At 43.2% G+C, this 71920-nt stretch overlaps 3 protein-coding genes across 6 annotated transcripts in view; 2 read left to right on the top strand and 1 right to left on the bottom strand.

Annotated features, from left to right (window-relative positions):
• LOC307263811 (cyclic AMP-responsive element-binding protein 5-like) overlaps positions 1-16390 on the top strand; it is a 17627-nt gene extending 1237 nt beyond the window's left edge. For 3 of the 4 annotated variants that reach the window (XM_080045074.1, XM_080045072.1, XM_080045073.1), the window contains exons 2-11: positions 1572-1638; positions 2233-2326; positions 4875-4984; positions 5797-6089; positions 9834-9960; positions 10284-10355; positions 13481-13831; positions 14208-14486; positions 14584-14692; positions 15541-16390. In XM_080045074.1, coding sequence (XP_079901200.1) covers positions 1585-1638; positions 2233-2326; positions 4875-4984; positions 5797-6089; positions 9834-9960; positions 10284-10355; positions 13481-13831; positions 14208-14486; positions 14584-14692; positions 15541-15683 — 1632 coding nt within the window. In that variant the 5' untranslated portion in view covers positions 1572-1584 and the 3' untranslated portion in view covers positions 15684-16390. The remainder of the gene's footprint in view (positions 1-1571; positions 1639-2232; positions 2327-4874; positions 4985-5796; positions 6090-9833; positions 9961-10283; positions 10356-13480; positions 13832-14207; positions 14487-14583; positions 14693-15540) is intronic. The other variant, XM_080045075.1, reaches the window with a different exon arrangement.
• A 1003-nt stretch (positions 16391-17393) lies between these two features.
• Positions 17394-20977, bottom strand: tril (TLR4 interactor with leucine-rich repeats). Its single transcript, XM_080046000.1, has one exon. The coding sequence runs from the start codon at positions 20751-20753 to the stop codon at positions 18249-18251; it is 2505 nt and encodes an 834-aa protein (XP_079902126.1). The 5' UTR covers positions 20754-20977; the 3' UTR covers positions 17394-18248.
• Positions 20978-30078: 9101 nt separating this feature from the next.
• On the top strand, positions 30079-52274 carry LOC307264549 (oxysterol-binding protein-related protein 3-like). Its single transcript, XM_080045969.1, has 22 exons — positions 30079-30162; positions 38566-38767; positions 39732-39848; positions 41063-41116; positions 41212-41325; positions 41510-41656; positions 41794-41887; positions 41989-42092; positions 42299-42388; positions 42495-42654; positions 42822-42946; positions 43038-43163; positions 43361-43454; positions 44079-44314; positions 44730-44867; positions 47457-47520; positions 47958-48036; positions 48208-48352; positions 48892-49036; positions 49193-49319; positions 51235-51357; positions 51759-52274. The coding sequence occupies exons 2-22, from the start codon at positions 38705-38707 to the stop codon at positions 51853-51855; spliced, it is 2442 nt and encodes an 813-aa protein (XP_079902095.1). The 5' UTR covers positions 30079-30162; positions 38566-38704; the 3' UTR covers positions 51856-52274.
• Positions 52275-71920: the final 19646 nt, after the last annotated feature.

The following is a 71920-nucleotide window of genomic DNA, read 5'->3' as shown; positions in this document are numbered from 1 at the left end:
CACTTGCTGGCTTGTTCTGTTTTGTAACACACAAACAAAGATACACACATACGTACACACAACTATGAAGTCACCTCTACTTGCTGGGGGTTGGAAAATGGGGGTTGAGGCAGGTTGGAACCTGTCAGGAGTAGGGCCTAACAGTGCAGCCCTCCCTCCCTCCCTCCCTACGCCACCTCCCACCCCTTCATTCCTTCCCTCTCTCTTCCATTCATTGTGTCCTCCTATCTCTCTCTCTCTCTTTCTATCTCTCTCTCTCACTTGCCCTTTCCATTCCCCTCTCCATCACCCTAATGCCACTTTTCAACTCCCCCCACCTCACACACTTTCCATTTCTTATGGAAGCATGTACTTTTGCCCCTCTTTCTTTCTCTCTCGTTCTCGTTCTCTCTCTCTCTCTCTTTGTTCCTTTCTTTAGCCCTCACACTTTCCCCTAACACCAGGGCCCACTTTACTGTCTCGTCTACGCTTTCACGCAAACTCAAAGTTTCAGAGCATGTGTGTATATATATGTGTGTGTGTGTGTGTGTGTGTGTGTGTGTGTGTGTGCACCTGACAGTAGGTGTCCGAGGCACTTCTTTACTGTCTCTGTATCCAGCGGTCCTTTACCTTTTCCTCGATGGCTTTCTTTCTACTTCCTCTGTGCAGTTATCAGTGCTGTATAGGAGGATGGCCAGTCAAGGAGTGCTCAACCCCCTTTGTTGACCTCTGGGCCCTCTTTACAAGTGTGCCAAATAATTTTGAACTTAAATTACAATAAGTCATAATAACCCCACCAATAGCTTAATGTCTCCACTGAAGAGCTAAGTGGGTCAAGCCTGAGATATTCTATTTGGTGTTTGTGTTGTGTTGTTTTTCACACACCCCTGTGGTGACATTACTTTTATGTTATGCCTCGCATGCACGCATCCTTTCATCGCCCCCTTGTATTATAAACCAGTGTTCGGATGAAAGTCTAATTGTAGGCTGAAACAATTGCTCTATATCCTTAAAGCAGCAGTGCCGTATACTGTATGCCACATAATAGCCATGAAAAGTGGTGACCTCTGTGTGCCGTAAGACTTTGATGCTCATGTGTTATTAGGAACGCGTGGTGAGTAGTTAAGGAAAAACACAAACACATTGCTTTTATTATAGAGCTTGTCCCTAATAAAAATGACTACCTGCAGTATTCAGCAATGCTGTTAGAACCGAAGTCTCCCCTCCAGCACCAAAGGGATCATTTTCCTCCAGATAATGTTTGTGTCTACGGGTGACACATCCATCTTCTGTGGCATGTAGCTCATTATACACACGGCTTCCACAATAAAGACTTCGAAATACGAGGACGACTGTATCATGCGAGCTTAGCGTGTGATTTATCTGTGGGCTCTGTCTCGGTATGAATAAGAAAGAAATATATATACTGTACATATATATATAGAGAGAGAGAGAGCAGAGAACTGCAGGCCTCCCGCAGAAAGAAATCCTCGCACAGAGCGAGAGACACCTCAGTTCCCTCCCTATACTTATACAGTATGATGAGTTTGCAGCATGGTTAATGTATTGTTTTTGCTTATTCTGTTTTGTAGGCTTGTGTATGACATGAATGACAAACAGACCAGGCCATATGTGTGCGGCGCCCCGGGCTGCTCTCAGGTCAGTTGAAAAGTGTGTGTGTGTGTGTGTGTTTGAAAGAGCTGTAATGAAAATTGTTTTGAAGGAAAATATAAATTGATCAACATCAAAATAGATTATTCATCCTAATATAATTAGGTGATTTATTCTGACTGTAATAAAAATGATATAATATTGTTGAAAAATCATTATCACTTGAGTATTAATTGTGGAAAAATACGTAGTGCAATGGGCTAAACTGCATGGTCTTTGTTTTTTGTATACAGGTTAAAAAGAGTGGGTGCAACGTATATATCATCTATGTATTTATTAATATTTATTTCCAATCCGATAAGAATAGGATTTGCCAGATGGCATACTCTCAAGGCTGTGCCATAAAAACCTTGTATTTCACTCTTGTTCTAATTCCAAGGATACAAATCATAGATAACGCATTTTTAAATATATTCACTCAAAATATATTTATTTATTTATTTGTCATCTTGAGTTATGAATGGTTGACAGACAAAGGCCGCTTTGACTTAATCAGCTGTAAGCTATTTTATTTTATTTGTATTGTGTCACGCAGCTACACGCATGCCCTCATGTCTGTCTGACTCTGTTGTTGTGCTGCAGCGCTTCCAGGTGGAGGAGCATCTGATCATCCACAGACACAAGCATGAGATGACCCTCAAGTTCGCCTCCATCAAGGCAGATACGGCTTTTACAGGTGAGGCAGTGCAGAAGAGACTATCAGTACGTATAGGGAGATTTAAAAAAAACAAAAACATAATTTTACAATTAGCCCTTTGTTTCATATTCTTGTTTAAAGGTGCTACGAGGAACTTTTAAATATTTCGTAAACAGTCTATTATTTCCTCTGGTGATAATAAATTACATCTAACAGAAAACAAGACCATCAGTGCAAAGAATGCTATTTTTCTATAATTTTCTCTTAATGCCTTTGTCAAGGGTACGCTCACCCAGGTACAACAGCTGGTGTAGTAAAAACACTACTGCTTGTGTCCAAAGGGGGTGCAAGAATGAACACAAACCGAAAGTTCCTCGGAGCACCTTTAACATGACACCAGACATTATAATATATTATATATATTATCTCTGATCCGCCAGGGATCATTTTAATTAGCTTCTTTTTTTCCCCCAACACCTTATACCGTAAATATTCAGCTTTTTGTCACTATTTAGACATGTTACGTGACACTCGGCTCAGCTGTTGTTTTCCCTGCCTATGTTTGTGGTGACTGACCCCTTTTCGGGATCAGCGCCTGGATGAAAAAATTATGACGCTACGTTATACAGTATGAAATCAGATAAGCTGGATACAGGCTTCCTAACCCTGAGACAGACAGCGCAGTGAAAACAGAGCTGCTCACGTTGCGGCATGTATATAGTCAGTGTGTACTCCATCAGATTAGACCAAACATGCTGATAACACTATCAGACTGAAGAGAATCACTTTGATTTACAAGCACAGGGAGCAGGTGTGCACGGGTCAGCGCTAACCTTTAATATTTTACACACTGTTTGGATATTGGTGGAAGTAAAAGGGAGGCAGGAGTGAAGCTAGGTGCACAACAAAAAAGCCTGTGTGCACCAGGGTTTGACTGTAACATTATATTAGCTTGCCGATTAACTGAACAAATATTTACCAATTTCACATGTACAGTCATTGTCATTTGTTGTTACTACAAAAGTGGCTTACATCCTGTAAATATGCCAGAGAGCCACAGTTTATTTTCATTACATATTAATCTGCAATTTTTTTCTTATTATTAAAAGGTGCTCTATGCAGTTTCAGGGGATGGAGATCTTTCTACTTTTGCACAGCCTGCAGTTAATTTAGGAAACATGTTTTTACTCTACATGTAATTCTTAGTATTGAATAATTCTATCATCATAAATCAGAACAAAATTATTTTGAGGAACCTTGAACCAAACGTGAGACCAGAATATGTTTGTAAACCAAACTGTGGGCCCTGCTGCTGTAAACAACAACAGTGAAACAGTCACTTTTCAGGAAGCTTTTTAACTTCAAACAGTGTTCCAGGGATCCAATTTTCCTGTGAGGAAAGTTTGTTAATTCAGTTATGAGATTATGCCTTAGAAAATGTTCACTTCTCTGACACACCCACAGTTACATAGTACACCTTTAAAATGATCGTGTTTGATATAAAATGTCAGAAAAAACTCTGCAACACAGTTACACAAGAACTGTAAAGCTGCTGACTTTTTGAAACATTATTTTATTTTTTGTTATTTTTTCACCTAGTTTTCAAGGCTTACACAATAAACTAGAAAAGGGGTCATCCTGTTGAAAGAGCTGCTTACCCAAAGATAATTGAATTATCATGGGATCTCGGTGGGGAGACTTTGCATCCAATGATAGACTTAAAGCTGCCTTTTTGCTAGTTGCTTTTTTTTGTAATAGTCAAAAATAGGAATGAGGAAAAAAAACAATGGCTTTCAAAAAAAACATGATCAAACCCTAGTGTGTGCACTGCATGCAACAAATTATTAATGCTGTGGTTCTTAACTCCACTGAGACATTAAATAAATCATTTGCGACCGATTCAAAGGCAAGACAAATGATCTTGTCAACAGTTGGACGTGGAAAGCTTTGATATTGTAACTGCGAGAGCCCCTTGCGATGCTAACGAAGGATGCAGAGGTAGTTGCATGACGAGCAAGCGTCACCGGCCAAGCATTGTTTTCTATTGCACCACCAACATTACACAGACATCATGGTCAGAACACTGTAGCGTGACACGGTCTGTAGCCAATAGCCATAGAAACAGCGGACTAGTATCGGCACACAAACATCAGCGTGACATCCAACCTCTCGAGACTCTAGCTCCGCACTCCTCTCTCTCTCTCTCTCTCTCTCTCTCTCTCTCTCTCTCTCTCTCTCTCTCTCTCTCTCTCTCTCTCTCTCTCTCTCTCTCTGTGTAACTGTCCTGCAGCCCTTTGTCACGCCTCCCGCAGGAAATCTCACGTGGAAAAAACAAAAAAACAAAAGGAGCTCAGCTGACCTCTGACCCCTGCATGTTTGGAGAGACAGGCCGATGTTATCACAGAGAGCACGGCTGAGAGGAGACTCTGCATGAGAACTTGGGCGGCGGTTGATTTAGAAAGCGAATAAGCTGAAGCAGGAGAGATTATCGGACACGTGAATGTCAACCATTGTTTTGTTTTTTTCTAACCCGTCTCTACTTTTTTTTGTGTGTGTGTGTATGTGTATCTGAATGCGATGCTTCCAGACCAGACACCGACGCCAACAAGATTTTTGCAGAACTGTGACGAGGTGGGTCTCTTCAAGGAGATCGAGGAAGAGTTTCTTCAAGCACAAGAAGAGGAAAAGAGCCAACAGGTATGTTTTTACAGAAAACAATAAAATCTAAATGAAACAGAATTTCTAAAAAAAAAATTACTGCCTCTGCTGGCTGAAATTAGCCCAAAATGAATATGAAGTGTAGCCACTATGCCGACACTGTGCTGTATTATACAGAAAGTGTTTTTGCTTGTTAGGTCTCTTGTCAGATTGAGTGACACTTGAATGTTAGGGAGATAAAAGCAGTGGGACCCAATTAGACGACTGCAGATATCTGACCTGCGTCGAGGAAAGACACACCGGGTGATCGCATTCTCCCCCTGTACATTTTAAACAGCCAGACATCAAACAGACAAGCAGCACAAGCACCTAAAGGATTGTATCCATGCACACACACACACACACACACACACACACACACACACACACACACACACACACACTTTCTGGAAGCAGGTTACTACGACCGATGTGGATTTTTTGGGTCCAATTCCGATATTAAATAGTAACAATTCCACTAACCAATATATATTCCTTATTGTAATATGCATTGGCTAAAAAAAGGCAGATCTACTAGAATATAGATTACATTTACCAATGATGAAATTATTATTATCTTTACATTTAGGTAATAGGTAGGTGTATTAGGAAGAAATATATAAAGTAAAGTAAAACCAAGACATGTTCCCTGCAAATTTTAACGTCGGCATCCATTCAGATTAAATCAGATGGCAGATTAATTGGTCGGCCTCTACAAAATACCTCCCCAAGAGTTTCATATTGTCCCCAACCCCGACTGATTGTAACCCCCACTTGTGGAAATGAATATTAAATGAATGCACCCCTTACAGACGCTTTCTCACAATGGGCCGTCGTCCTGTATGAACCAGCCACAGCTCAAAGCCCAGCAGCTTCAGCTCCAGCACCCGGCCCAGCCTCAGCCTCAGCCTCAGCCTCAGCAGCAGCACCCACACCCCCAGGCCCCGCTGCATCACGCTCACACCCACCCACTGCAGCATCCCTCCCAGACCCATGGCTCCATGCTGGGCCCCAGCTGCAGCCTGGCCGCACAGCAGGCTCTCTCCACCTCCTCCCAGGCAGGGTCAGTCATCACCACGGCCCCTTCCACCCTCACACACTCAGGGTGAGTAAACTACGGTCAATGGCAGCGGAAAACACACGCACAGACACACACGCACACACACACACACACGCGCGCACACACACACACACACACACACACACACACACACACACACACACACACACACACAGCTAAGGGGAATCGCACGCATACCGCAATACCTATGTGTTTCCTTTTCTCACTCTTTCTTCCTCTCCTTTTTACGCCGTCCCAACCATGCTGTCTAGGATGTATTAGAAATCAATGTTTTCAGGCACAGACTGGCATTACAGAATGTTACCAGACTGTATCCAAAGGTTGTTTCAAGTAAGAGAATGGAAGTATGACCTGAGGGAACTGTACAAAAACATAGTCCACAACAACATTTTTAAAGGATAAAAAGATATGTTTCAGTTTATAGAGTACATTTCTGGAATGGTTTTGAAATGGAAATGAAAGTGTGAAATACACACAATAGATTTGTGGGTGGACTAAAGGCCTATATAATGTAAATACTTGGTTTCTGTTTTGTTTTTTTATTCAATTAGCTTTATTGCCATGAATGTAACGAAAACAATAATGCCAAAGCTTCACACAAAATTAATTTGTATAAATTCAACAACAATAGCAATAATGAAAAACCGAAGCAAAATGAATAATAATAATATATCATATCATTGCTCTGTCGAATTTAAAGTGAACTGACAAAATAACTCTTTTGTTTTCTAGTTTATCTTTTCTTTTCAATGCTAGAAAAGCATTTAACTTAATGTTTGTTTATGATTTATCCAAGTATTTATCCAAGTCAATCCTTAATTGACTATGACTTATTGTCTATAAGTTGGAAAAAATACCAAAATAAACTAAATTATGATTTATCCTTCCACTAATGAAGTGAGAGAAAGGAGGGGGGGGGGTCAAACATCAATATAGTGAGAGAACAACAGTAATAGCAAAAGAGATGGAGAGCCGCTGCTAAAACACCCACTCAAAGCGACCGACACTATCCAACCCTGGCCACCCAAACACTGCCTCTGTTATGTCTGTTAAGACTCACAACCGGAGTCTCTCAGCGCCTGTGCAGCTCCCATGGCTCCCTGGTTATCACCCAGTTCAACAGACAGATTAGAGGAGTTCCTGTCTTTCATCCGAGCGCCTCCCAGCAGCTGTTCTTTCTCTTCCTGACGTTTCAACTTTGGGTTTTGGATTCATGTCATCTGAATATCTTATTACGTACTCAGCTCATTTACTGCCGACTTAGTCAAAATAAGTCAAAATAAGTGACACATTAAATGTACTTAATTATACACTGATTCAAATTCCATGTGAAAAGTAGTAACACTAGTTGACAATGCAAGTGGATTTTTACACATTGTGATTAAGTTTCTTTAACATTTGAAGCAGTTATACACTGCGCAGGTTTAATTTTTTAAGTTTTTACCTGTAGGCTATATTTCTAAATGCGTGTATAAATTGTTATTTTTAAAAAATACCGCAAAAATCGATCTAATTTTTCACAAATGTATTCATTGCTTAGAATTAAACTCAGGCCATAACCCATTCCTTTAATTTCCATTTTCCCAACCCTTTTTCAGCTTCATCTGTAATTATAATTGGACTTCAGTACTACAAATCTTAAGCTGCAAGCACACTTCAATCTTATTTCAGGAATGTTTTTTATTTTTTTGTGTGTCATTGTTTTGGTCTTTTAGTCATTTTTATCACCTCATGAAAATAAGCAGCTGCATTAAATACATTTGTGACACTTTGTCAAATGTGTTTTCAACGTTTTAATCCTTTATTGGGTAGCAGACAGTTAGACTCGCACAGGAAATGAGGGGAGATAGACATAGAGAATGACATGCAACAAAGACTTCCAGCTGGACTCAGAGCAGGGGCGATTATGAATACATGGTCAGTGCCTTAAACCCTCGAAGGTCACCAGGATGCCTCACAATAGTAGCACTGTTCGTAATAGTTGGGGCCTAAGGAGGAATTTCAAACCCCTCTCTTAAATCGACACCCAGTCTTACAAAAATAAAAGCCTTCCTATCACGCATCAACAGGCCTGTAACTGACTTCTCCTTGCTATACACACAGCAAAGATATACATAGCCTCTGTCACATCGCTGCAATTCATTAGATGAATCAAGGTGCCCAAAGTAAGTCAGTGACATAATAAGCTCCATACATCTGTCCAGGAGGAGCAGACAGGAACGCGACAGCACAGTGTGGAGAGAGAACTGACAGTCGATTATGGCACAGTGAATCAGTGCCAGCTGAATCCAGACGGCATGTTAGTCAGTGAAACTAGCAAAGTGTTGCTAAATGAACCATGGATCGTGTGTCTGACTGTTTCCCTTCATGTTTACCACCGGTTTCCATAGAGACCAGCTCTCCGAGTTGGCTGGCTCTCTGCCCGGTGGAACTGTTGTGGTTACGTTAGGGGAAATGCTGTTTTTGGTTTGTCTGTACTTTGTTGTACGTTAAACGGGGCCGCATACCCCAGATTCAGTGGTGACATCATTGCCGATGAGCTCAGCGCAGCGGCGGAGGCCCACGCTGTACGATTGGCAGAGCGCCAGAGCGGTTAGGTCAGCACATGGAACCCCGGGTCTCTACACTGCTGCGCTTCCCTGAGCTTCTCTCCTCCTTCTCAAGCTGTCACTTCTTTCCATATCTCTGTATTCTTTCACTTTTGTCATGTCATCATAGTTTCCATTCAAATGGCTCCTCCTCAAAACCTCTCTTTACACCTTTTCGCTCACATAGAACACCATTTTGATTTTCTTTTTTGTTTTGTTTTCACTCAAGGGAAGCTTTTCAAGCCCAGATTTGAAGTGTTGGTTGACCCAAATGACAAAACAGCATACTTTCTCACTTATTTGTTGTGGTTTGTAGCTACGCCGCGGATAGTTTTGTTTTTATGTGCCCCACATTCTTTAAGGTTACCACCTCTGAGATTGTTGGCCGGATATGACGGCAATACATAATCAAATATGAACCCCTTAAACCTGCATTCATTCTCCTGTTTTTAACTCCAGTGGTCGTGCGAGGACACTTTAGTTCAAATAAAATGCACACATGCAACTTGGGTCGCAAATATACCTGCGTCTAGACAACATTTAACACTTAACCTCAGAGTCGCTCGTTAAATTCTTTGGCAGAATATGTGGCAGAGTAGCAGATGGAAAATTAAGCATTCAGGCCTAAGACATGCCTCTGGTAATTCTGTTGTAATAGTTTAAGTTTAGGCAAACCCAAAACCACCACAGCTACAGTGAATGAGATATTAATATTCTTTTAAAATTATGTTTTTTGTTACATTAGACAGATGAAACAGATTGTACAAGGCTTCACAGGGCAGAGAAGGATGAATGACTTATCATTTGAATAGGATTTTTCCCCCGCAAGATTGAACTCATTCTGGGGTTAAAATGACAAAATCTAATCAACCCCCAATCATAGGTGATTTGATCCTTTCAGATACAATGAGTTCTTCCAAGTAGATTTGAACCTAACTTCTCTGCTATCACCACCTATTTGATTTATGGCATCCATTTATCAGTCCTTAGTTTCCATATCAACTTTTTTTTAATCATGCCTGTCTATCACCATCTGCATTTTAAGACCTGGCTATAAATGTTTCAACCTCTCTCTGCACTGGATTAGTGAAACTTTAGCTGTGGATAGCTCTCTGGCCTGAACTGTCCTGCTTTCTTTCTTTCTCTCTCTCTCTCTCCGTCTCTCTATGGCTGACCACAGGCCAGTTCCCGGGCCGCTGTCCTCCCTCCTCCACATGCGGAACCGACACAGACAACCGCTGCCAGCCTCCTTACCTGGCACCCTGCCAGACCCCGCCATGCAAGGGGCATCTGCTCAGCACATGCCCGTGAGTATGGGAGACTGGTTCCTCACACACACACAAACATTTGCATTCAGCCACGCTTTAGAAGTGCCTTATGATTTATAGATGCAGGTATAGTGGCCAAAGTGGTCAAGATCTATCCCCCCCCGCCCCGAGTTAGAAATATTCATGGTCGACAGAAAAATACACTTCACTCTTCTCGAGGATGAATTAATCAAAAGTGTCAACCTCCAAATGGATTTGACCCAGTGGGGAACTCTTTAAACCCAAGGTTATGTTTGTGTCGAAGCTTTTTCTTGTCGTGGTTTAAAAGGTTATTCTTGTGTCAATTCTTCCCCCTTCTCCAGATAGAGAAGCAGATGTCGTGCATAATGGGTATACCAGGTCCTGTACACAACCCCTCCTGTTCCTCGCCCCAGGTACTGAGCAGTCAGTTTCGAGCGCCCTGATTTTCTCCCTGTATCTGTGGAGGATTCCGTTGTCCTCCCGTAACAACGTTAGGCTTTGTAGAAGACTGTCCGTTTGAGCTCACTATGTAATGTTATTGATCACCAAAGTAAGTGTATACACACACTACGGCTGGACCACTTGGCACTTTTTGATACCAGTGCCATTCTTTTTAGACTAAAGCTATCGAATAGTTTGGCGTTTAGAGGCTTAATCACTTTCTGGCCAGCATGAAGATTAGAGGATTTGTAATGTACCGATGTTAAAATTGTACGGTAGTTATGGAGGTTCTACCAGCAGCTGGTTAGCTTAGCTTAGCATGAAGCCTGAAAGCAGGAGGAAACAGCTAGCCTGGCAATACAACTTGGTGTTAAAACGCTAATTTGCCATTTTACCCTGAGAGCCAAGAAATTGTTCAACATAATACTCCACAAAACATTGCATTGTTATTGTATTACACATTAGACAAAGAAGATTTAAAGTGTAAATTAATTAGCTTTAGAGATGCCAATGGCTTTGGACAGAACCAGGCTAGCTGTTTTCTCCGGTATTCCAGTCTTTACCTTTTTTATGCCACATTTTTAAGATAAAAGTATGAGAGTGGTATTGCTTTTTCCATCTAACACTCCTGCAGAAAGCCAATATGTGTTTTTCCCAAAATGTCGCACTACTCCTTTAACTTTTAATAATTTCCCTGGTCTCACCTTTAGTCTAAAATTAAAGCCACAAACCACACTGCCTCACATTCAGCCTTTGGCTTATTCCTTTCTAATCAGGACTGACAGGAAATGGAGTGTAACTCTACACTTTAAAACACACACACACACACACACACACACACACACACACACACACACACACACACAGATCCCCAACAAGTCACACATAGTATCCCTAGCTTTCTGGGTTCTTTTATTTACCTTGTGGCGACATGCTCTCAAACCCTTTCCTTGTAAATTTTACATTTCCTCTTTCTAGGTGCATGTAGTATAAATAGTTAAATATATGTGTGCTATCAAAAGCATCTTCCAAGGGAAAACTGTGAAATCACCCTGTGTCCACACACACACACACTCTAAGCTTATGAATTCATGTGCGGAGCTTGTATATAGAGTGGCAAACCGAAAGGGGCTTCAAGTTTCAGAGCCACACGAATCGCGGGGTTCGAATCTCAACCTATCGTCTTCTCTTGTTTGAAAACACACGCGTCTTCCCCTCCCCAAATTGAATCTATTCCATTGTAATTTAGTCTCGTCAAGTGCCAAGGTGTGAAACGGGACTCTGCTTCTGTAAAACCACAGAGGGCCTATTAACGTGCCTCCACTCGGCCGGAGTGGAAAAGCAAACGTTTGACAAGTGGATTGGCGTTTCATGTACAGTTCTGTGTCTTCATTCACTGATCCCTCCAGACAGAAATATCAACGTGGTGTGTCATCCAGGCCAAGGCAATCCATGATGTAATCACAGGACCCGGTGTCAGGGTGTTTCTATGTAGTAAACAGAGCTGAAATACTCGTGTCCCGTCCTGTTCCGTGTGTGTGTGTGCATGTGTGTGTGTATGTGTGGTTGTGCATGTGTGTTTGACTGGCAGCCTGGCTGGCTGGTAGAGCTGGCACAGACGGCTTGGTGACCTCATCCTTGGCACTCGCTGAATGTGCTCCCTTTTTTTCATCGCTGAATGGTTGAAGGGGGGAAAAAAAATTCTCTGCCTCTTCTCTTAAAGAAATATTGTGTAACAGAGAGCAGATAGCAGTATTGCTCGGTTTGGGGGGGGAGGGTGATGTCATGCTCTAAACATGACCTCTCCCTCTCTCCCTTTCCTATGCTGAGTGTACTAGAAAGGTGAGATGAGGTTTAATTTAGCTCTTACAGTCTGTTTAGTCAGATGATACGCGGGAATGATAAAGTGTGAAGATATCGAGCTGCACGCTGCTGCATTTTATTGGATCACATGATCCGTTATCTGTGGTCTAAATTCACGGTTGTGGTCGATAAGGAGAAACGGCGATGATTGGACCATGTGTGATATTGTGGCTGAGAGCAGTAATCATTTTCCTTTCGAGACATTTTGCTACATAGGAAGTTACTGAAATAACTGGAAATTTGGGCTTGTGTGACCTGAAGTGGTCAGTAGGTTAAGAGCGCTTGTTACTGGCGTGGCTGGTGTCACACACACCCCACACACTTAGACTATTGGAGATGGAAAAAGGTTTATGTATAATCACAAGCTCTTCAGGAATTGTGTTCACTATAGACTATAGTATATACTGTAAGTGAAAAATGGTTTTATTGAGTGTATTTTTTCATTTATGTATCATAAAAAGATACTTATGGAAACAGGGTTTTTCTACAAAAAAATAAAGGTTTTGTGGATTATTTTAATGTCTTAAAAAGCAAATGACCACAACTAACTGAAAACACCCTTTATATAATGTCAATTTTTGGGCTTTTTTCAATCCAATGACGTAATGGCTGTGTCAGAGGCCCCTTCCATACTGAGAATGTAAATATGTTCTTGATCCAACATACATTAGGAACATTTTCAACTGGGCGATAGGTCTGTCATCTTAGCAGGAACTGTGGCATCTCTGCCTCTTCTTTAATAATCGATGTACAATGGCCTCATACGTAGATAGACTTTTTCTGTGTTGTCAGTAGAATTAGTCTCTGAATTTTGTGTCTTCCACTCAAAATAATCTTTTGATACACAAAAATAGCCCTGTTGAAGCTCATTGAAAGTAATAAGCCCTCATATGCCACACTCAACAGTGTTTGACACATGACAGTTGTACTCGGTTGATTGTAACATTCCTAGAGGCCATGATAGACTCAGAAAGAATGTTTCAGCTGAGGTTTGATGGTGTGGAAATATATGAGTTATGATGAGAATGTCAATTACATATGCTCCACTGTGTTTATCTTTCTTAAGGAAATGACATGTAGAGAACTGGCGCGTTGCCTAAATAATGCGAAAAGGAAAAAATAGTCCTCAATAGTAGAAAAATGTCTATATATTTGATGTTTGTTATACATTTTCTATTACTCCTAATGTTTTTTTTAATGTTAAATATTCTCAAATCTCTATTATTATCTCCAGAGATCCAAACAGACGTTGGGCCATCATTTCCCACAGCACCACGCGGGAATGGTCCCCAACATCAACAACCCTGTGGCCTCCATGGGTCACATGATGGAGATGATGTCACAGCGCCAGCAGGCTCCTCCCCTACAACACCACCACCATGCCCATCATCCCCATCATCAACATCCACAGCTCCCTGCTCCGCCCGGCGCCTACCAACAGCGAGGCCACGCTCCACCACCTGCGCAGCACCTGGGCAGCCCCCACAGTCACCAGCTTCACCAGTCAGTCAATGTACCGCACGCTCAGGCTCACCATTCGCCACCTTTACACATGCACCAGGGCTCGCCTCCTGCTCCAGCACAGGTACGTTGTTTTATATTTTGCAGGTGAAATAATCATACTTCTTGAAGCCATAGTAGGGGTTGTTCAATAGCGTCAGTGTGTTGTGTCACTTGTGGTTCTCCTTAATATGCACTTTGTTTATATGTGGACTGTTGTTAATTTTATTTATTTGTCTCTATTTAACTTACTTCTATTTATTGGCTTCTGTCTTTTGTTTTTATTTATTGATCAATATTTGAAGTGCAGCTAAGTTATTCAGCCCAATATAAGTTTCCCCAAGGGGACAATATTGTACAATTGAATTGAATTGAGATGATACAAGCAACACCTGACCTCATATTTTTGCTTGCAAGCACCGTGAGGTTAATTTCAAAATGTTTTGTGGTTTTGTTTGCAGTTATCACCAATTGCACAGCAGATGCAGGCCTCTCAATCATCCCACTCCCAGCATGCAATGCAGGGAGGGAGTAGCTCTAGCAGTAGTGGATGTGGAGGAGGAGGCGGAAGTGGCAACCGTCGCAGGAGGACGTCAGAGCAAGACCCAGACGAGCGCAGGCAAAAGTTTCTGGAGCGTAACCGGGCAGCAGCCACACGCTGCCGACAGAAGAGGAAAGTCTGGGTGTCGTCGCTGGAGAAGAAAGCGGAAGAGTTGACGCACACAAACCTGCAGCTACAGGTGGGACACGCTCCGACAGGCACACACGGAACACACAAACTGCACTCGAAGGATACATTCGAGGATGCTTAAGTATTTCTCTGTGTATTTTTTCCAGAACGAGGTGACGTCGCTGAGGTCGGAGGTGGGTCAACTGAAGCAGATTCTGCTCACCCACAAGGACTGCCCTGTCACCGCCCGGCAGAGAGAGACGCAGGGGTACCCCAGTGAGTAAATCCCCCCTACCGTACTCCCAACCCCACCCCGCAGCTTTCCCAGACGCCCGACACCAATCATCTCCATCCACTACCGAAGGTGTAGCAGACACCTCATGAGGGAATACCCCATGGTTCCATGTTGTCTTGTTGTGACAAATCGCCTCTCAGCACACACAGGGACCTTAAACTGTATTGTACAGAGTGCAACTGAACAGCACTTAAGAGTAAAAACTCTGCTTTTAACCCCACAGTCTCCAATTATTGGTACTTGCACTTTTATTCCTATGGGAGAGCCAATCAGGGGAAAGCACTGCACTCTTAACTCTCCATTTAAAGGAATATTGTTTTTTGTCATTGTCATTTTCATACTCATTTAATGAACCAGACCTTGATGGTATTTAAAATACTTGGATGGAGTGCAATGCCATATTATGGCATCGGCCATTGTGCCTTGCATGCAGCTAGCTTGGAACAAAATGCAGACCATGCCCATGTTGCACTCCAGGCAGGCTAAAGTTAGTGTCTAACAATAATTGAACCTGTATTTTACCTTACGCGAAAGGTATTGACAAAATACTGCATCTTGTGGCTTAAATGAAATTAGCCATTATGTCGAGCTTCACAGAACAAAGATGGATGCAATATTGGCATGTGTTATATTTCGTATATTTCTATTGTTGTCTTTTTACCTGTATTTGTTTAAATAAAAAGAGATATTTTCCTTTAATCTGAGCCGCGGTGGGTTTTCATTCATTTGCAATCATACGCTCGCAAACCCCTCCCCCAACCTCACCCCCACTCACAGAGCAACCCACACGGGATCAGTGACTTTGATTGACAGCTGTCTCTGTGTCCAGCTACAGCGGTGAGCCCAGGAGGAAGTCCCACTCCTGTAGGTCCTGGCTCTCATCTGCAGGCCATCCAACACAACAGTATCTCCACCTCCTCGTCCTCGTCCTCTGGAGGCGACACAAGGCACGACCCCCGGTCTGGACGCTAGCCCTCAGCATATAGAGGAGGGCACTGGATGGCTGAATCCTACCAGACTGCATTATCTTTTCTGCCATAACGACACTTAAATCTCACTCAGCTGTAGATCCACGTCTATGAACGTTGTAGGGGAAATACTGAACTGAATAGGTGAACTTATATACCCATGTTTTTCATCATCATGATCATCATTTCTGGTCAGAGAGACCAGAGCCACATACTGATACAATTCCATAACAGGTGCAAATGTGACCCTTTTTTTCTGAAAACTGTGATGGTTAAATTGCAACTGGAACACCTTTTCAGTTAGATAATATCTTTTTTGTTCCAATCTCTGCCTGCTACCCACTGACTATGCACATATACACAATTGTAACACATCTTTTCAGTGTCTTTTGCTCTTATATCTTGCACTAAAACGAAACAAAGCCTATATATTAGTTTCATATTTCAAACTGCACACCTTATGCCTTCTCTCTGGCGCAGAGGCACGTTGTCAAAACGATGTATTTTTCTACAAATAATTAATTCTAAGACATAAAGTGTTTATTTTAAGATTTCAGATCAAAGCCACTTCTGTCTTTGGAAAGCCATTTTAAACTTGATTGTATAGTATTTCCTTTCAGGCACTTTTTTTTAAAACTGCCCTAAATAACTTTAAACTGCAGTGCACCTTGTGTCTCAATCCCTGTCAGTTAATAAAAAAATATTCTGGTATTTCATGTGTTTTATTTGATATCATTTAAAAATATTTTTATGATTTAAAATCTATTTCGATCTGTTTTTGGACACGTCAAGTTGTTTCTGTAAATACAATAAGGTCTATTGTGCCATCTAGTGGCTGGTTTTGTTAGTTGTATTTGAGCATAATAACTGTAGTAGTCTGCAAAGTGGATCACAGCCCTTTTTATGTTATGAAGACACAAGTCTTTGTTAATATATAATACCCAAAGACACATTTAAAATGGTATTTTGTCTTTTTTTAAAAGTTTTATTTGTCGATTATACTTACCATCAGTAAATTGTCCAAAACCTAAGGACTACATTTTGACACCAGCTGTGAATATCCCTTCAGTGCAGAATAATGAAATTATTTTTATGTCCGAAGCTTTCTTCTCTGACATTTTACTGTCTGGTAATATAAAAATACGTGTGTCTGCATTTCTGTGTGATTTGGATTAAGTGTGGGAGGCACTCCACCCTGTCTACTCTAACAAAGAGACTGCTTAACTATTGCCAGACCTCATCTTGACAAGTCTGCATACAGACACATACACTCTCTAACGTACTATTGCTATTATCTTCCCTCATCCATTGTTCAGTCCCTCTCATATCAGTTGCAGAGGAACAAATCTCATAAATTATGCAGTATTTTAAAATACGATGATATATTATGTTGCAAGCAATGTCACCAGTCAATAGCAAGTTACCCATTTACATAAACAGCATCCTAAAACAGCTTTTGTACCACTCACATGCCAAATGATAGGCCAAAAAGGTCAGTAAAACTTAAAGAGGTCAATGCAATTAATCTTTGAGGATTAATATCTTATTTTTATAAATGTATGTATGGAATACTATTTATATATTCATCCTATCTCTAGAAATATAATCCCTTTGTGCTTACATAAAGAATATTTGAGAACCACAGAGACATCTATTATGGACAAACACTCAAATGACAAATCGATCACATTGTTGGGGATTTTACTTCTTCATGTAATGCAAAATTATATATAAAAGTATAAAACATGTAGATGTCATACAAAAAAGTGATTTTTTCTTTCTGCCAACCAGCATCCATCATTACACACTGTACAAATATGAGACAATATGATGTCTGTGAACTCGATCTTAGCACCATCATTGAAATCAGTGATGAATTATTCATCCGCACACGCACACACACATACACAAACACTTGCAATCCCATTCCCTACAAATCACACGTTGAGAAACACTCACAGGTGCAAGGAAATGAGAGAGGAAAAGGCGCCAAGCGGGAAGGGGAAGTCAGAGGGATTGGACTTCCTCTGGTGTCTGAAAAGGCACTGATGAGCTCAGCTTTTCTTTTGTCACGGTAAAAGTTTTCTTGTGATCAAGTGAAAAACACAACCTGGCCGGATTGTTGACTTGTTTTGTTCACAGCCAAAAACATACACGTGCTTTTAAATTCTATACTGGAGACCATCCACACATTCTGCCGTGCTGTGTCAACCTTTTGAGTTTTAAAGGTGGAGTCTACTATTCTGGAGAATGCTTGTGGTCAAAATCAGTGAATATCTCCTCACAATCGGCTATGTGTCCATACTGTGTGTGTGCTGAAAAGAAAATTTGGTGTTAATACACAGCCTAGGCTCTGTAAACTGGTATGTAAACAAAGCATATGTAAACCAAGGAGCCCACAGTATCTAGCAATATACTGTACCTGTTTACAGAGCCTATGCTGTGTATTGTAGGCCTAATATACTGAATTTGTTTCAGCACACACACAATACGTACAAGTAAAGTATCATGAGTACGTATATAGACAACAAAAATTCTCCAGAATCGCCGACTCCACATTTTGATGGTTCTAGTCAGAGAATCTCTGCATGTCACTGTCCCTGCGAACACTGCTGCTGTCCAGAAAGCGATCACAAGGGAACTCGATCAGGTCCCCTTCCTCTAGTGGCGTGAGTCGCGCTGGCCGACTGCTCTGGTAACTGGTGAAGTCAGCGGACGTGGCGGCGGTTGTCACCATGGCGGAGCGAAACGGACGCCTGGTGGAGTACATGTGCCGCACGTGCACCGCAGACTTCCTCCTCTGCAGCCTCCTCTTCAGGCTCCGGCCCAGCCACACGGCGCCGATGACCAGCAGCAGCACAGCGTTTCCGGCCAGCGTGGCCACCGTCACCAGCTGGAGGTCAGAGGTCAGCAGGCCTCCACGGACAAGCCCCCCGGGCAGAGTGACCAGCCCTGCGCAGTGGTCTCGGGGTGCCACTTGACACACGGCTCCCCCGACCACACCTTCCACGCAGACCATGTAAGTCACGTCCGGGCTGAGTTCGCGCAGGGTCACGGAGCTAGCTGCGCCTCTGGTGTAAACGTAGCGGGGGAAGCGGTCCGGGGTGCCAAAGCGGTCAAACAGAATCCGGTAGTGCACTTCTTTGAGTCCGGGCCCTGGCCCTGGTGTGTATCTGTGATGATCCCTGGTGGTCCAGTACACGGTGACTGTGGTCGATGTCACATGATCAACTGAAACGTTGGTGATGAAATGTCGGTTGAAGACACAAGGATCTGCGATTACAGGTATAGCCTCCTCCTCCTCCTCGGCCCTCAGGAGATCAAACTTTTCCCCTAACTGGGCCGAAGAGGTGGTGGTGATCCATATGTTCATATCAGTGGTGTTTCTGTCACGACTCAGTGTGGAATCGGTTCTCTCTGGTGGATTAGTTCTGGAAGTGACATTTGACCTTTGTCTCCCTTTGGCACGTTTCCCAGCAGCCTCTGCAGCAGGTCGTGACCTTGGCCTGGGCGACTCTTTCTCTGGTTTCTTTCTTTTCAGTGAAGAAGAGGGTGCTGCCATCTCTAAACCCCCTTGGTCTCCTTGGATCCCCACCTCCTCCTGTACCTCCTTTTTCTCCCTTTTCTCTCCCTCTTTAATCATTATCACCCCATCCCTGTCCCCCTGTCCCAAATCTATACCTTCTGCCTCCTCTACTTGGACGTCTTCTCCCCTCTCCTTCTGCTTTACTACATCTGCCGTTCCTATCTCTTTCCCCCCTACCTTTACCAACACACCCCCTCCCCGGCTCTCCTCAGGCCCAGCTTGGCTCCTGCACAAGTGGGTCCAGTTCCCGAGGGGCTGCAGCTGGGAACTGTTCACATAGTCCAGATATTTGCCCCTCAGAGTGTCCGGGTAACGACACTGCACAAATACAGTCAGAAGTTTGCCCTGAGAATGCGCGGCAGTCATCCATCTTTTCAGCTCCTCCAGGCGACAGTCGCACGTCCAGTTGTTGCCATGGAGATCCAGGTCGTAAAGCACATTGTTGAGGGCGAAAATGTCCCCTGACAGGCTGCTGAGCATGTTGTTTTTCAACTTCAGAACTCGCAAGTGTTTGAGTCGCGAGAAAGCTGAGGAGTCCACGCTGGAAATTCGGTTTCGACTGAAGTCCAGCTCCTCGATGCGCTCCAAGGAGTCCAGGAGACCTGCAGGGATTTCCTCCAGCTCGTTGCCATCAATCAGGAACTGTCTGAGGCTCGACAGCCCCTTCAGAGCCTCACTGTCCAGGCGAGAGATTCTGTTGTTGCTGAGGGACAGTTTAGACAGCTTTTTCAGATTTTGGAAGACGTGGTTTCCGATGTGTTGAATTTCATTCTCGGAGAGCAGCAAGGTCGTCAGAGCTTTGAGTTGGGAAAAAGTGAGGGCATTGCGCACGGCTGACTGCTTGTTGTGGGCCAGGTTCAGAAAGCGCAGGTTGGTGAGTTTGGAGAAAGCGTTTCTGTGAATATGCTGAACTTTGTTCGATTCCAGATGGAGATAATGTAAACTGGTCAAACTTTTGAAAACAGAGTCCTGCAGAACTTCTATTGAGTTGCCGTCCAGGCGCAATTTAACAAGATTGTCCAAGTTGGCAAAGAGCTCTGGTGTTATTTGTATAATGTCATTGTTATTGCCATATAGAATAGTTAATTTCTTCAGGGGCTGCAAAGTCCCAGTGGGAATATTTGATAGAAGATTGTGTCCCAAATACAGCTCTTCCAACTTGGAGAGTTTGTCAAAGGCTTTGGGGTGGATGGTTTGTATTTGATTGTACTGTAAATTCAACCTCGCGAGGTTACTGTACCGTGAGAAGTCGAAGGCAGAGATGTTACCAATGAAGTTGCCCCCGAGGCTCAAGATCAGCACCTCCTCGGACAGCCGCGCGGTGGATTTGGGCACGGTATGCATCCCGCGGTTCGTGCACATGAGGTGCTGCGCGTGGTGACAATCACAGCGGTCGGGACATTGGCCTGTCGCCGGCGAGGAAGCGATGAACCCATGGAGCGACAGCAGGAAAAAGTATATCCCGGCCAGGAAATTGGCGAATTCCATTCCCACAGCGAGAGAGACTGGTGCCGCATTCGCTTTGTGTGGTTCAGGTGCAGTCAGCTCCTTGCTCTCTCACACCGGAGATCGATTCGTCCATAATCCACTTGTTGCTCTGAAAGGTGGAGAAAAATGTGCTGTGCACTTCAAGCGCATGCGGCCCCATCATCAATTAGCAGCATCATCGGCTAGCGAGCAACTTCATTTTGTGCAGGGCTGATGCTGTCTGAGGAAACGCTCACCTCCCCAGTAAAGCCTCCATCCCCCCAAGTGGTCATCTGCTGAGCATTACAGAGTTCCGCAACAAAAAAAAGGAGAGTTCAGGCTCAGAGCGTGCTCTCTCTCACTCCCTCTCTCTCTCTCTCTCTCACACACACACACACACACACACACACACACACACACACACACACACACACACACACACACACACACACACACACACACACACACACACACACACACTGAAATAGGCTAGTCCCTCCCCCGCAACTCTGCGACCCTGCCAAAAACAGATGTGCAAAAGTCTTGACGCACGAGATCCAGATCTTTGCGCGTGCACGAAGGTAATCAAACACACTCACAGGAGTCTCTACAGTGAGAGAGGGAGGGAGGGAGAGATGCAGGAACCCTTTGACCGAGTTTTCTGCGCGCCCCCGCAGCCACCGGGGGTCTGAGATCTGGATTGGAGCAGAAAGTAGACAGGAAGATTTCCTTCCCACGGAATCCCAAGAGAATCCCAGAGTTTTGGATTCTCTCGCAGCAGGGTGCGGACAGGCCAAACCACAGTCCCTCATAAAACAAATTTAACAAAATGTGTAGATTCACAGTCTTTGGTTTGATAAACTATGAAAAATGATAATCCATAAAACAGCTGCAGACCAGTGAAAAGTAATATGAAGTAGCCCTCCGACATTCAATCTGAACATACAGTGAAGGCTAACATCAACATAGCAGCCCTCTGCACTCTGTATGCAGGCCTACAGTATAGAAACACCATCATCATGCAGCTCAATTTGCCATTCTCTCATTAACGCGCCTTTGTGTTGGGGGCCATAAGGAGCCCAGATGGTTCACATTTTATAGAGGAGGAATTTGGGTCGTGAAGTGTGTTGAGATTGACGGGGAGAGGTGCCAAATCTGAGTTAAAGATCTCCAACTTGAAAGTGGGGAAATAGATGCCGGGGGATTGGAGCATGTGAACATTTTGTGCAGTACTTTTCAGCACGGAGAATGATTCTCTGCAGCGTACATGGTGGTTTATTTTCAAGCCAGTTACAAAACCCTGCAATGTCCATGCCAAGACATCTGCACATTTATGGCACATGCCATACGGCGCTTACCATTGACATACCTACATCAGTGGTTCCCAATCCCAGCCTTTCCTGTCTGGTTGTAGTGTAACCTACCTCCACAACTATGAGGTCGCCTACCTCTTTATCCCTTTATCATTAACCCCGTCATGTTCCGCATAATCTTGAAACGCAAGAAATATTGCAACTCTTTATCAACTGCTTCTAACTATTCAAACTCCATTTGTTTCAACAAACTAATCTAGAATCTCTGACTCCAACTTTAAAGTGTTTATTCTTTAGGCTACTGAGCTATTTCGTTTATCCATTGTAGCATAGCCAAAGCTACTATTAGCAAACTTAAGTTGTCTATCCATTCATTTTAGCTAACTATGTTTATCCATTTGCCAACAATGTCATTATTTTTTGTTAGCTAAGCTCGACTACATATTAATGCATTTAAGCCATTACAAAAGCACATCTGTGCTTTTAGCTAAGGTTCTGTTGGTTATTTTTTAGATATAACTAGACCTCTTAATCTTTTTATTCATTACTATAAGCAAACTATTTCGATTGTTTAAATCTTCTTTTCAGCTAATGGACCAAATTAAACTGTTCATGTGTTACTTTGGAAAACTATTAAAAATGTTCACTATTCGCCTTCTGCTAACTATTTCAAACAGTTAATTCATTAGTTTTAGGAAACTATGCGTAGGCTACAACTCTGCTCATTGCCTAACTAGTTCTCACGAACTCTAAATTGCAACACGTAATGTCTAAGAAAAAAGATTTGTCAACCATGGGAAGAATAACTCACACACACAGTCACTCACACACACACACACACACACACACACACACACACACACACACACACACACACACACACACACACACACACACACACACACACACACACACACACACACACAACTTCTCTTGAAAAGCAAGTGATGCAATGGTTTCCAGAGCCGAGCTAATGGATGACTGGTGTAGCTCCTTACATTTCCAGCTGAGTTAAAGCCCCAAACTCTCCCCGATTGGTCTCATTCTCATTCTCATGCATATCTGTTTGTAGACATCATATAGTCAGACATTATAGCTCTGTGTACTGTATAAGTGTGTGTCTGTGTATGGGAGACAGAGAGAAATATAACCCTTGGGGAAGCCCCCTGTCTCTGGGAGGTCATTTCCTGTCTGGCCATTTCTCTATACTATTTCTGCATCTCTGCTCCCCCCTCTGAATCCTTGTCAGTCTCTTTTTCCTTCTCTCTGAGGAATACACACATTGAGAAAACACTCAGAGATTTGGCCTCAGACACAGCGGTACCAGTCCAGTTTTTTTCTCCCCACCATCGTTGCCTGGTGTGTGTCAGAGTTGAAAGAAATAGACAGAAGATTTCATCATCATCTTAAATTGGCTTTCACCGTCACGTCGCAAGAACTCGAGCTTCACTTCAATGTAGTAGCATTTGACTGATGATAAGGGTGAAGGTTTTATACCCAACATAGATTTCTGCATGAATAAGATGGACAGATAGAATGAAAGATGGAAACAGTAAAGGATCAGAGGAGGAGAGAAGTGAGTGCAAAGTTAAACCGACGTAGACAGATTGTTGTGAGGGGGGCAAAAAGTGTTCTGGACCTGACCCAGATTCACAGAGAAGCTGGCACAATAGGCAGCATTAAGGACCATGCACGTGGTGAGCTGCCTGCCACTGTGCCTGCACACAATAAAGGCTGCAGACTAGCTTCACCGGCCGGTCCTTTCATCACCTCTCCCTCCTTCCCAGCAGGCCTCCCACTGTCCAATCAACAGGCCATATGACATTTCGGTCTCTCAGCGGAGGAAGAGAGAGAGAGAGAGAGAGAGAAAGAAAGAGAGAGGGATTGAGCGTGCATGTGTGAGAGAAACCTAATTCCATCAGGGGGAGGGAGAGAGAGAAGGGCTAGTATATCTGTCTGCACTTGACCGTGCCCATTTAATTGGGGCTGACAGATTACGTGTGTGTGCAAAAGTATGTCTGTATAAAATAAAGAATATCCAGGTCAGTGCAGGTGAGTTGTGTGTGTGTGTGTGTGTGTGTGTGTGTGTGTGTGTGTGTGTGTGTGTGTGTGTGTGTGTGTGTGTGTGTGTGTGTGTGTGTGTGTGTGTGTGTGTTTGTGTGTGTGTTTGCACGCATGCATGTAAATGAGCTGATGCTGCGGCGTATGTAGGTCACATTGGGGTGTTAAATTTCAACAGCCCTGTCTTGAGGGGATGAAACAGCGTTTCTGAGTGAGGGAGAGGGACAGTGTTTGTGGAGGGAGGAGTAAAGACAGTGTTTATGATGCACACAAACAACAGCACTTTATATGTAAGGCAATACACTTGCTTGACTCTATATACAGAGTCAAGTAAGTGTAATGTAGTGTCAGTCATGATTGATGCAAATGGTGATTAGTAAGTGGCCAATATCTCCTTATTTACTGCAAACTATTGAATAAACTAGTTTTTAATGTGTGGTCTAGTGTCCATTAGGATTAGTGAATGAGCTACCAAAGGAGGGATTTCAGACACAGCCCATGGGCCCTAAAACCAAAGCAGCAAATGGAAATCAGCCATCATCACTTTTAAAAAGGCTTCAGTCATTACCCTGATCTTAAAGTTTCAAAAACCTCCATTCGGGTCCTTGTACTTGTTTTGGAGCTTGTGACTGCAGCCTGTATTCGTTAGCATGTAAGGGTTGACAATTTTCACTGAGTTGTATAGGTGTTGATCTTGAGAGAAGACTTGTTTGTTCAACTGTTGTTTCCAATATCAAGAATAAACTGCCATGCTCACCTTTTACATCAGTGTGGAGGAGACATCCTAAACGCTACAGTTCCATGACAACTAACACACTTCATCAGCTGCAAATGAATCAGTTCATACAACAACAACATGTTAAAATGTTGGGTGGATTAGTGCGTTAATAGATATATATTATTTTTAATATTGTAGTACATGTCATTGTTGATGTTTTTAGAATGCAAAACAAGACATGCATTCTAAGGTGCTGTTACAGGTAATTTAAGATCATCAGAGGTCAAATTGAACTGCTTCAGAAACATTTAAAAGTTCCTTGTAGCAGGTTTAATCAAAATCTTCTATGAAATGTATACACTTCAAAGTACCACACACTGCAGCAAGGTGAAAAAGAGGCTACATCTTGCCACAGATAGGACTGCAGAAACAAATTAAACACAGTATAGGTGATATCCTCGTGGCGAACATTTATCATGTATACCGCACAAAGACACATACAAGAATGCAACAATGTACACACACATGCAGCAGGACTGACAGTGTGAGGGACTAATGAGACACACACACACACACACACACACACACACACACACACACACACACACACACACACACACACACACACACACACACACAAAGTCCTAAACTCACAGGAAGCCGTGCTAGTGGAAACATGTGCGTCCTCTTGTAGCTCAGAGTGCAGGGATTGCAGCGGCTCCTTTTTCCCGGAGGGCCTACCATGCATTTGAGAGACAATCCATGTGGAATAGGGCATGGTAACATAACACTGCATGAAACTAGCACATACAGTATGTGGGGTTTATCAGAGTAAGGAATGGCCTCAATGAAGATGAACAGATTGGCTCTCCAACGGGGCTTTAAACAATAGGAAATGGTTCAATAACAGGTTGTCTCTGTGTGACATTGTGTGTGTGTGTGTGTGTGTGTGTGTGTGTGTGTGTGTGTGTGTGTGTGTGTGTGTGTGTGTGTGTGTGTGTGTGTGTGTGTGTGTGTGTGTGTGTGTGTGTGTGTGTGTGTGTGTGTGTGTGTGTGTGTGTGTGTGTGTGAGGAGAGTTTACATGAGCAACAGCTGCTGGGATCATTAAGTGCTTTAGCTTAGAGCTGGGAATCATAGGTCTAGTCCATGGACACACACATTAATGGTGTGTGTGTCTGTATGTTTGTGACTGGATGAGTGAGTGTGTATATATATCCACTTAGAGGAACATTTTTTGAAAGACGCTCTAGCCCCGGCCTTTGTGTTACACTCAAGAGAGATTGAAAACACCCTGTGTGCTGTATGTTATACAGAACATGCAGCCACATTATAGGTGCGCCTGAATAAGTATAAATGGTACAAGACGAGTAAAGGAGGGAACACCTGGGCCCCATACTTGTGTTGTGACCCTCCACATTCTCAAGTCTGCTGCCCTGCCCCATAGACCCACAGTTGGTTCCCATCTTGGGGAGGAAAAAACGGAGGTCAAGATGGGAGGCAAAGAGTGGATCATTACTCTGCACAAAGAATAAGAACAAGCCCCCCCCCCAAAAAAAATCACATGCAACAAACGGACAACTGAAACAACACCAGCACACAATGTGGGAAATGCATTTGCTTCGGCATTCCTTTCTACTTTTGGGAGCTCTCAGTCTCCACAGCCTCTCCAGCCTGACCTTGTGGGGTCGTGTTTTGTCGTTAAGACCAATACACAGTATGTCGAATGGAGGGGGGGGGGAGGGGAGGGAGAGAGAGAGAGAGCAAGAGAAGGAAGGAGTGGCGGCAGAACTTTCAGGGTCCCGGTCGACCTCGTGAGAGTTAGGAATGGAGGGAACAGAGCAGAGAAAAGGGAGGAAGGGAAGTACTTGACATCTGGAAAAAATTAGAGAGCAGGCTATTGCCCCGTTGAAAGGCTGGAGAGAGTGGAGGGGGAGATAAGGGGGAGGAATAAGGAGGGCAGTGTAAAGGATAGTTTGTGTGTGTGTGTGTGTGTGTGTGTGTGTGTGTGTGTGTGTGTGTGTGTGTGTGTGTGTGTGTGTGTGTGTGTGAGTGTGTTTGTGTGTTTGTGTGTTTAAGGCAACCCTTTGATCTACCGAGTTTAATAGAAACTGTCTGCATGGACACAATCAGCCTCAATCACATAATGACACCGAGAGAACGTGCAACGACTCAACATCTGAAGATCACTGGGCTGCAAAGAAGATAACACTTTAAAGCTCCACGAAAACGGTAACAGGCTGTACACGGCTGCGTGAGCGCACCAAAACGTGAAAGCAAGTAGGCCCTACAATAACAACCTGTATGCACAAGCGCACTCAATGGACTATGATCGCCCAAGCTAACACAATGCAAAAGCAAGTCCCAAAACGAGAGTAACAAAAGACACTGGGCTCTATGAGTCACTAAAACAAAGTCGCCCAGTCAGTAATTTAGAGAGCCGAGACATCTGATCTGCAGCTGTGTCCCAGCGCTGTATTGCTTGTATGCAACATCGCCCTCTGCAGACATGGAGCATTATAGCACGAGGAGGCAACAGTTAATATGTATTAAAGGTGCACTATGTAACTTTGGGTGTGTCAGTGAACATGTGTGTCAGAGAAGTGAACATTTTCTATAGAAAGATATATTCTCATAAACTTTCCTCACGTGAAATTGGATCCCTGGAAAAAAACTGTGTGCAGCAGTTACTAAAATTGCAATAAGTTTTATTTCAGTATTTAAAGAAAATACTGCTACAAACAGCCAAGGTTTCCAATAAATAAAATACTTCTCAAAGAAAAGTGCAAGTTCCGCACCGCAATCAAAGCAAGCCTGTACAATTGGCATATATACGTCATTTTGTCACTATTTATGCCATCACGTTGTATTGCAGTACAGTACAGTTCGGTACGGTACGGTACGGCCTCTGCGGTTCGGTACGAATACATGTATTGTTACACGCCTAGAAGCCATGTATAATACAGCAGCACAGAGACCCTGTCAGTGTCATGACTCATGCTCAAGGGCACTTAAACTTCTGGAACAGAGGTCCTGTAGTCTAGTTAAAGGGTGTTATCTCTCATTATTTGTCTCCCTTGAACACGCAAGGCCAAACTGCACAGCGCAAGCAGCCTAGTAAATGACAACAGCATTAGGGCCCTGCCTGCAAATTCATGTCCTTTTTGTTTAACAGAATGAACTCGCTGACAACCAGCAGCGTCTCAATTTCCTGCAAGAGCACACGCTGTTTCGTGTGCAGTAACCATATTTGACCCATAGATGACACTGTCACACATAATCTGCTGGAACAGCGTGTGTGTTTGTGTAGGCCTGTGTGCAAGTACTGTAAGTCTGAGACAGAAAGGTGATAGGGGATATAAATAGCTGCTGCTGTGGCATACACAGACTTACAAGTGTCACGTATCAGCTTCCATTACATTATCTTATAGATGACTGTCTCATTGTATCTCCTCTTTCCTCATTCCCTCTTTTAAATACGATTCCAATGGCACAATCAGAATAGAACATTTTGAAAATCATCATCAGTGTAGGTCTGGGGCATGTGTGTGTGTGTGTGTATTGACACAGGCATGGTAAATCTACCTTTGGTTTGGTATGCAGAGTGCCTTTTGTTGATAATTGTACATTGGAATCCAGTTGTGTTTGACACAAACAAGGACAACAATCTTTTCTTCTTTTGTGTTCTACCTCAAGCATCACACCACTGCATGACAGCAATCAATCTCCATTTACTCCCTCTCAGCCCTGACGTATAGCAGGCCAACATTCCTGTACCTTTAACTCTAAACACTGCCATTCATTTTGTTGAGTCTAAGTTTCTGGACACACCCAACTCTAACCCTCCATTTCAAAGACACCCCCCCATCCCCCCACCCCTCCTCTATTCTATGTTTTGCCTTCTCTCTGTTGCCATAGAAATAAGCCCGGGCAGGAAGTGACAGCCTCTTGCCCATGCAAAGAAGGAAATTTGCTTTGGTGGCTCATAGAACTGCAAGGACAAGAGAGGTGACCAGAGCCAGCATGGTTTTTTTCCCCGAAGAAAGCACAAGGAGGTTTAGTAGAAACACATGAACACATGCTCACTGGTTTACCCACATGCTCCCTCTGTCCGAAAGCAATAACACAACTTCTCTCACTTACTCATCGCTTTGGCAGTCTGCACTTGTGGGATAAGCCATCTTTTGCAACCAGAGTGTCTGAGGAAAAAGCACATAACAATCTGTCATAGCTCCAGACCAGACAGACTATTATAACATACTGTGAGTCCACATCCACTGGCTTTTATGTACAGTATGAGCGAACTGTTTCCCACAATGTAGCACATCAGATATGCTATTAAAGGAATCAACTGTAGTCTAGCTGAGACAAACCGTTTCATTAAACAGCTGTTATAATGTCATCAAGCTGCTTGGGACTGTGTAGTTTAAAATGAGGAAAATTAGGCTACCAAACATTATCTAGTAACAGCAAACATTTTAGCTACATTTCTTTGTCTTCAGTGACAATCAACTGAATTTATTTTTAGGTTTTATGGACAAAAGGAGTAATTTAATCACAGTATGGGCCTTTGAACATTGTCATGGGAATCTCTCCCAGGCCTATACTCTTTAAAGATGAATAAGATTAATAGCCTAATTAGCACATTACTCTGTAGCCTAATGCTAAATGAACGTTTGTTGCATCCCATTCCCCCATTTACTGTAGGCCTTCATCAAAAGCTGGGAGCTTGTATGATTGAGTGGCCTACTTTATCTGACCTCTAAGGCCGCCTAATCTGTCCTTTAACATTTGTACAGTACAGAACTACGATATTGCTGTGGCCTTGTAGTAACATTACAAGGTGGTTTCGTAACTTTAGTGCATAGCTTTGACTACAAGACATTATGAACGTGAGAGAAAGCAAACAAGGTCATAAATGAATAGCATCTTTCCATAGTCTATCTAGCCAGGCCTATATGAGGATGAGGGTTACAAAACAAACAAAACAACCATTAAGATACACACAATGATAAAGTAAGGCGTGGACATGCCAGAGCTCACCTGTCACTCCATTGTCTTAAACTAAACTCTCACCTTGATTACATCTTCCTGCCCCTGATGTTTTTGTCTACGTCACACCAATGGTCAGTTCAAAAAAGAAAAAAACACTGTCCGCCCCTGGTTTGGTCGCCCTCGATTGTGATTGGCTGCGCGGGGCGTCAGTCACTCCTGCCAACTAAGCAAACCCATCCTACTCCTCCTCGCGCAGTCGCTCGTGGATCGAAACGAGCAGCCCCGGAGCCAGCAGGTATCGTGTCCGTCTACTGTTACGATGCTGTAGCTTTTGCACCAGGAACTGTAAGCATTTTCCTTTCTTTTTTCTTAAAATGAACGCTACTAATTCTTGTGAAATCATGTCTGCATGCTTTTGCTGTTGCCTCTCTAGCTTCCGTTTGAATTGAGCGGCAGAGTTGACAGCGCTCCTGTCTGTCGTCTCTTGAGCCGACCTTTTTTAGCTCTGAAGTGAAATATCTCTTTCGATAGAATTATTGATGGACTTCCTTCGTGACATTTTGTGTTTTTGCTATACGTGTGCCCAGTTTGTTGATGATATTTGTGTTTTGTATCGATGATGTGACGTGTGTAGTGCAGGGTTTACAACCACATGGGATATATCATGGGTTTTTTTTTTGTCTGCGCTGACAAGTTTGGAGGCTATTGCTGTGTTGGCTGTTGGCAACAGGAACTGGAGTGGGGCCGTGAATTCATACGGGACACCTGTGGTCTCTCCCCGCGGAGTTTGTTCCAAGTAATGACTCTGCACTGACAAGACAGACATAATCCCCAGTATAAACTAAACAGCCTAATATTTTGCATTGCGTTTATTATAAATAGTGAGATTATAGTGCGGTTGGATCATGGAGTCTTGCTAGTCTAGTCTATGTCAATAGGAGTCATTCATTCAAAGTTGCTGTCTGTTGTGTAATTACACCAGACAGCATATTCTTCGTCACAATAGCCCGATTTTCCCATGTAGACTAAATTAAATGAATGAATAGGTTACCTGGTTGAATCAATTTGTCAGTCAACAGAAACTTAATAGGCTGCAATATAGCAAAAATGGAACAAATTCGGTAGTTCCAGCTGATCAAATGTGAATATAGTTTTCTTTATTAAACGTACATTTAATAGGCTATCTATTGCTAGGCTCGTGGACTTTAGGCCTATACTCCTGACTTCTTTTCCACTATTTTCAGAATGAAAAATAGTGGGTGGTTACCCATGCAACATTATTTCATAAAGTTCACTTCAGGCTTTTGTGGTCCTTGAATGACTTTGTTTTTTATTATACTGTAAATCAATCCTTGGCCTTAGCACTTCTCTTAGTCCAGAAATGATCATTCTATGCATGAGTGGTGTAGGCATCAATTTGCCATTCACAGATTGCCTGTGGGCACACATTGCAAGCCCAGCGCTCAATCTGGTGTAAACAAAACTGTAGCCCAGATTTTCGTCAATATAACTTAACTGAGACTGGCTGGTTTATTAAGCTGTAACGACATTAAAGAAATATGTGTAGATGTTTACACAACTAAAAATAACAGTCAATTGACTCATTGTGGAGGTTGTTTCACTGTGGTATATTCATTTTAAAACTGATACCTTTGGTTTTTGGACTGATGGTTGGACCAGTTTAGACATCTGATTTTAATACATGATCTTTAATTGCAGCCCTAGGCTGAGTTGTAGTAGTGAGGGGCACTTTACACGACAACACGAAACGGTGCAAACGCGGAAAAATTCCCGCGGATGCACCATATAATTTACATGAAAACAGCAAACGCACGCATGAAACCGCAAGTTTTTGAGATCACCTCCCAGGGAGGATTTTTTGGAAAACACAACGGTTTTGGTTTCTTGTAAACACCAAAACCATTTTCCCTGGTAACGCTGACGTCACGGCTCCAACCTCACACATGCGTAGTCTTTAACATTTGCTGTCAAAATACCCACAAGCGAGTTATAAAGTTAGAAGACAACATGAACGGTGCCTCCACGGCACCATCACTGTGATCAGCGGAGAGTGTTGTGCAGGGCTAAAATATAGGCTAACACTTGCCAAATGTAGTCCAAGCGATTACCGCAGTAAGTTATTGAGACCACCCGCCACTTTGTCTGGGGAAAGATTTGTGCTCTGCCTGTTTTTCTAGCAAAATAAACGTGTGTCACTTCTATATGCCAGGTACACGGCTCTCTCTACATTAAAAAACACTATCCATAGTTCAGCACGCAGCGGTTAAGTTAGGCTACTGTTCAACAAAAGGAGCATTAAGGCTACGGCTTCACAGTAAAAGCATTTCACTGGCTAAACATTAATAGCATTTCACTGGACACACGTGAGTTGACTTTTATTTTGAAGTACGCCTAACAGGAAAGTAGCCGCTCACAAAGTCCCTTCACTATCAGCATGTCTTCTGTTTTCACGAGTTCAATGCGGTGGAATAAGAGGACAGAAAGCTTGTCATTTACAATACTTGTAACCCCAAGCTTACACCAACCGCTTTATGAACATTAGTGGCATTAATTTTCGGTTACAGTAAGGTTTTATGCATCCAATTGTACCGGAAGAGCTATCTACTAGGCTGAGTGTCACCGCTGACTATTGGCTTGCATGCTTACAACAGCGATTTCGTCCCGTTTCCTCTGAAAACATGTGTACGAGTGAAGATGTCAGAAAAATTGTGTCTAAACAGGTTTTTTTTTTTTTAAAACAAAAACGGGAAAAGTCACGTTTTCACCGTGTAAGGTGCCCCTGAGAGGCTGCCCTGCGAACCAACAATTTGGGTTGACATCCATGTGTCGTCTTGTCTCTGTTGGAGTGCCCTTGAGGCTGAATCCCTGCTGGCTTCAAGGGGCTGTCGGTCCAGGCTGCTCCCCTTCCATTCTTGGGATCTCAAGGTGACAGGAGATTGCGCCTCTAGAATCAATGAAATATATCAGTCAGCTGATTACATTTCAGCCAAAACGTTCCAACTCCTCCTGCAACATTTGTGGGGCGTAAACATCCAGCGTGGCTGAAGTGACTCACTGAGTTAGTTATCTCTGTGTCACTCTCTCCTTTACACAACACCCACTTTAAAGCTGGTAAATACAGAGCGCTCCTGCGTTGACTAATACACCAAGTGGCCAATCTGAGAATAGCCCGTTTTATAAGGTTATAGGATGTTGTGCCCTACTTCCAGCCGAGCTGGCTAGTCGGCACTGACACTCATGATGCAAAATCGTGCTTCTGCTGATAGCGGCACAGGTTCTATAAATAGCCCCATGTGTTTTGCCCTCAGATTTTCTATAAAGAAAAAAACAAAGTGAATATATTCTTGCCTTTGCCTGGGTTGGTTTTTGTATCCATAGCAACCTGCGGATGCGCTGAATTACACAAAGTGTCCCTTGTCTCAGCAGGAAAGAGACAGAAAGCCATCATTTGTGATGCAGCTTCTTCTTGAAAAATACACTGGTCAAGAGTCCATGGGTATGCGGATCCTCAAGCTTGTTCTCTTTGTGTACTAGAAAATGACTGACTGCTGAGTGGCATAGATGCATGTGCCATGTTTTCCCCTCTTTGATCACTGGCTGATAGCTACATTTGTTTGTCTCTGCCTGCATATACTGCCAGCACTGGTACTTTTCTACTTTCAGATTGACATAAATGGCTAAAAACACTTATACATGATGTCAGAGGTCAGGTGAGCTAAGTGCTACTGCCACCAACCAATCCAAAACCATATGTCGCCACACATTCTCTATGTTCTCACAAAACCTGGGTGTAGTGGTAATGTATGTAGTAGCCAGATAATATTGCCACAGATGTGAGTCTATTAAAAGCAATCCTTTGGTGGCTCTCGGTTTGATAATCAGTGGATCACTGCACAGCTTTAACTCCATAATTCTGTCAAGAAGCTTTACCGGTAAGATTCTGACGCTCTGGTGGAGGTAGTAGAGCCACAGATGGGTTATCTATCTGCGAGGACCTGTTCACAACCAGTATTAATGAGGAGGACATGATGCAGCTATGTTGCCTGTCTGCCTGGTTAATGGCTGTCCTGCTGTTGCGATATATTTGGAAAGGTAAAAAGCAGATGGACTGGCTTCCAAGTGAATGTCTTTCTGTCTGTCTGTCTGTGTCAAGTTTGTGCTGGCAGGACTGGAAACACCAGCCTGACAATTCCTCATGCTCCATCCTCGTTTTCTTGAGATCCTGTAATGGAAACTGTTTACCAAAACATGAGGGTTTGACTCACCAAAGCCACAAGGCTTCCTGTATGTGTATATGTATCCCCTGTAGCCATGCGCAACTCAAAAAGGATGTGATGGTGTACCTAATGATTTGTTTGATTATTGTTTGAAGGTTTGTTGATTGAAGGGTGTTTAACGTTTGTCATGTAAGACAGGGAGGCTAAGTACTACTTTGCTGGTCGCTGGGAATGAGACTTGTCAAAGAGAAAGTGTAAATCGCCGTCCTCCTGCTACACCGGCAAAGTTTGTGTCGCGGCAGAGTTGCTGTCGGAAGCAACAGGAGGAGCAACATTATGTCTGCTTTGTTCAGAACAACCTTTGAAAGGAAGGGAGGACACAATCTTCTGCAGTTTTCCTAATTTTGTGTGATTTAGGTCACGAGTCAGCTTTGTGCCACAAATTAACACAGTCCTGCAAAGCCGCGGGCTGATTTACCACAAACATAAGACACACACACACACACACACACACACACACACACACAGGAAAAACAATGTGTTGGTGGACTGCAATTCAATTGTATGCAGGAATGATGCAGAACATGACTAAAATGTATTTGACTTTACTGTCATTACGGGTGAAAAAAACATGTATTATTCATTCATTCTTGTGTAGACACATGGTGGTGAAGCGCTCGTAAAAATAGCTTTCAAGTCTATTTTAGAAATCTTGCTGTGCATGCTTATTATGCCGGTGTAGCAGCTCTCATTGATAATAATGGATGCTTTCCGCTTCGTGATGTTTACATGCCCTGTGTAGCAAAGGCAAATCTGCGCTGGCTGAACGTAGAAACTGGTTTTTAATCCTGTCATCTTAAAGGTGAAGTAAGCGGTTTATTTATGTTAATATAAGTGTTAAATCGCTCTTTATTCATACAGTGCTCACTTACATAATATGCGCGTTTCATAAAGCCAATCTCTCAGTCAGCTGCTTTGCATGCAATCGGCAAATAAACTTATTGTAGTATCCCGAAATTTTTATCCAATCAGAAGAGAGAACGCTACAAACCGACACTCGTCTCACTCATATATAGTATATACACTCCATGGTCTCACTGCCGGTGCACGCCAGAGCAACAGATGGGTGAATGTGTATGCGCCTACAATGGCGGAGCAGGTAAAAATCCTTCCCAATGTCTGTTTTGATGGTTTTTATCATGTTTTATCACACTTATGGATCTGAGATGACGCTAGATAACTTGCTGCTTGAAGACCGCACTGCATTAATGTGGTGACGTAGGGACGAGCGAGGGGACTGCTAACTGCAGTAACTGACAGGAAGTTAGCTAAAAGAACCATTCCGCTTATAGCACCTTTAAGTAAGGGGAGTTTAGGGGAGATACCTGTACTCGTTGTAATACCATTGAAGATACTTTTACCCTCAGTGCACTGCAGTGAGAGAGAAACTATGCTGGAGGGAAAGAAAGGCAAGCATACACCCAGGTTAGAATCATTCAGTATGCACGGGCTGGCTGGTATACCCTACTATAGTACTTGTCCCATTCATACTTTTTGGTTTCCCATGCAAGACCCACTGTGGTCTCACACTGCCACACATCCTGACAAGACCAATTGGTTTTCCATATGTGCCTTCTTCCTTCCCATCAGCTGATCTCCTGAATGCTGATACACGTGAAAAAAGAAAGAAAGAAACACACACACACACACACACACACACACACACACACACACACACACACCCCTTTCCTTCACCTTTAAACTTTTTATTCCCCTCACATGGACCTTGTGACTCCGTGGCATTGGCCCTTGTTGCGCGAATGACCCCCTTTCCATCTTCTTAACAGATCATTTACAAGGTGTTGGACTATCAATGATTGACTCCCATTACGTAAGACTGGAGGCAATAGAACCCGAGCACTTCTAGTCTTTCGGTGCGGGAGGCTCAGTCATTGGTGTACAACACACTACAGTAATCACTCAGTCGAGGTAAGTAGGGCACTCAGTGGGATTTTTTTTTCGAGGACTGACATCTCTCCCAGCTTCATTTGCACAGCTTTCGCACAAGCTGGTTTTAAGCAAGCAAAGTGAGGAAGTGTGGTGGGGTAGTCGTGACACCTCAAAACTAAACCTGACTGCAACATTTTTGTGGTTTTGCTCAAAAGGAAGTGTTTAGTTGCAAGCGTTGCTGCTGAGTTTTGTGAAAGGGAAAAGGCTAAGGAATGGAAGGCTACTGCTGCGAGTTTGTTATGTAAGGTGGGGCTTGATGCCGCTGCTGCCCTTACCCACCCCTTATTGTTAATGTTATCACCATTGTGTTCACTTACAGCTGGAAATTTGCCATTGAGGCCGCCAGCTCCTATGCTACATACCATTACACAACACTTCACAGCTGGATGTACCTTTGGCTTTCTAAAGTCTAGACAGTTTTTTCTTTTTTTTTTTTTTTAATTATCACAATGCAGTTTACAAAGCAAGTAGGGGAAAACACAACATAATTACAGATCATACAGTTATTGAGAAAAACAATGGTGTAATGATGAAACGATTTCAAATAAAGACCATGCTTATTGAAACATTGTAGTGGAATGTTACGCTTATAGGGAAACAAATATATTAATAATAATTCGTCAAACAGTCAGAAGGGATGAATATGATATTCACCCAAAATAATAACAAGGTTAATAGCATCTGTAACGTAAGCATTCAATGTATTCATATTATCTAGTCAAGTCTAGACTGTATTTGCAAAGATTAAAATATGCATCTGTAACGTGTTACTGAATTCCTGAACTAGCCCTATAGAGCTTCAGATGCAGCTGGAGACGCCAGGCATGCCACAGCCTGAAAGGAGGCAAAAAGCAACAGCTTGATGAGCTAACATCGCGCTCCCTGAGTTTATCATTTGGAGCCTACTCAAATATGTTGCCTCTCCTTTTAGTCTGTGCTCCAGAGCTGCAAAGTAGGTGTGTGTGTGTGTGTGTGTGTGTGTGTGTGTGTGTGTGTGTGTGTGTGTGTGTGTGTGTGTGTGTGTGTGTGTGTGTGTGTGTGTGTGTGTGTGTGTGTGTGTGTGTGTGTGTGTGTGTGTGTGTGTGTGTGTGTGTGTGTGTGTGTGTGTGTGTGTGTGTGTGTGTGTGTGTGTGTGTGTGTGTGTGTGTGTGTGTATGTTTCAGTCTGCTTTTAGCCAAGTGTTGACTGTAGCTCGCTGTGTGTTATTATGGTGTGTCAGGGGTATAGAAGCACGGAGCACATTCTTTCCTGTCGATGACTCATGTCCTGGGCATGGTGCTGACTGTAAGCGAGGCCTTGGGGAACTACACTACACTACACAACACACACACACACACATACATACATACATATACATTCTCAAAACACACACAAACTCACTCACTCATAGCACCATATCGTTTGCAGAGGATGTAGTTAGCAGCAGCATACTTAAAAAATCCAAGGGTTTACACACATTTGCCTGCAAGCAGCACACACACAAAGCACACAGGCATTCCCCTCCCTGTGTTAATCCACCAGACAGAGATGTTAGCAGTGCACGTCCGCGCAAGCCCCCAGGAGTTCAGTGTTTTGACAGTACCAGCGCACAAAGGGAGTGGCATTTTAAGCACAAATAGGGGTATAATATACACAGCCCTGGTTGGGGCATGTCATTTGTGGCAGGGATAGGAATGAATGTTCCCCTCATGAGAGTTGAGACTTCCCTGACTCTCACAAGCCTCATGGCAGAGTGTCACGTACACAACATTTAATCAACATGTAAATGAAATATTCAAAAAAATTTAAAAATTCAAATCCAAAATGCTGATACTGTAGAAGGAGGCTTAGTGAAGCACATGGGACGATAAAACACCTGAACCCGCCTTCTTCTTGAAAGGCTCAATCATTTGCATTATCACCTTATGTCTGTCTATTCTTTTTGTGTGGAAGAAGATCTTATATTCACTGGTTTCACATTAACTATGTGTTAATTGCATTTGTCACATGGAAACAGAAGTGGCCTCTCTGGAGTCATAACCTTTTATTTTTTCAGTGATGGTAGTTTGCATGATGCTCACATGCTTGTTTACAATGTGGAGTTTGATCTTAAATCTTATGGTACTGCCACGGTCAGTGACTTTTATTTTGAGATAATGTGTGTGAACCTGTAAACTATGTGTAAAACAAGCTCATGATGATAAAGGCTTATTGACCTTTCACATGTTTCTGTTGCTGCTATTTTTGTTTGGCTTCCTTTTTGAACAAAGCTTCCCTAGAGTTTTTTTTATATCCTCAATTAGCTGGTTCCTAGACCAGTCATACACACCCAGTGAGTAAGCCATTCCTCTGTTCTTATCCGTCTAGTCCTGCAGTATGTACTGCTACTGCTCCCTTTAAAAATAAGCCCAACCTTTTTGCTGCTCTCTCTCTCTCTCTCTCTCTCTCTCTCTCTCTCTCTCTCTCTCTCTCTCTCTCTCTCTCTCTCTCTCTCTCTCTCTCTCTCTCTCTCTCTCTGCAGTGCTGACAGTGGTTGCGGCGTGGCCTTCAAAGGTCAGAGGGAGTGATGCTCCTCCTAGCTATTCTGCTCTGATCTCCGTTGCTGCGGTTTCCATAGAAACGGGACGGCGGTGGGCAGAAAGCAGTCGAGTCGCGACAAGATGACGTCGCCATCGCCCACTCACAGTGACACCAGCGGCTCCTCTAAGCATGACAGTAACCAGGTGTGTGTGTGTGGTACTTTAATGTGCAGCATGAAGTAAGTGTGCTTGCGCTCGCAGCCACCATTAACATTTCAGTATTTGCTTTTCTTCTCAGTTAGTATTAACTCAATTCAGCTTTGCAAAATGTAAATGCACAATGCACCATGGTATCTCTGAGGCTGTGAAGAAGGTTGAATAATATAACCGTGCGTGCGCAATCTGCGCATGTGTGTGTTCTTTTTAGGTCATGCTGTTGAAATTTATTAAATTAGTAAGGGTTCTATGTGACTAAACATTTCAGTGCTTCTAGAAACCACAAAGCACACTCTTTACACACTTAAAAGTAACACTGTTTTTACAATAACTGGTATTGCTGTCACAACAGCATGGCACTTCAAAGGTACAGTACGCGGTATAGGCCATGATAGTATATACTGTTTGTTACAAACCGGAGACAAAACAAACAGAGAGAGAGGTTTGCAGTAAATTATTTTAATAGGGCAGGGTGTTATTAAAGTTGGTATTGTATGTTTACTGCTATGTGGAGACATTATGAAGAGATTATGATGCACGCAATGGCAATACGGTGAAGTGGAAAGGGCTGATCAGTCAAGTGAGTTCAATGCTCACTACGTCAGAACTCATTCAACAGATGTGTTTCAATCTCTTTATTTTGCGCAATCACTCTTTTTAGAATAAGTCAAAGAAACACCTCAGGCGAGTGCAAAAACGTTGATGGAAATTAAAGGATTTCATTATTATTATTATAAAATTTTGACGTTTCCATCCCCCTTTTCTGATGCAATTCTTCAAAATAAGCATAGAAGCAGGGTGATAGAAACCCAGCTAGTGATGATGATTATGATGTGATCCACTATCTAGTTACATGTTTAGATTGTGTTACATGTCCTGTGTCTTTCAAGGAAAACCGCATTGACCTGTGTGTCCCACTCATACAGTATTACCCCTGTGTCCCCCCCTTTAGGACAGCTGGGAGATTGTGGAGGGGCTCCGGGGGGCTCCTGCTAACATGAAGGTGCCTGACGGACAGGAGGGCTTCCTGCTCAAGAGGAGGAAGTGGCCCATGAAGGGGTGGCATAAGGTGAGCACCTCAGCAGCCCTATGATAAAGCCCCCAGACAGCTACAGCAGTTTAACACTTCTTAATATAGAACACTGCTGCTGCCTCCATGCTGCCTTTTAGTCAACCAAAGACCTCCTTTTTTCTATACTTAACTTGGTTGCTTTTGATGCAAGGGGATGTCAGATAGTGACTTTCTAAAGTCCTTGTTTGCATGTGGGGTGTTCCTGCACTGTATTCATCACATGTAGCTGTTTTTCTTAAAAAAAATAAGATGGATAGTGTTTTCAGAAGGCGTTGTGTAAAATTATTCTAAAGAAATACTACAGTTATACATTTCAAGAGTGATTGTGCACATTGGGGTTTGTTGTCATTTCTTTCCAACCATGCCTCTTCCTACCTAGATTTCTGGCCTCCTATCTTTTTAAATACCTCAAGCTATTTCCATATTTCCTCCTCTACACCATTATAGCCCTCTTTATTTCCTTCTTTCCATTCTTTTCATTCCCAGCTGATCATACTGTAACCCTGACTCATCTTCCTCCGCCTCTTCCCTCTGTGAGTGTGCTGTTCATGCATACCTGGAAAGTTCTGTCTTGCCACATGATTGAATTGCCACTTACGCAGGCATTTTTGTTATGTTATCTGAGAAGGGCGTCTCTAGGACTGTCAAATAACTATTCATTCCTTTTTTAATAATTAAACTAAAGTGAGCAAGGTGTTCTTGAAGGCTGTTGTTACGTCTGTTCATGGCCCTTATCGACACTGCCGGTCCCCTTTTTCACTACTGCTGTGGTGGAATTTTTATGGCAGGGTCAAGGGAAAGTGGTGTTATTGTCTGCATGCATTGCTTTTTCTTGGTGTGTTTAACTACTGTATGACCAAAGTACAATTTAAAGGTGGGGTCAGGGATTCTAGAGAACGTATGTTGTCATATTCACTTTTGTTAACAAAGGGTATGCATACAAAGGGCGCCACGGGCCACCAAAGCTAGCAACTTGTCCATTTACAGAGGCTGTCTATTAACACTATATTATTTTTCAGTTCACAAAGAGTACGGACAAGTAGCGGATCGTGAGGAGATATTCACTGATTTTGACAAAAAGCTATTATGACAAGCGTTCTCCAGAATCATTGACTCTACCTTTTTAACCTATGATTCGAGGGTGGCAAGAACTAAAAACAGTAATTCTTGTGAATAAATGCTGATTGAATTTGATATTTCTTCCCACTTAGAGATACTTTGTGCTGGAGAAAGGCATCCTGAAGTACGCAAAGCGTGGAAGTGATGTAGGTATTGCCTCGACAGCGCCATCTGTCTGTTATTGCATGCACTTAGATTATGACCCATACAGACACTGGCTAACAAAGTCTTTTGCTCACAGCTGAAGAAGGGCAAACTTCACGGCTGCATTGATGTCGGCCTCTCCGTCATGTCAATCAAGAAGAAAGTCATGTGCATTGACCTGGACACGGAGGATAACATCTATCACTTAAAGGTAAGTTGTGTTGAATTTACCAGCCTGTCAGTGCCCTTTCTCTGAGATAAACATGTACATAATTGCATCGCCGCCTACATGCTTTTCATCTCTCATTTGCTGTTTTCTGTTTTGCACAAAGAGGCTCGCAGCAGCTTCCTCCAAGTTCCTGCTCCTTAACTGACTATATTCTTTGCCACCCAAGGTGAAGTCTGCGGAGCTGTTTGACGAGTGGGTGTCAAAGCTGCGTCATCACCGCGTGTTTCGGCAGAACGAAATTGCCATGTATCCCCACGAGAGGCACCTTTTCCACCCACACGCCTCTCCCTCCCATAATGACACCCTTAGAAATGTAAGTTGGTCCCTTTGTGCTTTCCCTTTGTCGAAAAAACATCAAACAAATGTCTATATTGTTCCCTTTAAAATTGATGCAGTGAGGTTTTCATGCGACTCATCCTCTCTCTTCCGTCTATGTGGTTTGTTAAACAGAGGGCTACTCTGACTAAGCAGGCGTCATCGGTCCACCAGGCGAAGGTCAGCTCTTGGCTCCATTCCTCGGAGGACATGGACAAGTGTTCCAAAGGTTGGTTGTGTCTCACTGCAGTCAATCCTTTGTCTTTTATCTCTCTCCCCCCTTGCCCGCATGCACCCAAACAACTGTCTGATCTCTTTCTTTCACGTTAGACTTGGAGGAATGTGAATCGTATCTCCTCGAACTCAACCTGCTGCTGAAGAGCATGGAGGTCCTCCACCGCACATACTCAGCTCCAGCCATTAGTGCCCTACAAGTAAGCACCGACACGCAGATAAAAGTTAGCCGTGATGCAAAATGTAATGGTGTTCTTTTGTCTTTGTCAAAGGTATTTGTGGTTGTAATAATTTGTGGGTGTAACCGAAAAGAAAAATTTGAATTTTGTTTGTTCAGGAGCCAACACTGGTAGTAATCTTCCATCCTACTCCCTTCTAATCCCCCATTTTTCTTGTGTTACCACAGGCGTCTTCTTATGACATCCCCAAAAAGGAGAAAAGACCGAGGAGATGGCGATCCAAAAACAATGGCAAAGAAAGCAAAGCCACACTACAGGTACATTAGGCAGCTTTTCCATGTTCTGCTGATAATTAAACAAATAAAATAAAAATGTGTTCACAATCATTAAGCTCTTCCCCTTCCTCTCTTTTTGTTCCTACAGGTTCCAAGCTGCATCTCCTCCCAGTCCCCTCGCCTCCACGCCTCCAATCCCAATCTGTCCACCACTGAGGCAAACACCCAGGAGGTCTGCCCCCAATCCCCAGACTCGCCCACAGACGTGTCCCGTCTACAGGAGGACTTCTGCAGGCTGGCCAACAACAGTGAGTCCCTGCTAGTTTAACTTTACAATAATTGTACCTGCAGATAAAATATATATATTTTTTTTTATAGGGGTTTGCTTCTACAGTAAATGGTAAGATAGTTTCCATGACAACTTTCTACCTCTTGTCTTCCTCTTTTTTTCCTCCCTGCATTTTCTTCTCTCCAGTCCACACCACACTGAAATCCACCTTTAGTTCCCTAGTAGCAGAAAAAGACAGACTGAGGCACACCATCGACAGGCAGGCCCCACAGCCAGCGCAGGTCATGGGCTTGAAGACCACCTTTGCCTCAGTGAGTGTCTCTCTGTACCGGAAATCACATGACCGCCACTTGTCACAAACGCGTCCAGTTTTAACCAATATCATTATTTTCTGTTCCTCAGGAATGTCCAGGTGCCTCCCACTCCTTGGTCCACCAGGCGTCCAATGAGAGCAGAGCATCCATCCCTGAGTCCATATCAGAGTTCTTTGATGCTCAGGAGTACCTCCTCTCCTCTTCCTCCTCAGAGGTGAGGCACTACTTCCTTATCCTCTACCTCATACTGATGTTTATTATACATTACATGGTCACGCATTTTCCTTTTATGAATGACTTGAACATTTAAATCCAATAGCGACATTTTTTTATTCTATTCGGATGACTAAAGAATTTTTTTGTTTGTCCTGGTCGCTCTTTGACCTTTGACCATTGATTTTCCATCTCCAGGTGTCTGACGATGACTCGTACATCAGTGATGTCAGTGACAGCGTCTCCATGGATACCTACAGCAATGAGGGAGGCAGTGAGAGACACGACTCTGGTACATGATACAGTAACAAATTGTTTATGTGTCTGTATATGTGTGTTAGGACATATCAATTGAGAAAAACAGACAGTGAAAAGAGACGCAGGGAAGTGCACAAGTGTGATCAAATAAAACTATCAAAAAAATCCTAGAAATCAGTCACTTGCTTAGAGAATGTATTGAACACGCCCATACGTGTTAACCAATTCAGTACGATGGTTCATCATACAATATTTGCCACAAGCATCATTTATTCATTGCTGCAGATGGTGTCAGTTTTATATTTCCCTTGCGTTAACCTTTTTCTCTAGGTGAACTCAATACAAAGAAAAATGTTGGTTTTATCTGGAATCATCTGGTTTAGATTAGAGCTTGTGCAGGAGAAAGAGATGTCTTAATGACATTGATCTCTTCAGTATTAGTCTATCGATAGTTTTCAGACAGTGTTTGTGAAGTATTATGCTAGTATGATCAATATCAGTGGATCGAAGCTAAAAGAAACAAAGAATTCATTTGTTTTTAAATTTACTATTTCCAATACAAATAAAAAAACAGCGTTCAGGCAAAACGTTTTAGAATGACCTTATTTGCTGCTGCCTTGTTTGACCAGTCATTTGGTTCCTCATTACTCCCCTGTAGTGAGCAGTATGGTGCCCGTGGCCCGTCGGCGCCTCACACTGCCCTCTCCCAGCCTCATCAGCAGCGTGAGCCTGTGGAACATCCTGAGGAACAACATCGGTAAGGACCTGTCCAAGGTGGCCATGCCCGTCCAGCTCAACGAACCACTCAACACCCTGCAGAGGCTGTCTGAGGAGCTGGAGTACAGCGAGCTACTGGACACCGCCAACCAAACCCAGGATCCTTATCAGCGCATGGTGAGAGAGAAAGGAACACACACACTTGACCAATACTGTATTGAGAAAAAAAAACTGCAAGAACTAGATACACATGATGTCAGATGAGATGAGTGATCAAAGTGGCAAAAAATAGACCAGAAATTTATTTTTAGCTCAGTGTGCTCTGGAAGCTTTTTAAATGCTCTTCTGTTCGTCTTTTGGAAGAGTTTGTTGTAGAGTATTTCATGAATATTTAATTGCAAGGAAAAAGCTTTGAATGGTCCTTTTCTTTTTTTTTTTTTAAACGTTTTTACCTTCACCTAAAATGGTGTCGCATATGAACAAACACACACAGGTTCTGCATGAAACACATGGTGGTGCACATGCTAATACATTGAGTACACAGTACAAATGTAACTAATGTCATTGGTCCTTTCTGATTTTTCCTCTGCAGGTGTATGTTGCTACATTCGCAATATCTGCGTATGCGTCAACGTACCATCGAGCAGGAAGTAAACCCTTTAACCCGGTCCTGGGAGAGACGTACGAGTGTGACAGACCAGATAAAGGCTTCAGGTTCATAGCTGAACAGGTAACCGGTCACATGGTTTACTGCACACTGATTGACTGTGTGGGAATACACTCCGGTCAAAGTTCAGATGACTTCACATGACCTTAAAACACAAACAATATAGATTTTCAGTGCAAGAACATGAAGTAATTAAAATCATCATGCTTGAGACAAATTAATCAATTATTTCATAAGTTATCTATGTATTTATAATGAAGTTACATGTGTTAAGTTAAAGCCACTACGAGTAACTTTGTCCATTGGCGGCCCCTTTGGACAAAAGCGGTAGTATTTTTACGACGCCAGCTGTCGTGAAGCTGTTTTTTAGCTTGTGCCGGGCGTGCAAGATTCAAATGATCAGGAAGCAATATAGTGCATGTCCGTGTGTTGAAAGTGTGAGGGCACCGGACTCTTTTCGGCTCCGTGAGGGTGGTTAGTGACACTGCATCAACTAATGCCAGTCAGTGCTACACACACCTAATTGCAATGAGTTGATGCAGTGTCACCTAACTACTCTCACGGAGCAGAAAGATTCCGTGTCCTCACAGAAAGTGAATGAACGAAAGACGGCAGTTAGTATGGATCACGATGAGGTAATGTGTTTATGTTGTTGTAAATAATGACTATTTCAGATGAATAATGGTCATCTGATGATGGTGAGGCAAATTAAACTTTGTTTTAGTAGGCTCATTCATTTAGGAGTAAACACTGCAGTCTAGTTCGCTCCCGTGAAATTGTGTATACGTTGCTTGGCAACGCCCTCCCGCCCGTCTACCACTCTCCCAAGCTCTGACCCATGCGTACGCACAGAAAGTGGAGAAAGGAGAAACGGCGACTCTGCCGGCACATGTATGAAGTGCGAGAATGAATGTGTTCAGATAGGAATCCAGATAGGCCTATTATTAAGCCATGTAGGTCTATCATATATTGGGAGTTCCTTTGCAAAACGGATGAAGCAATTTTAACAACTAATAAATAAATGCCTCCACGGATTTTTCCATGGAGTGATACCACAAAAAAAAACTAATTAGGATCTTAAATAGCCTACAAACGGAGATATATGAGTGCAAAAAAACAACAACGTTCGAATATGCTCTGCAGTTATTAAACAATAACCTATCTGCATGTTATTGAATTCATTCTGATTATATTGAGGTGGAATACAGCCTATTAGTTTTACACTGACGCTGTTCTCGATGCCTCAGTCAGGCAGACAGGAGTGCACAGTTTCATACACTAATCATAAGCCTACTGTACATCACATATTGCACACATTTTTCATGTCTTTTAGTCCGTTTTATCTATGTGTTTTTTCTTTATGCACGTCGTAACTGTGTTTTTAAAAGGGGCTGTGAAGTTTATTATTAACCCTCCAACGCCGTGCCGCGGGAGGAATTCCCCGAATCAGTTTCCCATGGGGGGTCTCAGTGTCCCTGTCCCCCGCTCGCGGCACAAACACTGCTGTGTGAGGATATGCAATTTTTTGCGTCCACTTTTATGTCGGATCGCTTCTTTTTATTTCGGCCACAGCGTTCACAGAGATCGCCACAGGCTGCACTCTGACGCCTTTACGCTCACACTGTGCCACCAAACTATATTTTCCTTGGTCGCCACTTCTCCAACGGGCACTTCCCCGTGACCGCAGTGATCCACCCTGTGTGGATTCTATTTTTCCATTTCCCTTTCAGTCGGCGATTGCCACTACTTCCTTCATGCACTCAGTAAATTAATTTGGGGCGTTTCAGTGACTATTTATGGGTAAATATGGGCGTTACGTGAAGCCCGCAAAGGCAGCGCCACATCTAGAGTTGATTGTGATTTATAAAGGGAAACAGGCGTAGGACGTCAGTGTTTTATAAATCCAAATATTTTTGTTCGCACGTACATCCTGAGTTTCTACCGTATGCCATCTTCCACGTGAATCCCACGCAAAGCTTTATAAATGAGGCCCCTGGAGGGATAGGCTTCTCAAATTGCGTTGCTGCGCCACACTGAAATCTGCGACCAATACGGATATGTGACCATAGAGCCTGCACGCGCGAACCGAAAATCGGACTGGGTGTGCACTGTGCGACCAGACCAAACGCAGTCATAAAAACTATATAAAAACATCATTCTTTGCACTGATGGTCTCGTTTGCTGTTAAAGGTAATTCATGATTATCAGAGGAAACATGAGGCTGTTTAAAAGATATTTAAATGCTACTCGTAGCTGCTTTAAGAGTGGTAAAGGCTTGATATGTAAGTATTAGATTAGTATATGACAGAGGTATCAATGAAGTTCTTGTGCACTGGAAGAACAGCGCCCCCTCCTGTTTGATGCTATAAAGCAAGTTGCAAAACTACTCTCAAAATCCAACAAAGTATCAAACCATGTAGAAAGATCAGTGAAGTCTTGTGCTGCCCTTCTTTGTTTACAGTACAAATAATAATACTACAGATACATCAAAACAAACATAGTTTTTCTGACAAAAAAAGCTACGTACATGCATCACCTTTCCCACAGTTAGTTTTTGATTCATTCATGCACATACTTCCTGAGCTGTACTGTGGAAAAGCTTTCGATAAAGTGCTGTTATCTCATCTTATGCCTCCTCTCTCCGTTTCCAAGGTGAGTCACCACCCGCCTGTGTCAGCATGTCATGGTGATTCAAGGAACTTCAGCTTTTGGCAAGGTGAGCAGGAGGGAGTGTGTTCAGAATAAAGTTACCATACTCCCCCCCTCTCTTTGACTGGGTTTATTTTGTAGATTGCTTCACTGCCAGTACACCTTTGTCTGAGTGTTTGTTAGACACTTAAGGTTAAATGTATTAAAGTGAAAATGAGTGTTGTGGGAGATTAAGTCAGCTTGTTTAACCTTGCGTGGCGTTCGTTATCACTGTACCTTTCCATCGTAAAAGGATTAGGTGCTACATTTCTACACACTATAACAAATGAATGTGCAGATTATACTAATGTAACCTCATGTGTGTTGTTCTAAAACAGAATAAAAGGTGCTTTATAAAAAGTCACTGCGGTTTACTGAAAAGACCAGAAAAAGGCCTCGAGGATTAAATGTAAGTTACTATAGCAGTCTTCCCAAGCACTCAACCTTGTGATCCTTTTCGTTTAGATGTCCGATGGAAAAATAAATTCTGGGGCAAATCCATGGAAATTGTTCCCATGGGAACCACCCATGTCACACTACCTGCGTAAGTCCTTTCTTTGCTTTTTGTTGTTTGCATGTGCGTGAGTCTTTAGCCAGTCTTTACATGTTTAATATGAGTCATGTGTCATTGTACACACTGTACAGTATATGCTGTAAGTGCTAGGAGTGAAACAATATGCAATCTGTGACATTAATGTGTGTTGAATTTCCACAGGTTTGGGGACCACTACGAATGGAACAAAGTCACGTCCTGCATTCATAACATTCTGAGCGGCCAACGCTGGATCGAACACTATGGGGAGATGTCCATCAAAAATATCAACAATGACGCCTGCCAGTGTAAAGTCACATTTGTCAAGGTTTGTAAAATGGATAACTAAATCGCTGTCTGTCTGTGCTGAAACAAGCAATGACCAAAGTAGATTTATTATAGTATTCTGCAATTGATTTTGAAGGGAAATAGGTTGTGTAAAATGTGTTCTTCATGGCTTAACAATGCAGAATAAAATGTGTGGGGTGTGACTCGCTCCTTCTGCAAATTTATTGTGTAGCTCCATTGTAAAGACAAACTGTACTTTAACTGTACTTTACAAAGCCTTCCTGTTGTTTACCCCCTTATTATACTTGATCTAACACATTTCACATGAACTTCTATTGTCCACCTCAGTACTATTGGTTGGCTTTTTAACACTTTTCTTTTGGCATGCTGTATGATTATTACTATCAAGGCAAACGGCCCCATCTGCTGCACAAAGATAGGAACTGATTTTTTCAGAACATGAGCCTGGAATATTAGGCGGCAAGCACCCAATCCTCTTAAACACTGGCATACTTGCAATGTATTTCCTCCATCTAGCCAATGCCAAAAGTGTACAATTTGTATTTAATTTTTTTATAGGCAAGATCGTGGAACTCTACAGTGAACGAGATAGAGGGCGTGGTTACAGACTCAAATGGAAAAGTCATACACTCCATATTTGGAAAATGGCACGAGTCAGTTTTCCAGGGGGACCCACCTTCTGCCACATGTATCTGGAGAACAAGTGAGTGATTGGCCCCTTGAATAGTCAGTTCTAATGTTGTTGTTTTTTACACCACAACACTTACTGAGCTTACCATGAAATGACAACTTTTAATTTGTGTGCGTGTGCGTGTGCGTGTGCGTGTGTGTGTGTGTGTGTGTGTGTGTGTGTGTGTAGACCCCATGCCAGTGGACCAAGACCAGTACTACGGTTTCACCCAGTTTGCAGTGGAGTTGAATGAGCTGGACTCCACCCTGAGACCTCTGCTTCCCCCCACAGACACACGCTTCAGGCCGGACCAGAGGTTAGCGCTACTTATCCGTCTGGAATGTTAAATTGTAGGAGTCTGTCCACAAACATCATCCCCAGCCACATTAGGAGCTTAATCATTTATTACTCTTGTTGATGTCTAAACCATATAGCCGGCTCTAATGTGCTGTCTAAATGGATTTAAATCTTCAAAATCAGACCAAATGGTCTTTTTAGCAATCAAAGTCTGGTTGAGCTCATGTGAATTTGAGCGTAACCATGGTAACACACTACAGGAGTTTCCATCCAGAGGAATGAAGTGTCAAGAAGCTTTGTCCGCTCATGTAGTGATTTTAATTTGGTGATATTGTGAACCCCCTTATTTGCGGTTGGATTAATTTTTCACACAAGGCCTTTTTGACACATCACAGTGGGAAAACCACAGGTGTGGATAATAAAAGAACACTGAGGAAATGAAAAAAGTTAGTTTAGTTTGCTTGTTTCCCTCTCTCTCTCGGTCTCTCCCAAAGGTTATTATGACCAGAAAGAAACGGTCTTTCTTTGAACATGACACCAATTTAATGATACTTTGAGAATTATCGCATTAGAAGTACGGCTTATGTAAAAGTAACACAGCAAACCACCACATTTTCGTTTATTCATTCATCATCTATAATTGTTTTTTCTTTCCATGTTTCTGAGAAAAAAAACTATACCAGTATTTTGAGGAACCAGGAACCCCATCTACAGTAGTTCCTTAGAATAGTTTCAAAAACAGTGAAATCCAGAGGGTAATACTCTCCAAAGGTTCATGACACCAAGGTTCATTCAACTTGCGTAACACTCCATTCACCAAATAATTAAGTAGATTCCTTGTTTTATTTTTTAAACAAAAAACAAAGTTAGGCTTTGTTGTTGGATTCCCGACTCAAGCGAGTGAAAAAGAGTGATCGAGCAAACAGAAAAAGAGTAGAGAGGATAAATAAGACTTACATGCTGTTTCTTTTTGTGGCAGTTGTGTTTTAAAGTAGAAATAAAAATCATCAAACTCTCAGCAGATTTATCTACTTTGAAGACCAGTGCTCTGGGGTTTTCACTCTCATTCTCTTCCTCTGCATTCCTCCTGTTTATACATTCATTGCATGTTATTCAGACATCACAGTCATGCCACAGTGAATACAAACAGCAACACCATGACTCACAACTTTCCCACACTAGGTCAAAATAGGCTGCTGTAAAAAAAATCTGCAGCTCCCGTACCAAATTAATAACGCAGCTGTGGTACACTTACAGTGATAGGTTATTGGTTAGTGTTAGGGCTTGGCGGGAAATCAATTGTAAAATTCAAATTCAAATTTGTCAGTACGATGGTAAAAAAAAACGCATACATTGATTTTTTTCCCTTTATCTTGAGTAACTAACAGCTATTTTTTCACTTTATTCATTTATCTTTGAAAGGTTAAGTTTGGTTAAAGCTAGGTTTGCACTTTATTCCTTTTAGGGAAATCCATGTTTGTTTGATCATTTTTAAAAGAAAACCAACTTATTTGAAATAATTCCTTGGCTTTTTGAAGTTGGTTAAAATAGTTTAAAATCGAAAATGTAATGTTGTATGAAAAAATGGGGGATTTTATGTATTAGGCCATATCTTCCTGGCTTTGTCCTGCTACCATACCGTGTGTAAACAGTTTCTTGTTTCTCCGGTGACCAGAGCATGCCATATCTGAGGGTCATTAAAGAAGGACTCCAGTATTACAGTCAAGTATTAAGTAGGAATATTTAGTAGCCATATTGAGACAAGAACACAGAGTCGGCTGGAGCTACCACAGCCAACGTCTGCCCAGAGGAAGGGAAAGCCCAAGTTTTCCTGTCCTGAGGAGAAAGAGTGGAATGAATGCCGTTGGCGATTTTATCAATACCAAATTCTTGCTTGCCGATTCTGACTCACTCTTTTGATCTTCTTTGCCAAGGCTGTTGGAGGAGGGGAACATAGAAGGAGCCGAGGAGCAGAAGACGAGGATAGAGCAGCTTCAGAGGGAGAGGAGGAAAGTGCTGCAGGACAACAACATGACACACCAGCCACGCTTTTTCAAGTATGCTGCTTGTTTGTTGTTGTGTGTGATTTGTTTTTTTCCATGTAATTGGTCAGTCGCACATGGTCCGATATCACTGCCATAGCCGCCACCGTCTCTCATGTGCTATCAGTGCTGTCTATGTTATGTCCACTCCTCGGATGCTCTACTCAACACCCAACACATGTAAAATAGTTAACAAAGCTTTTCGATATACTGTCTCATCTAGGCTATCCAAAATAATATTATCAACACTATGAAGACAAAACTCTGTAATGAGAGAATTTACTACTTCATGATGATTCAAGCCATCATTGATATTCAACATTATTTTGCGACCGATTTTAAATACTGTTCATTTGACAGGTGTCTCTTCATTTCAAGATGTATCGATCATAAAACCTGATTTCATGTGTTCACAGGAAGTCAAACAATGACACGTGGGTGTGTAACAACTCTTACTGGGAGCAGCGCAGAGACCCCAGCTTCAGTAAGATGGACTTCCCTGTGTTGTGGTGACCTCTGGATTTAACCAAACCTCTCCACTACAATTTACCACAGAGAGGGAATTATATAAACTGAACTGAGACCAGCCTTCAAATGACCTGGGTTACATGAATCACCCCCCCCCCCCACCCCCGTGTCAGAGTAACCCAAAGTTATATGGACCTCCTACTTCCTCATTCAGGATCAAGCGGAGCCTGTGGAACTTCTGTTGTTTATTTTTTTTCTGTCATTTTATTTCATTTCTCCTTTAAGGGTACATGTTTTTCCTCTCATCATCATGACTGTAATCTACACATTGTCAGTGTAGACAAAAGATTCATATCCTTATGTTCTGTCTGTTGCATCTCAGCATTTACCAAAGTGCCTATTTTATTGCAGTGCCTCACTCAATCAACTGCTGTAGCAGTTATGCAAAATAAAACTTTTATTCAGAGACTTTGAACTTGTTTGGGTGATGTCAGTATGATATGTGAACCTCACTGAAAAGAAAAGGGATGAGATGGAAGTGAACTTTTTGAAAAGGTCAAAACCTTCCTCCAGTCAGTTCATATTATTACCTACACAGTGGCTGATTCAGAAGTTCTAATTATGAAAGTGTAACTATAGCCTTTTCTGCTGCTTTATTGGAATCATTAATGACTGTCATAGGACTGTGGATAATGTTTATCATTGAGATAACCGGTCATGATACTCCGTGTTCAAAGAAAATATTAAACTGTACAATGGATGGACATTTATGGTGTGTCACACTTTGTTTGTTATTCAATGTGTAAGAGATACAGACAATTTAGTTAAATCGATTCACTCTGCCAAAAATTAGTAAGTATCTCACAAAGGTAATTATGATCAGAAACCATCCCGCTTTGGACATAACTAAAGGAAAGATACTGTGGTAAGTATGGCATTATAAATACAGCTTTATGTGCGAGTAGCACCAGAAACCGCAAAACCAATCAAACAACTAAAAGCACAAAAAGAGATTATATTACCTCGATAAAGAATGAATATGTAGACAACATTTAGTTCAATTTTTTATTTCCTGTCCAATGTGCAGAGAAATATAGCACTTTGAACGCCAATTATAATGAATAATTAAGAATATCTTCGTTAATTCATGCGTCTTCCATGCCTTAAACTTTGCTGGATCTCGGGAATTCCGATCTTTTCCTCACTAACATTAATCCCTGTGATGGACTGAAGACTTGTCCAGGCTATATCCTGGAAAAGTAACCAGTCTTGACGATGGATTATATTATTTTATACATTAAAACATAAAGATGGAGAGCAATTCACTTACATTCACACCAATGGGTAGTTAAAATCTAACCTGTATGTTTTTGGGATTGTGGGAGGAAACCGGAGTACCCGGAGTAAACCCACTCTGGCACAGGGAGAACATGCTAACTACACACAGAAAGGCCCCAGAAGGTTCTTACCAAAACCTTCTTTCTGTGAGGTGACAATGCTAACCACTGCACCACCATGCCAGACCAAGTTTGATGTTGACCGGATGTCTTCTTGTTGTTCCACCACCTGCACCTCTACTGTAGACTGGATACTTGTCCAGGCTACATCCTGGACAGGTCGTCAGTCTGTAAACGTATTAAAACATAGATGGAAAGCATCACTATATCACTACATTCACCCCAACGTATGGGTAATTAAGAATTTCTAATTAACCTAACCTGCATGTTTTAGGGATTGTGGGAGGAAACCGGAGAACCCGGAGTAAACCCACTCTGGCATGTGGAGAACATGCTAACTCCACACAGAAAGGCCCCAGCAGGTTCTTACCAAAACCTTCTTTCTGTGAGGTGACAATGCTAACCACTGCACCACCATGCCAGACCAAGTTTGATGTTGACCGGATGTCTTCTTGTTGCTCCACTACCTGCACCTCTACTGTCTCATCTTCCTCAAGATCTTATCCAAAGGGCGCCGGTCTTTCACTGGGATGAGCTTATTCCACAAGGCAATAAACTCGGTCTGGTGGGCAAGTACCTGGAGCATCTTCTGTCCATAGAACCTGTGCAGATAACAATGACTTATTCAGCAATTTAGTTTTAGAGTACTTACTGAAAAAGTTGTTCTAAGATATGACTTTACAAACCATAAGATCAAACTAGAATTGATAACCCACCTGACTTCGGTAGCAGCATCTACCGACATCTTACTGACAGCAGTAAGGAAGCGCTCTGCAAAGGTCTTCCCTGCAGACAGGATCTGGTCCTCTCCAACGATGCTTGCAAGCTTCTGGAGGTGCTGTGCTGTGCTTGCTCTCACTGGAACACAAGGGTGGCTGAAGGAAGACAAAGTCAGGACAATGTCAGACAAATCCTGTGGCTACTTTTGATTTAATTTACTTTGAATGCTGCTGCTTCGTCACTAACTACTAATTTGTGAATAAACTGTCTTCACTTACTTGAGCCCTGCGTAGAGTAGAGTGCACAAGGTTCTGCTGGGGCTGCAGCCCTCCACTAGAGCATCCAGGGCGAGGTTGGCCTGCTGGTGAATGAAGGCGTTGCTTGTCTGTGCCAACTTCAGCAGCAGGGCACGGCCTGTCCTCTCTGCCTCTGGGTCCATGGCCCTTCCCAGGTAAACATGGAGGTCTGCGATGCTGTCCATTGCAGCGCAGGCCACAACAGAGCGCAGATTTGCCACCTAGATAGTGAATGAGAATATCAGTCAGTCCTTCTGTATACATAACATATCCATGCAAAATTAGGCAAATGAGAACTACATGTGACACGAAGCCAGATTAAATCAAGAGGGAAATCTCCACAATACCTCTTCTGACAGGACGAGGCAGAACTCGTGCAGTTTGGTCAGCAGCAGTTGTGGATGGTGTCGTACCAGAGCTCGAACAGATTTAAAACCAACCAATTTCTTCTCCCTATGTTAAGATGACAAAAGTTATAGAATTGCGTTAATCACTGCTTTAGAAACATAGGCCTGTGGTTGCCCTACTAGCTATACAATTTAGAATATGTCCCTAATGTACATCTGAAGTGTTGGTGTCTTACCAGTCCTCTGAGTGTAACTGGCCAAAGCAGAGGGACAGACTGGCAAAGGGGTTGTCCAAAGGCTGGAAGTCTTCCTGAGCTGCTCGCTTCACAGCCTTTGGAGGACAGGGGTTTTTCCCAGCCTGTGAAGGACGGAGGTTTGTCCCACGGCGAGGTCCCCTAGTTTTGGGAGGGGCAGCTGTTGATGGAGGTGTAGGAGCCATGGGTGTCAGTGCAGGGACTCTTCTGGGCGCTGCTGGTGGTTGATGTGAACCAAGGTGGACCTGCTTAAATTGATCCACTTTTCGAGCTGACTGGAGCTTGCATCCATCCGCCACTTCCTTTCCTGTTCAGATTAACAGCAAAACAGTCAATAAACTTATTATAAATAATAGACGTTTATAACATTTTAACATATTTCTATTAAAGTTCCCATAAAGAAAGTCCTTTAAAACATTAAAGTAAGAACATACCTGCTCCACCGAGTTGCCTGGACCACACAGGGAGACGAGATGGTCTCCTGGGTGCAGCTGTAGAAGGAGGTGAAGGGTTGAAGTTGCCAAGATGTGAAATGGCCCTCAGCTCACTGGGAGTGTGTGTGTCCACAGAGCTGAGACTGTCCACAGGGCTGATGGGTGGTTCAGGGCTTGGCATCAGTTTAGCCATCTTACAGGCAAGCATTGCCATCTGACTCCCCAGGCGGACTTTCTTCTCAAAGAAGGGGTCCTCTTCATCCCATATCTGGTTGGTCTTGGCCTTCCGGACACTGTTTCTCTCCTCCACTTTTAAAATGGGCCTGATCCTGCCTCCTTGCTGAGAGGATTCAGGGCTCCTTCTGAGAGAAGCTGGGGGCCGAGCTGAGGGGAGGGTGTCATGCTGGACTGAGAATCCCAATCTCTCCAGAACAGCGTCGCTGTGGGCTTTCTTTGAAGCACACAGCCTCTCTGCACGTTGAATCAGTGCAGCCCTCTCAGTTCTCTCAGCTCTCTCAATGTCCAGGATCCTGGACTGAGTGCTGGAGACATGTTCTCTACTGTGGCTTCCAGATGGCTATGGAAAAACATATGAGATATATTTGTATTTGTAAATGAAATTAGTCAATTGAGACTAATTACTCTGAATCAATAAATAGAGTTGGTTACTTACATAACTGTCACCATTGAAGTTCTTGTCCTTCCACAGTTGCAGGAAGACGTTTGATGTACCACGATTAGCCATGACTATCAGATATACACAACTATAGAGTAGTTAATCTCAACTAGATCAGTGTTTGTCTGACTGGATATGAATTCTACCCTCTATACATGGAAACATTCTAAGTGATGTCACTGTTTGACTATGGAACATTCTAATGAGATCAAAGATATTATGCAAATTGGAGATTCTATCATTCTTTTTATTTGTTATGCATTTTTTGAAGCATTGTTGAGGATTTGAAAAACAACTATTTGAAAATCATGGCTTGACAGCAATACACTTTATTACATTGGCTTATTTTGTGTCCATAATGTCTCACCCTTTAATTCAAGTTACACTTGAATCTGCATTTTGTCTAACTTAAACTCCCACTCTCTCTAGCATGAATTTATGGATTAATCAGTTAATAATCTGATAATAACATTATTGATAGGAGATAACCAATTATGATCTACACCAAAAATAACTGAAGTTGTTAAAATGCACTGTCTGGGGCACAGTGGAATAGGGTGGCGTGGCACCATTCAGTCTATGGGTGGCACTTGACCAGGGGTGGATTACTGCACGGGCACACCGGGCACAGGCCCAGGGGCCCAAGAGCTCATGGGGGCCCTAAGCCAGAGATACTGATAGTAACGTTTCATGTTGCATAGTCAAAGAGCTCAGTCACTCATGTCATATAAGGATGCTCATTAAAATGTAACAAGATAGAAATCATCATGGTCCCCTCAACTAGTAGGGGAGAAATACAAAAGCAATTTAAAAACAACAGCATTATTAGCTCTGTCTAAGGGGCTTCATGAGGGGCCTCTAAGGCACAGTCTCCTAAAATCCTGTGGGAAACACTGACTTCCTTACTATGTTTTTGCCATTAATTGTATGTATCTGTGCGAAAAAATCAGTGTACCTGACTGAATAGGGAGGAGTGGGGGGCCCTTTAAGAGTCTGTGCCTAATGGTTATAAATACGTGTTTTTCTGGAAAGCTTTAGAAAATGTAGAAAAATTTGGTTTTCACTAATGCAGTAAATAAGTAGAAAATCCTAAATGCTTTTAAATGCAAAAATGGACTTAGCACTCTACCATTATCTGTTATCCATAGACCTGTTAAGCGGAAGTGGCGGAATTATGGGGCATGGGGCCTATCGGCTGAAAAAAAATGAATGGGAGTCTATGGAAAGTAATCTACTATTTTCTGGTCCCAGTCATTAAATGCCTTCGATTACTATATGTTTTGTATGGGTCTAAATGATAATTTTTCATGTGAAGAGTTTGACGGTATGTTGTATGATTATTCTTCTAAATCTTGCCGCCGTAAAGGATTATGGGATACCACTATCTCCTTTCCTTTAGCATAGGTTGGTCAGGAGTAACCTATGCTAAAGGAGGGTTAAAGGATGAATCAAGGCTCCTTTCCTAAGCATTTTGACAATTCGGATCGCCTATCCGCCGAGTACTTCCGGTTCATCTCGATTGGAAAGGAAATTTCCTATGCAAAAAATACTTTTCGGATAGGCCCCAGGGTTTTTCCTGCATAGAGAACATTTTGGCGCCCCCCAAAGAAGATTTACCCAGCGCCAAAGGAAAATCACCAGCGCCAAAATGATAACATTTGAGAATAAATATAGCTATTTAAAACCTCTCCAAATTGATCCCAATTTAAGTCAGCCTTCTTGAGGGGCTGGACAATAACTTGAATTTTAATTTAGATTATTATTACGGCTTCCCTCAATCTTGAAAACAAAATGATCTTAATTAAACTATCATTGTTCCGCACGCCGGGGCTTACAGGCTTTTAAATGCAGCGAACCCTTTCAGCTGTGCGTTCCGCTCGGCCCCTCCCTCACCTGATAGTTCAGCTGGTCCAGAGTAGGAGGGAGATGTTGCGCGTTGCCGGGTGTTTTGAAAAAGTTTTAGAGGATGGCAGAACGTCCGCCTTTGGTCGAGAATAAAGGTAAAACTAATTGTGTTGCCTGAAAACACTTCAGACTCACAACAGACTAAAATAACGTGCAAGATATGTCACTCGCGGACACGCGACATACGCGACCGCGAGAGACAAAGAAAAAAAGGCATATCCGACAATATCTGCACCTCAAAACATCCCGACCAATTAGTTTACTCACTTTAAGTTGAATCATAGTGGTCTATGACCAAGCAATAAAGGAATAAAAAACACAGGAGTTTAAAGCTCCTTGACTCCTGTCCTGCCACCACAACAGTCAACACTGTACAATGCAATAGCCTCCAGCCAGCTCCTTAAGACATAATGACGCCCTCAAATTCCTGCTAGCAAAATATGTGCCCTATCAACACCATTAGCAACGTGTTATTTTTATTTTGACATTGATTTGATTAAATGATTTAAAATATATTTAACGTATTTAGCCTATTTCTATTTTCCTTTTTTTCAGTTCAATTAGGCCTATGTTTAAAGTCCAAAGTCATTGTGTTAATAGAAACAACCTTGTTAAAAGTTAAATAAATGCATGATGTTCTTAAATCAATGATTAACTGTCTTTAATAATCGTGATTACACAATGCCAATCAAAATAATCATGATTATGATTTTTTCATAATCAAGCAGCCCTACCTTCTTGCAATTTCCATGGTTTAGATCAATTAGAAACAATTACATTATTAAATTGGTAATCATTATTAGTATTGTGACTTCCTATCTACAGGTTATTTATTGTGATTCTATCAGTCAGTAAGCTCCATGGTAACACAGCGATTGACAGGCTAACTGAAATGCTCTTTAGCTGGACAGAAACTGCCCTCACCCAACCCCACACCCTTCTTAAAATACACAAACGTTTTGCCTTTACTGTTGCACATAGTCGCAACCCTAAAAAAATCGGCCCACGTACTGACCCCCCAAAGGGCCATTCTGAGCCAGGAAAAATGTCCGTGCATTAAGCTAAGCAGGACGAGCACAGTTGCATTGTTTATCGACCATGGAAGTATACATTACTAATCCCCGGTGATTCTCTATATGTAATCTTTAGATTACACCCTGTCGTTGTAAAGTAATATAGTGATAAACGAAGATTCCTCCCGCCATTGTAGGCCGGGCCGGCCGAACCAACGGTTGTTTCACTACGACTCCTTTTAGCGGCTCCACGCCTAACGGCTAAAACTGAAAATAAAACGCTTTCGGTGGCGTTTTGAAAAGCGAAAACTTCCATTCTATTAGTACATGGTCTAAAGAAAAGTATGAGCCTTTGATTGATATCCAGAATTTTTTTGCAGAGATACATTCTTGTTTGATGAAATTGTATTGGGAATGAATGGGGATGGCACCCTATGATTTTGATTTACGGACCCGTCCCAGACAGTCAAAGCGTGTAATACCAGGCGTGGCCACATGTCCATGCTGGCTGCTCGGAGAAGGCACAGTCCTGGGGGCCTGAGAGCAGCCCTCATCACCTTGATTTCAGACTACATACAGAGTGAAGAGCTGCTAAAACTTTAGGATGAAGGGATGTCTCAACTACTTAAAGCTACTACGAGTAAGTCGGCACGTTGGCGACACCTTTGAACAAAAGCGGTAGTATTATTACGACGCCAGCTGTCGTGAAGCTGTTTTGTAGCTCGTGCAGGGAGTGCAAGATTCAAATAATCAGGAAGCAATATGGTGCGTGTCCGTGTGTTGAAAGTGTGAGGGCACCGGACTCTTTTCGGCTCCGTGAGTCTATGGGTAACACAGCATCAACTAATGCCAGTAAGTGCTAAACACACCTGATTGCAATGAGCTGATGCATTGTCACCTCTCACGGAGCTGAACGAGTCCCCGTGTCCTCACAAAGCGAATGAACGAGAGATGGCAGTTAGTATGGATCACGATGAGGTAATGTGTTTATGTTGTAAATAATGACTATTTCCGATGAATAATGGTCATCTGATGATGCTGGTGAGGCAAAGTAAACTTTGTTTTAGTAGGCTACCGCTCATTCATTTAGGAGTAAACACTGCAGTCTAGTTTCGCTGCGTGAAATTGTGTATACGTTGCTTGGCAACGCCCTCCCGCCCGACTATCACTCTCCCTTTTAGCTTTTCTTCATTGCATTTTCTTTTTTTTCTTTTATGGTTCAGCCCCGTTATCAGTCATTATGACGACAAACAACTGTCTCAAACAAGGCTCCCGCTCCCCTTCCCTCACCTGGAGGGATAGGCTTCTCAATTCACGTTCCTGCGCCACACTGAAATCTGTGACCAATACGGATATGTGACCATAGAGCCTGCACGCGTGAACCGAAAATCGGACTGGGTGTACGACCAGATCAAATGCAGCAATAAAAACTATATAAAAACGTCTTTCTTTGCACTGATGGTCTCGTTTGCTGTTAAAGGTAATTTATGATTATGAGAGGAAACATGAGGCTGTTTAAAAGATATTTAAATGTTACTCGTAGCCGCTTTAATCTCCAAGATAAAAGTTCTGCACTCAAGACAGATGCTGATACTGACACGTTAAAACAAGGAACCGACACACAGGAAAAACAGAATGAAGAGGAGGAAAGAATATTAAAGGAAATTGAAATTTTGCAGATTCAGTTGACAAACACACAGAAACCAAATGACAAAGAACAACAAGAAAAGAGAGAAATTAAAAACATGGCTCCCACTAGGAAGTTAACACAGAGCACAGCCCACCCCCCTGCACTTCCTCCATGGCATAAAGACTTTAAGGTAACTGGCCAGATCGGTGAGCCTGGTCAGAAAGACCGATTGACATTTTCAAGCTTAGCTCGCCAAATCAAACATGGCCTAAACAAGGGGTTTCCAGAGAGTGAAGTTGTAGATGCAGTAATAAAAGCAATATCCCCTGGCATGCAACTTCGTAGCTATTTAGAGGGAAAATCCAATTTGACCTTACCCATTATAGCGACAGCTTTCCAATAAAGGCCGCTAAGAGGCTTAAGTGGGCTCCAGGCAGTTACGCGTCAATCAATTTCCAAGTCCGGTGATGAGTATAGTTTGAGAATTTAATAAATGAAGGCAGAATGACAACTGATGAATGAAAACATGACGAGGGTATGGAAAACAAATAAATAAAAGATAAACTGCTGTAATTGACGGTTTCTTGACGATAGTTTGACGATTGCAAAAGTAACACTAGAACTGCAAGCAGTTGTGAACGGGGGCCAAGCCTCCCACGCGACTCGGGATTGGGCATCGTCGTCCACGGCGCCGGCCCCCCGCTTCACGGAATCCGGGGATGTAAAGTTTTTGAATGTGGGATGTTTGGTTTGGGAGTTGTAGACCAAAAGGCAAAAAAATCGCTGAGAAAGATGCTCAAGTGTGTTTTTGGCGCCCCCTTTTGGAGCAATTTAAGGAAAAAGTAGAACCAACCTGAGAACCATAGGACAAACACATGTGTAAAGTTTGGTGTTAATAGGATGAATCATTTTGGATTTAGGAGCAGTTTGGTACAAGGTAGCTAATGTGCAAATAAAAAGCGCTACCGTTTGGTCTTCCGATGGTCGTAGAAAAATTATTTATACAAATTTTGCTCGTGGGAGTCGGTAGAGCATAATGCTTTTGGTTTCGTCCAAATCGGGCAAAAACTGTAGGAGGAGTGTGTTTTGGTGACTGACACAGTTTTTGCGATGTAGCGAAAAACAAATCACATACGCAAATGGGCGTGGCCTACCTCAAAAGATGCAGCTGACTTGTGGGCATCTGTGGATATAAAGTGTTTGACTGTGGGATGTTCGGTGTGGAAGTTATAGCCCCAAACGCGTTTTCTTTGCTTTTTGTGGTTTTGGCGCCCCCTATGGATGACATTCGCTAAACTACGTTAGATAGAAAGATGCAGCTCAATGTACCAAACAAGTGGATGTCAAGTTTCTGAATGTGCAATGTTCGGTTGGGGAGTTATAGCAAAATCAAATTGTCAACCTCTCCATTGTAAAGACACTTTTTTGAATTTTCCCGCCTAAAGACTTAGAAAATGGCGAAAACAGGCAAAAAAATTGAAAAACTCTTGTTTTTAATAAGTCCGGCCCACATAGGAATTTCTTGCCCATATTTTTTCCATAGGCTCAGGTATGCCCCATGATAGTCTCCCTTCAGTTTCAAGAAAACCCCCCCCCCCCCCTTTTTTTTTAAGGAATTTTCGTGAATCTTTAAAGCGCTACCGTTTGGTCTTCCGATGGTCGTAGAAAAATTTGTTGTCCACCTTTTGCCCGTGGGAATCGGTAGAGCATAATGCCAGTGTTTCCCACTAATGTATCATTCCGTGGCGGGCCGCCACACTTTCATTTTGCCCCGCCACACTTTCATTTTTATTTTTTTTTGATATATGTATATTTTACTATTTAAAAAATATAGGCTACATGTATACATTTAATTTGCAATGCGCGAGTTTCACTTGGAAACAATAGCATTTCCGCATGAAAATCTTTAAAGTGTGATTCGCGCTGTGATCTCAAGAAACAATATTTCCTTCAATCATGGACGTATTATCAAAGCGCTGCTTGAGGGATCGAGGCTTCAATCTCCCCGAGTCAATCAGCATCTCCCCCTGCGGTGTCAACACGCGCTGTGACTGTATTGCCTTCAGGTAGCCTACGAGAAGAGGTATCAGCGCATTAATTTGACAAGGATCATCTGAAACTTATTGAGGTAAGTAGGAAAATTACCGTCTGTATGTCTGATCGCGAGCATACCATAGATAGTGCATACCATAGACAGTAGCCAATAAATACGGACCGTAAATAGGAAATGAATGAAAGTCAGCTGTAAGAACGTCGCTCGCTTTCGGGTCGGTGGTTAAAAAAACAGCAAAGTAGGCTAAGTTCAGTGTTACCACGCTAAACGTTTATTTTATTTTATAACAGTAATATTTTTGTTTGAATGTGACCAAACAGTTGTAGATCACCCTCGATATTATCCTACTCGTCCTGTGAGTCCAGCAGAGATTTTAGTTAGCTAATTTCAGTTGTAACTTGTAACAGAATATGTCTGATGATAAAAGATAGCACTAGCATGCTAATTTAGCTTAACATTGCCAGTGTCATGTCTCATTCTGCGTCCGTTATGCTCTTTTCACTAGGAGAACCCAGCTTGACAGCAAGACACAAAGGAGCAGACGCATTTTTTCCCCCCATCAATAAAGGTATGGTATGATTTCCTGCTGAAATATGCTTTGCTGGTCACTGTGAAGTTCTGACAGTTGCTAAAGTTAAAATATTTGAAGCATTTTGAGAAGAAAATTGTTTCATTGTGTATGTTTCATTGTGTTTGACTGTAAAGCCCATTGAGACAAATAGCTTTTCGTGACATTGGGCTTAATAAATAAAACTGATTTGATCATGAAATATGCAATTAATTTGTAATGATAGGTGAAATTAATGCTAGTGTTTTAAGCTTAATGTTTGTACCCTTGCTTTTCAGATCATGAGCATTTAAAAAAATAAATAAAAAGAGGGAGAGAAACCCACCACCTGAAATGGAAGAAACTGCTACAAAGGTAGAGCTAGTATACAGTATATGAAAGGCCAAGTAAACAACTAGGATTGTGTCTATGTCTATATATAAAGTAGAGTAAGAGTGGAATTTAAATGTACTTGTTTTTTTAAAGAGGCAGTCTCTCCAAGAAGTAGATGAAGAGATAGGGGAAGCAGTAGAAGCAGACACTGAGAGCGGGCAAATAGTGCCACCGGAGATAGGGGCAGAAAAGTCAGGAGGGACAGTAGGTGAGTTTTATCAGCAGGCAAAGGGTCAGAAAATAAAATATCAGTATCTGTGCGTATTTGTGAAATATTTCTTTTTTATGTTGATGCCATGAAGATTGAAGAAAACACCGCAAATCAGGGTGGAATCCTGAATGGCTGCAATTGCCCCAGTTTAAAGAGTGGCTTTATTTTACGCCACATGGTAAGTCCAATATTAAAATTTTGTAGAGAGTGCATTCCATGAAAATTTGTGATCCAAATTTACCACCATTAGAAATGCAATTATTTCAGTGTGTAACAATTATAATATTTGCTTTTTTTAGGGATGTTTTGTCGTGTTTGCAGACAGCACAAGCCTCCTGTTAAGCACGGTTCAAACACGAGAGGCTTTGTGGAGGTTGGGGCTGTCATTTACAGGATGGATTATCTTGAGCGTCATAATAACACTGAGCACCACAAATGGAGCATTCAACGACATCAGTCACTTGTCTCTGGTATTGAATGATTCAGATGCAGTTGAATTGTGTAGGCTAATGTTCAGGGAAACTAGAATTAGTTGTAACTCACTCTTTTTCATTTTTTCCAGAACACTCCATCAGAGAAGCATTTGAGCCAGTGATCACAATGGAGCAGGATGCCGTAGTTGGTGGGTTCAAGTGCTTGTATTGGTTGGTGAAAAACGAAATATCACACCACACCAACTACAGCAAGCTGCTAAGCTTGGCCCAGCTCCTGGGCTGTGATTATTTCCAGAAGCTTAAAGTAAATACTTGTGCAAATAACAAACTTTAATTTATCTTTCCCTCATTGATGTGAGACTTAGTCCTTATAGCATTTTGTAATTTTCAGATTTCAAGATTGATCAAAGGAATAACTACCGCTCTCATAGAATCATTGATGAGATGCTTGAGATTCTGGCCAAAGTCATCGAAGAGCCTCTCATAAAAGATATGAGAGCATCTCAAGCAATCAGCCTTGAGATCGACGAAAGCACAGATGTGTCCCTGCTGCGTCAGCTCGATATTCATGTCAGGTATGAACATAGAATTGTGAGAGCCTGCTCTCAGTGCAGCAACAGGAGTACATTTTTAATTGAGACTCTGTCGTGATCACAGCTGGCTGCTGTGCGTGTTCCTCCTCCTCCTTCTGCCACTCCCCCCTGTCTGTCTCCACACCTGGTTCTCATCACCAATCAACTCACCTACATCTACTCCTGGTTTCCCTGCTGTCGTCGCCAGATCGTTATCATTCCCTACCGTGTTACCCGGATCACTACCTCCAGTCTACCTACCTGCTGCACTACCCCTGGCTTCCCCATTCACCACCTGCTCCCCACCTCGTTAAATAAACCTTTTTATTTAAATCCTACTTCGCCTCTGTCTGCTCTTGGGTCCAGCATCGTAACCGTAACAGAACGATCTGGCCAAAATGGACCCAGCGGACATGGACTTTATCCGCAGAGCTCTCGCCGCCCAAGGCTCTCGGGTTGCGGAGCACAGCAAAGCCCTCTGGGACGCTATGGAAGCCTTTAAGAATCTCGCTACTCGAGTTACTCAGTTGGGTGCGCAATTGGACTTACTGGCCTCCCACATCACAGCGCTTCCACTACCAGCGGCACCTTCGCCTGCTCCCACTCTCCCGTCACACCTGCCACGAGCTCGTGAGCCTTTCATTCCTGCGCCGGAGCGCTACGCTGGAGACATGGGTACGTGCAGAGCCTTTTTGATCCAGTGTTCACTAGTTTTCAGTCAGCAGCCTCTCACCTACCCCACTGAAAAGGCGAAGATCGCTTACATTATGGGGTCACTTAAGGGTAATGCACTAGCGTGGGCTTCAGCATTATGGGACAGTGATTCCCCAGTTAATGACAATTTTGACCTTTTTGTAGCTGAGATGAGGAAGGTTTTTGATCACCCAGTAAAGGGGGGGGACGCCGCCAAGCGGCTTATTTCATTACGTCAGGGCTCCCGCAGTGTAGCTGAGTTCTCCGTTGAGTTCAGGACCTATGCAGCCAGGTCAGGCTGGAACGACAAGTCACTACGTGGGCTTTTTCTTTCCGGTCTCAGTGAGACAATCAAGGATGAGCTGGCTACTAGGGAGGAAGCGGACACTCTCGATGAAATGATTTCCCTCTCTATCCGGCTGGATAATCGCCTACGCGAGCGGCGTAGGGAGAAGACAGTCAGCTCCGTGCCTGCGGCATCCGCTGCTTCCCATTCTCCACACTTCCCTGAAACTGCCCTCTCTGCTCCCGTGACGCATGCTGTCACTGAAGAGGAACCCATGCAGCTGGGGGTCACACGTCTCACCCAGGCAGAGCGGCGTCATCGGATTAAGACCGGAGTGTGTCTGTACTGTGCGCTGCCCGGGCATCTCATCTCCACCTGTCCGTCACTGCCCGAGGGACAGGGCTCTGCCGTGAGACTCGGGGCCCTGCTGTGCCACGCCCCCTCCGTTCCCGTTCCTCACTGTTCTCGCTCACTGCTGGATGCCACTCTCCTGTCCCTCGGTCATCCCTTTCCTGTATCGGCCCTGGTGGATTCTGGAGCGGAGGAGAACTTCATTGACGCCGGTTTTGCGTCTCAGGTTGGCATGAGTTTGGAACAATTACCCTCTCCCTTAACTGTTAACGCCTTAGATGGCCGCCACCTGGCCCTTATTACTCACCGTACCAAGCCCCTTGAGTTAATTATTTCTGGTAATCACCACGAGATGCTTCAGTTTCTTGTCATCCTGTCTCCCCTTACTCCCCTGGTGCTGGGTCACCCCTGGCTCATGCGGCACAATCCCCAATTTGACTGGTCTTCTGGCAAGGTGGTGAGTTGGAGCACTTTTTGCCATTCCACCTGCTTACAATCTGCTCTGTCTCCAGCAGAGGGAGGTGTTCCGTTGCCACAGGAACCCCCCGATCTCTCCTTGGTTCCCTCACATTATCTTGACCGGGGAGAGGTGTTTAGTAAGTGTTGTGCGCTCACCCTGCCTCCTCATCGCTCCTATGACTGTGCCACTGATCTCCTCCCCGGCGCCCCTTTGCCCAGTAGTCACCTGTTTAACTTGTCCCGTCCTGTGAGGGAGGACATGGAGAAGGTCAGGGCAGTGACAGACTGGCCCATCCCTGATTCCCGCAAGAAACTGCAGCAGTTTCTGGGATTTGCCAATTTTTTCCGGAGGTTCATCTGTGACTACAGCAGGGTTGCAGCCCCTCTCACCCGTCTCACCTCTCCTGCCCTCCCATTTGCCTGGACGCCTGAGGCGGACGCTGCCTTCTCTGACCTTAAAAGGCTTTTCTCGTCTGCTCCCATCCTTATCCAACCGGACCCCTTCAGGCAGTTCATCGTGGAGGTTGATGCATCTGACACTGGGGTGGGGGCGGTCCTGTCCCAGCGCTCTGCTTTGGATGAGAAGATTCACCCCTGCGCCTTTTTCTCTCGCCGGCTGGTTCCTGCCGAGCGTAACTATGATGTGGGTGACAGAGAACTGCTGGCGGTGAAACTGGCGTTGGAGGAATGGCGGAACTGGCTGGTGGGGGCAGAACAGCCGTTTGTGGTTTGGACCGACCACAATAATTTGTCTTACATTCAGACGGCCAAGCGCCTAAATCCCCATCAGGCCCAGTGGGCCTTGTTTTTTGGACGTTTCAATTTCACCCTCGTCTACCGGCCCGGGTCCCGCAACGTCAAGCCTGACGCCCTCTCTCGTCAATTCACCGCTGTGAACACACCGGTCCTCCCTGACACTATCCTCTCTCCTTCCTGCCTCAAACTGGCCTGCACGGTTGATGCTCGGGCCTCTAATGGCCACACAGTTCGTCCCCACGTGCCTTTCAAGCACCCTGTGTCTCTTCCCCGGGTGCCTGTCAAGCACCCTGTGTCTCTTCCCCGGGTGCCTGTCAAGCACCCCGTACTTCATCCCCAGTATTCCTTCCAGGAGCCTTTACCTGGTCTCCATGTGCCCGTCCAGCGCCCTGTGCCTTATCCGCAGTATCCCGTCCAGCGCCCTGTGCCTTATCCGCAGTATCCCGTCCTGAAGCCGGTGCCTCATCCCCTCTTGGAGCATAAACCATATTCTTCGATTCCCCTCTGGGGCACAGAGCCTCATCCCCAGGTGTCCGACGATTCCCCTGTGCCCGTGGAGCCCACTGTGTCCGACGATTCCCCTGTGCCCGTGGAGCCCACTGTGTCCGACGATTCCCCTGTGCCCGTGGAGCCCACTGTGTCCGACGATTCCCCTGTGCCCATGGAGCCCACTGTGTCCGACGTTTCCCCTGTGCCCGCTGTGTCCGACGATTCCCCTGTGCCCGTGGGGCCCCCTGTGTATTCCCAGTTTCCCCTCTTTGACCCTGAGCCTCATCCCCAGGGGGTCAAGGACAAAGAGCCACATCTCCAGTTTCCTGTCTGGGATTCCAAGCCCTCGTTTCCAGTGACGGACCCTGAGCCTCAGCCCCACGTTCCCCTCTCTGAGCCTGAACCTCTTCCCCAGGTGGTCAAGGAGTCCGGGCCCATCCAGGTTGGCCTAGGCCGCCAAGAGGCGTCCATTGAGGAGGGGGTACTGTCGTGATCACAGCTGGCTGCTGTGCGTGTTCCTCCTCCTCCTCCTCCTTCTGCCACTCCCCCCTGTCTGTCTCCACACCTGGTTCTCATCACCAATCAACTCACCTACATCTACTCCTGGTTTCCCTGCTGTCGTCGCCAGATCGTTATCATTCCCTACCGTGTTACCCGGATCACTACCTCCAGTCTACCTACCTGCTGCACTACCCCTGGCTTCCCCATTCACCACCTGCTCCCCACCTCGTTAAATAAACCTTTTTATTTAAATCCTACTTCGCCTCTGTCTGCTCTTGGGTCCAGCATCGTAACCGTAACAGACTCATGTTTTCCTGCTTTCTGGCTTTGTTTCATTCAGATACCTGGATAAAGAGGGACTGGTATTGCACCAGTTCCTCGACATTGTGTCAATAAATGACGGAAAGGCTGACACAGTAGTCCAGGCTGTCCTGCTGAAAAAGGAAGTACCGACGCATAAGCTATGTGGACTCGGCACTGATGGGGCAGCAGTTATGACTGGTATGATAATTTTACTATTCCATGTGGTTTCAAGATATAAATGTAGATGCCATTTTCCCTGTTGAATTATTTAATGTCTCAACACAGGGCGCTTAAATGGGGTTGCCAAGCAGCTGACTGACAGCTATCCAACCATCGTTGCTGTGGCTTGTGCAGCCCATCGCCTTGCCCTGGCCTGCAGGGATGCATCAAATGGTGTGAAATACATGGAGACCTTCAGGAACCATCTGCAGGAACTTCACCTGTATTTCAGCCACAGTGCCAACCGGACTGCAGCACTAAAGGCAGCTGCTACCACCCTTAGGCTGTCTCACCTGAAGATGAAGGTATAGTAAATTATTAATAACATGTTCTATCACTGGCATTTCCCATCTACTCAGTACCAACCAGGGGCGGGTTTCCCAAAGCCTTCTTAGAGCCTTCTTAACGCTACGTCATTCGTAACCCCTACGTAGAGTTCCTACTTAACGTTTCGCCTGTTTCCCGAAACGTTCTTTGCTACGAATCTCTTTCGTACGTCATACGTTGGTAAGGTTGGTCTGGAGCGCCCTCAGAGCCTTCTTAGCTCTACCGTAGGGATGTTTCAGCTCTCACTTGTGTCATCATTAAACTAATAAATCTGACTGTATTTCATATCAAACGGACACAGCGATGACTGTATTTAATAACAAACTGTTCAAAACGATCCAACTGTATAGTGTATATCACGTATATTTAAAGTATGCTTAGGCTAATATATATTTTAGCAGAATACCATTAACTCTGATTCACAAAGTGTTCAAACTATATGAACAAGTAGCCTACTTTTTAGTCATCTAACTGACTTGACAATCAGCATTAACTGAATGGATGCGATGTCCGTCAATATGAAAATACTTTACGTGATACACTATAGCCTACAGTCGGATCGTTTTTATCAGTTTGTTATTAAATACAGTCATCGCTGTGTCCCTGTAATATGAAATATCGCCGGAGATACAAACCCCCACATTTCCTTCCGTAAAGCACCATGCGTAAAACGGACACGAGTGACATCCCTGTTGCGCATGGAACTGCCACAAGTCATTCATGATGAAAATAATTGCTGTAAACAATCTTCATCTCCTCCGCTGTTTCTATATTTTCTATATCTTTAAAAAAAAAAATCAGTATAGGCTATGGTAGTATGTTCGACCATGGTTAACACTAGAACCTCCGCGCTGTGTTCCGCACCCTGCTCACCCTCGACGCACCCTGGCAGGGTGCGTCGAATCCTCCGCCTCAAAACATGTAAACGTGCGAAAAAATTAATGAATAATCAATTAGAGCTTACCTTAAAATAAGTGTGCCATGTTACTGTTTATTGTAGGCTATTTAGGATTTTAGCTCATTTGGACGCTGTTTGGGCCGTCTGTTTTAATTTATATAGGCTATTGGCGACGTTATATCTACTTTCAGTTTCATTACTGACCCACTAAGTAACGTGATTAGTGTTCTTAAAGATACTTAGATTATAAAACAAGAGTTCCAAAACACAGATGATGATTCAACAAACTAATTTATGACTTTATATTACACTAGAAATGCACGGGTGGCTTTGATTAGACAGCATACAGATGCAGCTGCGCATGAAATGAGCAGGAAATGGATAATCGAACTCGGAGCAACCGATTTCAGCAGTGTACGAACGACGTAAGGAGTGTTTCTCCTAAGAGACCGTTCGGGAACCACGACTACAGAGGTAAACAACTTTGGTAAGTCATAACGTAGGAGTCTTCGTAGCTCGCTAAGAGAGGACGTTATCGGGAAACCGGGCCCTGTACTGTGAGTCTATACTAACTTAACATCAGCATGTTTTTTCTAGGAGGTAAAAGACACAAGGTGGCTTTCCCAACATGCTGCCATCGAGTCACTGAAAACAAACCTAAAAGCTGTGCTGGCCACATTGGCAGAGGAGGCAGAGCTGAGACGATGCCCAGTTGCCAAAGGGCTATATACCTTTTGTGCAACATACAGGTTTGTGGCATCAGTCTACCTTCAGGCTGATGTACTGCCACATCTCGCACGGCTGTCGAAGGTCTTCCAGCGGACAAATGTAAACTTTGTCCACATCAAGGAGCAGGTGTGTCATGATTAGATTAATGTTACCATTTGAGAAGCTGTTGTACGTAGCCATTATATTGTAAATGATTTCCAGTACTCTGATTCGACACACTTACATCTTAAACTTTAGGTTCCAGTAACCATTGGGTTACTGGAACGCATAAAGGATGCAGGTGAGACTATACTCCCTGGGTCAACACTGGCACGTCTCCACCAAGACCTGGATGACCCCCATGGACTAGGAGCATTTGCTATACACCACGAGGAGGAGAGGAATAGGAGAGGACAGGGTGTCACTGTTCGACGTGAGGAGCAGTGGGCCAAATTTGTCAGACAGGTAAAAAAAAATTCCGCTTGTTTTGTTGTAAAGATGACATTATATTTCCATGCAAGAGTGCTTTAATTTGTTTTGTTTTTTTCTTTTCTGACAATTGTAGGTTGCTATTCCTTACATCAGTGGCCTTATAGATAACTTAAAAAGCCGATTCGAAAATTTGCACATCCTTGGTGCATTCAGCATTTTTGGACCGCAGGCAATTGCACCACAAGAGGACCACATCATCCCCCAGCTGAAAACCCTTGCGGATAAGTTTCTCCCTGGGAAACAGACTTTATTAGTCCAGGAGTGGCAGTCATTCAGTGAGCACCTTTGTGGTGGAGGGGCTTTCAAGGTGGGTGAATTTGCAGGGAGGTTAAAAATTGGTTGAATTAAAAATGTATGAAATGTGTTTGAAATCCAATTGAATTAAAATATTCTGATGCTGTATAGTTGTCTTGGTCTACACAAAACCTCTAGGAGATTTTTAACCTCCTAGCGACTTTTACTTTGAGTAAAGATCCCTGCAAAGATAATAGCATTTGCTTTTTAATATTTTCAAAATGAAATGTCCAAACAAATCCTAATATGCTCTCAAAACTATATATTCAGTCATTAAAATAATTTTATCCGACAGACACACCCAGTTTTAAATATTGTTTTTATTTTAATTATCATCTTTTTAACATAATTTCCATAGGACAAGAACCAGGCAGAGATCATGAGCCTGCTTG

The sequence above is a fragment of the Ammodytes marinus genome, assembly GCF_949987685.1.
Source record: "Ammodytes marinus genome assembly, chromosome: 17".
NCBI lineage: Eukaryota > Metazoa > Chordata > Actinopteri > Uranoscopiformes > Ammodytidae > Ammodytes > Ammodytes marinus.
This window is presented reverse-complemented; position numbering and strand designations above follow the sequence as displayed.

What these genes read in the sequence shown, in the direction of transcription:
- tril (XM_080046000.1), bottom strand. Translation starts at nt 20,753, where the DNA reads ATGGAATTCGCCAATTTCCTGGCCGGGATATACTTTTTCCTGCTGTCG.
- LOC307264549 (XM_080045969.1), top strand. Translation starts at nt 38,705, where the DNA reads ATGACGTCGCCATCGCCCACTCACAGTGACACCAGCGGCTCCTCTAAG. An exon ending in CTGCAGGCTGGCCAACAACA is followed by an intron (nt 42,655 to 42,821) that starts GTGAGTCCCTGC and finishes TCTTCTCTCCAG; the next exon opens with TCCACACCACACTGAAATCC. An exon ending in TCAGGTTCATAGCTGAACAG is followed by an intron (nt 44,868 to 47,456) that starts GTAACCGGTCAC and finishes TCCGTTTCCAAG; the next exon opens with GTGAGTCACCACCCGCCTGT.